General features: G+C 36.9%; 7 protein-coding genes across 8 annotated transcripts in view; 2 read left to right on the top strand and 5 right to left on the bottom strand.

The window, feature by feature from the left end:
* Positions 1 to 11,935: 11,935 nt before the first annotated feature.
* eif1b (eukaryotic translation initiation factor 1B) lies at positions 11,936 to 14,064 on the bottom strand. Its single transcript, XM_051881881.1, has 4 exons — positions 13,830 to 14,064; positions 12,613 to 12,776; positions 12,425 to 12,526; positions 11,936 to 12,276 (listed from the first exon to the last, which is right to left on the bottom strand). Exons 1-4 carry the CDS (start codon positions 13,858 to 13,860, stop codon positions 12,232 to 12,234), a joined length of 342 nt encoding a protein of 113 aa, XP_051737841.1. The 5' UTR covers positions 13,861 to 14,064; the 3' UTR covers positions 11,936 to 12,231.
* A 1,114-nt stretch (positions 14,065 to 15,178) lies between these two features.
* yme1l1a (YME1-like 1a) lies at positions 15,179 to 24,785 on the top strand. Of its 2 annotated transcripts, none has more exons than XM_051881880.1 (18): positions 15,179 to 15,396; positions 16,030 to 16,161; positions 17,466 to 17,649; positions 18,701 to 18,802; positions 19,198 to 19,307; positions 19,391 to 19,535; positions 19,631 to 19,714; positions 19,946 to 20,119; positions 20,197 to 20,349; positions 21,104 to 21,236; positions 21,318 to 21,380; positions 21,481 to 21,593; positions 21,665 to 21,820; positions 21,929 to 22,080; positions 22,514 to 22,640; positions 22,721 to 22,794; positions 23,571 to 23,657; positions 23,738 to 24,785. In XM_051881880.1, exons 1-18 carry the CDS (start codon positions 15,364 to 15,366, stop codon positions 23,879 to 23,881), a joined length of 2,166 nt encoding a protein of 721 aa, XP_051737840.1. In that variant the 5' UTR covers positions 15,179 to 15,363; the 3' UTR covers positions 23,882 to 24,785. The 2 variants fall into 2 exon arrangements, with proteins under 2 accessions (XP_051737840.1, XP_051737839.1); XM_051881879.1 differs by having other exon boundaries at positions 15,182 to 15,396; positions 19,631 to 19,738.
* Positions 24,786 to 24,946: 161 nt separating this feature from the next.
* Positions 24,947 to 32,375, top strand: pks1 (polyketide synthase 1). Its single transcript, XM_051881878.1, has 6 exons — positions 24,947 to 25,458; positions 25,543 to 25,696; positions 25,783 to 25,943; positions 26,027 to 26,230; positions 26,314 to 26,495; positions 26,636 to 32,375. Exons 1-6 carry the CDS (start codon positions 25,410 to 25,412, stop codon positions 32,177 to 32,179), a joined length of 6,294 nt encoding a protein of 2,097 aa, XP_051737838.1. The 5' UTR covers positions 24,947 to 25,409; the 3' UTR covers positions 32,180 to 32,375.
* Positions 32,376 to 32,838: 463 nt separating this feature from the next.
* On the bottom strand, positions 32,839 to 37,073 carry LOC127506220 (patched domain-containing protein 3-like). Its single transcript, XM_051882488.1, has 3 exons — positions 36,956 to 37,073; positions 35,566 to 35,711; positions 32,839 to 35,470 (listed from the first exon to the last, which is right to left on the bottom strand). The coding sequence occupies exons 2-3, from the start codon at positions 35,627 to 35,629 to the stop codon at positions 33,519 to 33,521; spliced, it is 2,016 nt and encodes a 671-aa protein (XP_051738448.1). The 5' UTR covers positions 35,630 to 35,711; positions 36,956 to 37,073; the 3' UTR covers positions 32,839 to 33,518.
* Positions 37,074 to 37,580: 507 nt separating this feature from the next.
* On the bottom strand, positions 37,581 to 38,680 carry LOC127506222 (patched domain-containing protein 3-like). The gene has a single exon (XM_051882490.1). The coding sequence runs from the start codon at positions 38,390 to 38,392 to the stop codon at positions 37,592 to 37,594; it is 801 nt and encodes a 266-aa protein (XP_051738450.1). The 5' UTR covers positions 38,393 to 38,680; the 3' UTR covers positions 37,581 to 37,591.
* Positions 38,681 to 41,089: 2,409 nt separating this feature from the next.
* rdh12l (retinol dehydrogenase 12, like) lies at positions 41,090 to 46,030 on the bottom strand. Its single transcript, XM_051882489.1, has 7 exons — positions 45,865 to 46,030; positions 45,445 to 45,557; positions 45,197 to 45,352; positions 45,022 to 45,126; positions 44,724 to 44,933; positions 44,129 to 44,321; positions 41,090 to 41,548 (listed from the first exon to the last, which is right to left on the bottom strand). Exons 1-7 carry the CDS (start codon positions 45,876 to 45,878, stop codon positions 41,446 to 41,448), a joined length of 894 nt encoding a protein of 297 aa, XP_051738449.1. The 5' UTR covers positions 45,879 to 46,030; the 3' UTR covers positions 41,090 to 41,445.
* Positions 46,031 to 69,903: 23,873 nt separating this feature from the next.
* The window catches only part of ca2 (carbonic anhydrase II), a 7,029-nt gene continuing 5,641 nt past the window's right edge, over positions 69,904 to 71,291 (bottom strand). Inside the window, exon 7 of the mRNA XM_051882277.1 lies at positions 69,904 to 71,172. Within this exon, the coding sequence (XP_051738237.1) occupies positions 71,053 to 71,172 (120 nt within the window). The 3' untranslated portion in view covers positions 69,904 to 71,052. The remainder of the gene's footprint in view (positions 71,173 to 71,291) is intronic.

Here is a 71,291-nt window from a genome sequence, read left to right as displayed (position 1 = left end):
ATTCTGCTGAAAATTCATTTGTCTTCCAAGGACTTTTTTGCAATGATTTTAACATGTTTCTCTCATTAGTCATGCTCCATGCTATTTAAAAGCACTTTGGTCCACTTTTTAAAAGTTTGACAGTGTTGGAATGAGAATGGAAGACTAAAATAAGACAATGAGAAAGAAAATGGGGAAAAAGGAAGGATTTTGTATCTTACATCCTGTCTTGTCGGGAAATGTTAATGTCAGAACAAACCATCATAAATTTTAGACACATAAGAAATGTTTATTCATTTGTGTGTAGAATAAATATATTAAGACATTTGAAGTTTTTTGGAGAAATTAAATTTGAATTAGACAAAACACTCTAAGATTATGATTTTTAATTAAGTTTTTGAAACACTGCATGGTGAAATAATACATTGAAAATAAGCTGAACAAAACAAAATGCATTCATTACATTTGCTTAATGATATTTTAAGTTCTAATACACTTGCTATTTGAAATGAGTGCGGCACATTAGAATCTAGAGGAAGTGGGATTATGTATTTACATTAAGGCTGTTTGATCAAGACAAATGTTTGTTTAGTCAATTAGGATATTTACAGTAGCCTGTGTTTTGCCTCTATGGAGGAAATGTCTTCATCAGTGAATTTGCATGAAAACACAAGTGAGTTTCATTCAGATCTGATTAAAATCACAGCAAGGAAAAAAAATCTGTAGAAAAATGGGAAAGGTACTGGTATTTTTTTTTTTATGCTAAAACTAAAAGTTTACAGACATTTCCTTTAACCCTAAAATGCAACTCAATGCAATATGTAATTCAAAAATTCAATTTTCACGTCTTTAAATGTGAAGGATTAAACTTAAAGCGATCTAAACAAGTGCTTTTATCGAGCCAAATGCCTTTTCTGAACAATGGAAAGTCTAAAGGTTTTTTTTTTTAATACTTTACAAATTTTTTGGCAGATAAAAGTCCTGTCAAATAATGACTCCACCTTAACCACGCCCATTTTGCTGCACCGCCCCCTCTACTCATTAAAAATGAACCTACTTTCAGTGTAAAATGTTTTGTGTAAACTTATTTATGCCAGGGTAACCTCAAACTTTTTGCATTCATCAAGTAAGATTCACAAGTTTCAGTGCTTCTTTTTACTTTGAATCAAATGCTTGAATGTTGTGATTCATCCTACAAGTGATTGGGTTGATTCAAATCTAGGAAATGTGTTATTTATTATTATATTTGATTATCTATTATAATCTTTATTGAAGATTTTGTTTTAAATGCTTATGACGATAATGAATGGGAAATATACTTTAGAAACCCTTGATGAAAATTCACATGCCATGGTTTTTCAGTGAAATTGTCATCCACAATTCAGAGTTTTCTCAGATTAAGAAATTATAATCTATACTTTAAGTTAAATTTCTTTCACAAGCAATTAACAAATATCTATAGGTCTAATCTATTTTAATGAGATGGATATAGATCATTTGGGTTAAAGTGAGGTTGATGTAGCATTTTAAGGTAACTATTAAAAAAAAAAAAAAAAAACACCAAATGGCTAGATTAAAAGTGCAATGTTCTCTTTATACAAGGACAAAAATTAAAAGATGTTTTCTTACAGACATATGAAACTTCTTTTCCAAAAGAATTCAAATGGAAAGCATGTATATCCTCTATGCAAAGCAGGTGGATGGTATTCAGTCTGTCTGTCTGTCTGCATGTTATACGTGCCTGTCTGACTGTGTGTGTGTGTGTATCTGTCAAGTTGTCTTTCTGTGTGCGACAGGAGGCTGTAAATCACTTGAAATCTCTCAGAAATGCAGCGAGCAGCTAGGCTTCTCTGTAGGGGGTCGTCATCTTCTCCTGTCTCAAAACACGCTCCCATACTGCAACAGACCGGCCCGACACGTACTGCAGCAACTGGCCAAAAACAAGAAGAGACACATGCACATTCCTCATGTATAGAGAATGTCGAGGATGCACAGATTGGGAACGCTTACGAGTTCACAGATACTCGTTGCATAACATAAAAACTTGATATTGATACACAGATCTTGGGATGTAAGGTCCTTAAATTTGGTTTAACATACACTTGTTTGTTAATCCTTAAAAAGCTAGGCTATTAGTTCTGTTTCAAAACCTAGTGAGGTTTTTGCTGCTTACAATCAGATCCTAAATGTGTTTCTCACACAGAACTATTGTATGGCTTCAGAAGACTTGGGATATAGTTATGTATACTATGTTTAGGAGGCTTTTATGTGCCTTTTTGTCCTTTTTTGTGTTTGACAGACATAGTCGCTATGACTATGCTTTGTGTGGAAAAGATCTGCATGAAGAACTGCATCTCCTTTTGTGTTCAGCAGAAAACAGAATGGCATACAAATTTGGAAAGACATGAGGGTGAGTAAATAATGATTTTTATTGTTATAGTTTAAACTGTATCCACCTTTTTCCTACGCCCCATGATGCTTTGCACAAATTATGGGAGTAACTTCCGTTAAACGGTAAACAATCAGCCAAAGGTTCGCTCTATGAATGCAGTAATAAGCATTTTCAAAAACGGTACAATGAGATGACATTATTCTACTCACTCTTCAACCATCGGACATTACAAGGAAATCTAAACATGTAAAAACATTAACAAATTACTAAAACAGACTGAATAAGTTTGATTATTTCCACAGCAATATTACAGATGTGTTAAAGGGTTAGTTTACCCAAAAATGAAAATTCTGTCATTAATTAATCACCCTCATGTCATTCCAAACCAAACCAAAGACTTTCGTTCATATTTGGAACACAAATAAAGATATTTTTAATGAAATCAGCGATTTCTGTCTCTCCATTGACAGTTACGCAACTTCTTTGACACTTCAAAAGTTCATAAAGAGATTGAAAAACTAATATGAATTGAGCGGTTTAGTCCAAGTTTTCTGAAGAGACTCAATCGCTTTATATGATGATCAGATTGAATTTAGGCTTTTACTCGCATATAAACATTGATCAGCGAACATAAACAGAAGCTCAACCGAACCTGTTTGGCGTGGAAGAACAAACCTCTTTTGAAGCTCAAACGTGCTGCGTAACACACAAGAATGAATCTCATTGGTTCTCGCACTTCAAGCAAACATGCGTGAGCTTCCGTTTACCATATCTGATGTGTGTTGATGAATGTTTATATGTGAATAAAAGCCTAAATTAAATCTGTTCAGCGTATAAAGTGATCATGTCTAACTTGGACTAAATCGCTCAATTCATATGAATTAGTTTTAATGCACTTTTTGAAGCATCAAATTTGCTCTTGTGATTTTTTCAAGCTTTTACTTGTCTTGAAAAACAAGTAACAAGTTGCCAATGGGACTACAAAATTAAACATCATCACACCGAACAGCTCACTAGTTTGCTTTTACAGCCTCGTTGTGTTTATAGTTGCGCTCATGCAAACAATTCTAACTCAAACTTTCAGGGAAAACGTTTTAATAAAGATTGAAACAGAAGCATAGTGATTCTTCGTTTACATTTACCTTTTAATATCTGACTGTTGTATTTAGGCTTCAAAATACATAAAAGTTGTGTTGATTTGTGAAGATTATCATGATAAACAAAACGTGTAAGAATCATGAACTTTTGTTGGCCACAGAGCTTATTTTCTGTGATAATAAAACCTACAAAAATACATCATAACTGCAGCCCTCTATAAGAACATAAATACATAGCATAAACAATTATTGAGTGAAATTGTCATTTTTGATTTGCAGTAATGAAGAAAATATACAAATATTTTTCTAAATTTTATTTCTTTCTGAGCTCTTTGCTATGTGCAATACAGATTGTGTCAAAGTAGCTTTAAAGTGATAGAGGGAACATAATTTTGGCTGTACAGCAGCTCTAGAAGAAAATAGTATGATTGTCCAGCTTTAATAAGTTAAGTATTGAGTCATTCCGTTGAAAAAAAATCATTAGTTATTAATTTAGTTCATTTATTTATACAGCAGCTCAGATCAAAATATATAAAAAAGTCATGTACGATAATTTTCTTCCAAATACGATAATTTTGAGCTTCTGGTACGATACTTGGACTTTTCCAATTGGCAACACTGTAGGCAACTCACTAGGTATTGGAACAGAACTATAGAGTACCTCAGAGATGACGTGTTTTTGTAGGCCAACCCGGAAGTTAGTGGCGCACGGGTTCCCTCGATCGAAAGCCTATGCATTTTTCCCATAGACTTTTGGAAAATCACAGACCTTATTTCAGGCGATTTAGCAAAAACCCATTCAAAAAACCTATTGACTTTAGGACGATGGAACCGGAAGTCCTAAAATGCTAACTCACTTCCGGGTTTTGCATACAAAAACACGTCATCTCTGAGGTACTCTATTGTTTATGAGGCCCAGAGCATTTCTTTCATCAATAGTTCTATCTATTTCCGGTCAAAGTAGTTTAATACTCTCTGGCTGACTCGTGAAGCTTATCTCAGTGAACGAAACAACCGAGGTGTCCACCATGACCCACAAACCCCTAACATAAAATTCCACAAGATGTAATTACGATTAAGTCTGCTGTGTCTCACCAGTTAACCCCGTACATATCTGAGCATGATAAAAAAAAAACTGTAAGTGTGAACTTTTTTGCATGCATATGGTACGCAGCTATTCTCAATGTCTCCCTTCTCATCTCTAAAAACGGATCACTCAGAGAAACATATTGTAGCGACGCCAGACCGTCCGTTTCCCTGGCAGCTGCCGACACCGTGAGCACGAGCCAATGAAAACACATAGTCCCCTGTTCCCTCTTTTAATTGGGATATTTTAGTGCTATTAGCAGAAAAGGCTCCACACCTCCTTCCCCAAACATTACGAATGCAGATCTGCACCCTGTCATGGTCACTGAACCAGGTACAATCTCAGAACTCAGGTGTATCCGAAACGAAAGCATGGATGTGTCTGGCAACCTGCTCTGTTGATGAAGGTTGAGCTAAGACTAGAACAGAAGAACTGGATGTATGCCATCATTTTGAGGAGCTGCTGTTTTGAGGTTGAGTGTGTAGAGTGAAAAGAGGGGGGTGTTTGGGCTCTAAGGGACTGACACCATATGTTATGTCAGCATTCATTACACTTTTATAGAGGCCTACAGTGCTTTGCTTTCAACGGAATATTTTATCTGTGTATAGGATGCGTCTGCTTAAAGATGTGTGCAGAAAACAGTTTTAATATTTGATATTTAATCTATCAAAAGTGATAAATTGGCAAGGTAGGTGTACACCGATATCAATTATATATCGCCATCTGGTGGTTTCAAACGTACTGACATATAGATTAATTTGTACAGACAGCATTCTCACAAAGAGACACATGGAGAGCAGCGGAAAAACAATGGAACTTCTCTCCTCTGAGCATTTCTGTCTTTCTCAAAGGAATACAGAATGAGTAAAATTGAGTTTATTTATTCTTAGCAATTAGCATAGGGGGCTAGTTCTCCGTAACTGTAGATCTTATGTAGCCCCGCCCCTTTTTAGCGCTGCGCTCGTTGTCTTTTGACTTCCGGTTTGTATTTCCACAGTGATCTTACCTATTTATAAATGAACTGTTCGTTTTAAAATCTTCCTGGTCTACTGACATTTGTTAAGACATCTGCTTTAAACATTGCAATTCTCAGGATAACTTTTGTTAACTCTACAATAAGTAAATCCACTTCACCAGCTAATTATCCTTTGACAGCGATGCCATAGAAATATACAGAGCTACCGCAAAAACGGAAGTTCAAAGACAAAATTCTAAAGATGGCGGCTACAGTTACGCTTTTTTCGTAAGTTGAATATACGGAAGGCGGTCTGGCAGAAGCTAAATATATTTACTTTTTAACTTGTTAAATATGGATATTTTTGTTACTCAAAGGCATCGCTTCGCTTCAGAAGGCCTTTGTTAACCCCCTGGAGCATGTGGAGTATGTTTATAATGGATGGATGCACTTTCTTGAGCTTCATAGATGTTGGTCTCATTCACTGCCATTATAAAGCTTGGACACGTCAGGATATTTATTAATATAACTCCGATTGTGTTCATCTGAAAAAGAAAGTCTTGAGGGTGAGTAAAGCTTGAGGCAATTTTCATTTTAAAGTGAACTAATCCTTTAAATAGCTTATAAGACTGGTTTTTAGTATTTTTGTTCTGTTTCTGTGGTCCGCATGATGCTGGTTGTAATTACCTGTTGACCTTCATTACAGATTTTACCTTCACCTGCATCAATGAATGGTAAGAATTAAAAAATGAATTACTAACCAGCTATGGCAAGCCGTTTTGACTTTTATTCATTCTCGGGATCTGAATTCTTGATATCAGCAATTCAGTTCCTGATATCAGGAATTACATTTCCACTAGTAACAATGGCAATTTTTGATAAAGTAATTAATGATATAAAAAATTATGATTTTTAATAGTAAGAATTGTATTTCTGATATGTGAAACTGGAATTTCAACTAGTAAGAAATCAACTCTTGATATCAACAATTGAATTTGAATGGCAGCCTATGGTGACATTTTACTAGTGAAAATACAATTACAGATATCAAGAATTCTAGTTTTTAGTGGAAATGTAATTCTTGATATCAAAAATTAGCATTTTAACTAGTGAAAATTGAATTGTTGATATCAAGAATTAACATTGTTACTAGTGGAAATGTAATTCCTGATATCTGAATTGTTGATATCAAGAATTCATATCCTGAGAATGAATAAAAGTCAAAATGGCTTGCCATAACCAGCACTTTTTGGTCCATTTAACCTGCTGAGAAAAAAAAATAGTCTACAGTAAGTTGGTTTTACAGTTATAGATGCTCTCCAAGCCTGGCCAGAGTCATCTGTAAGCAGGTTTTACAGGGGTTCGGACAATCTTTAGCAAGGACAAGAGACCAGCTTGCACATCAGCTAAATCAACTGAACACAACTCTCAAAAATACACTGTAAAAAAATGCTGGGTTGTTTTAACCCATGTTTGGGTCAAATATGGACAAACCCAAACTGTTGGGTTTAAAATTTAATTTAAAAATTTAAACCAATGGTTGGGTTTGTCCATATTTGACCCAAACACGCAACAACCCAGCATTTTTTACAGTGAACAGTTCTTAAAAGAACCATGTTTTTTAATAATCTAAATAAGCCATTTCTAGTATAAAGAACCTTTTGTTGATTGGAAAGGTTCCATGTTGTTAAAGGTTCTTAATGGAACTTTATAGTTACCAATAAAGAACCTTTATTTTTAAGAGTGAATGAGACTGGGTTAAACCAGCCAAGACCAGCAAATCACCTGGACTTTTTTTCAGGGTAATGATTTTTCGCATTGGCAAACAGCATGATGAATTTTCTCTGTTTCATTCCGTGCAAGGTGGACAAAGAAGCTGTTGTGTGAATCTACTTCTCAGCCTGTTGGTCAGAAATGACAGCGGCACTCTAATAAAGCTGGAGGTAGGGGTCAGTGTCACTAGGATTATTTATGGCCAATATCACATTGCAGTGAAACAGCATCTGAAGCTGAATCACTGCTTATAGAGATGTGAGAGGGGTGAGTGCTCGGGAATGCAATACCACACAAAAACAATAACAGCTGGCTGGCCTCTGGCTAAACACAAACAAAAATAATGGAATCTGCTGACTGCCAGACAGGCATTTAACAGTTTTGTCCAATATCAAGCTCTTTGGAATTAATGCATATGCATGCATAGTCATTCCTTTCTTTTTCATATTTAAACACATAATAAGCGCATAAAACTCAGTGAGCTGTAAAATGGCTTTTAAGCCTCCTAAAAAAGTGATAAGAGATCAATTGTTCAGATATGAATGGACTGATTGTTAAAATGAGTGGGGGGGGGGGGGGGGGGGAACAATAAAGCATTAAGAGCGGGAAGAGTGTGCTGATGAATCGGAGACATCCATCATTAACTCTGTGTGTTTGTCTGGTGGAGGTAATGGAGTGGAGCGGAGAGGACGGTGGACGGCCCCAGGCATCCGCACGTGCTCCGTCTGTTTCCATCTTATTCAGACACCAGCCACTAAACTGCTGCTGAGACCAAAACTCAGCAATTCACTCCTACACATCTTAATGGGCAAACTGTGTCTTGAGGAAAAAACTATGGTAACACTTTACAATAAGGTTTCATACCTTTATTGAACATGAACTAACAATGAAAAATACTTCTAAAGCATTTATTAATCTTAGTTCATGTTAATTTCGACATTTACTAGTACATTATTAAAATCAAATGCTGTATCTGTTGATATCACTTAAAGGGATGGTTCACAAAAAATGAAAATTCTGTCATCATTTACTCACCGTCAAGTTGTTCCAAATCTGTATGAAATTCTTTCTTCTGATGAACACAAAAGAAGATATTTTGAAGAATGTCGTTAACCAAAGTTGATGGATCCCACTGACTTTCATAGTATTTTTTACCATACTATGGAAGTCAATGGGGCCCACCAACTGTTTGGTTAACCAATATTCTTCAAAATATCTTCTTTTGTGTTCAGCATTTGTGTATTCATACAGGTTTGGAAGAAATTGAGTGAACCGGTTCACAAAAAAGGTGAAGTGACTGCCTTCAAAGACTGACAGTAGCACGACGAGACATCTTGCTCATTAACAAACCGAATTAACTTTTGAATGATGAAAAGAATCAAACATCTTTGTGAACGACCTCGATTCATAACAAGAAGATATGGGATTTAAGAGTTATTATGAATATGTAAAAATGACTGATGATCATACACAATTAAAATGACGCAATGATGTTATTGAAATCTTTTTGGTGGATTTTAATTTTATATATATATTAGTGATGTCAAACGATTAATCGCATACAAAATAAGTTTGTTTACATAATGTTTGTGTACTATGTATAATTATTGGATAAATACACATGCGTTTATATATTTAAGAAAAATGTGTTATATTTATATATGAAATAATTATATATAATATAAATTATATAAATATATATACAGTTTATACATGCAAATATTAAATATATACATGTGTTTGTATTTAAATATACATAATAATTATACACAGTAAACACACACACATATATATATATATATAGTGCACAGCATAAATGAGTACACCCCCTCTGAACAAATACAGAAGATGTATTTTCTTTATGATCACTAATATAATTCATGGAAAGATGGCAAAACTAAAACGTATTAAACATATACATAATAAAAACTGAGAAATATATGTCATTAATAGCCATAAAATAAGTAAATTAGACAATTTAGTTTAAATTAAGGATTGCAGAAGTGAGTACACCCTAGATTTAATTCAACAAATGTATAATATTAGTATGACTTAGTATGCCCTCCATAATTTTGAATATACTGCTCTGACCCTTAGGTAGGGACTGTACAAGTTCATGACAAATTGTCACATCTGTCCTGTTTAACTCCTGGATGATGAGCTCCTTAAATGCCCTGATCTTTAATGGGGAGTGTTGCTTAACTCGTCTCTACAGAATCCCCCACAGGTGCTCAAGAGTGTTAAGATCGAGTACAATACATGTCCACAGAGGGTTTTTCACCTTGGGAGAATGCATATCCTCATTGTCATGTTGAAAAAATGCCCAACAATGCAGGGAATGAGGAAAGGGTAACATCATCTGTTTCAGGTTTGTGTATTAAATTACGCAGTGGTGTGGGAATTCATGACAGCATTGATAAAGCACAACTCCCTCACACCTTCAGCACTCTTACATCCCTATATAAGAGCTTTACTACCACTGAACTTTACTGTGGGAACCAGGCACTTCTCACTGTACTCCTCCTCTAGCAACACCATAACATTTTGGATGCTGTTAGATCCAAAATGATTGATTTGGTCTCATGAGACCAGAGTATTGATTCCCAGAATCTATATTTTGTAAATATGGGCTTTGGAAATGGCGTAACTGACTTTATTGTGCTTTGGCTACAGTAGGTAGTTCCAGTGAGAACAACAACCATGCATGTCATTTCTGCAGGCTGCATCTTACTCTGTGAGATAAACAGTCACTCTTTTCCTAGCTTTTGCTGGCTCTGAGACACTCGCTTGGTATTTCTCCTGCTCTTTGTCTAGCAAAAAAATCCCTCATCACTGAATGAAAGCTTAAAATGAAGACCTGATTGTTTCAGGGGCCTTGTCACAAGTCCATTGTTTTTGAATTTCTGTTACTTTTGCTATATTTTCACACTTAAAACAATGATTTGGTAATCCTCTTGTACCACTGTCCTCTTTTGTGCTAAGAAATAAGTCTCCTGACAGTTCTCTCCCAAGTGGTTACATTGTTGCCAGCATTAAGTCTGAGAATGATTCAGTGGGCTATATAACACTTTTAATTGTCATGAAATTACTTCTCTTTAAATGTGTTGGTTCAACATACTTGCCTGTTGATCAAACATTGCCTTATACCAGAAACATTTTATTTCGTTTTATTTAGTAACTTTTACGAGGGTGTACTCATTTTTGCTACACAACATTTTATCACCTTGATAAGAAAATCTTATTTTCCTGAATAATTTTGACATGCTTCTTTGGTAATTGATTAAGCAGACTTTAAAGAACCCTAACATGTCTTCTAAGTAATTGAGTAATTGCTGACTTTCAGAAGTTTCAGAGGGGGTGTACTCATTTATGCTGTGCACTGTACATATACACACACACACATATATATATATATATATATATATATATATATACACACACACATTTTTCATTTATGTATTTAGTACGGAGCACATGCACATGATATGCGGGGAAAATATATATCATGGTCACAAATTAAGAATTAATTCCCTCGTTTTACTAAATCGTTTACACATTGTAATAATTCATTCCCTTGTTTTAGTTAAATAAAAACGAGGGTACAAATGAGCTACGATTTACTAAAATGAGGGTACAAATTCTAAATTATAGCCACGATTTGCTCAAACGAGAGAAATTCTTATTCTTGGCCACAATATGTGGCCATTTGCGGGGCTTCATAATTTAGGCTTATTTTTGCTGTTTTAATAGCTTGATAAGTCACATCCCTGCAGTTAACTATGGATGCAAAATGCTATGGATAATGATTCAATGACTCACTTATAACGCCCTGGGGTGCGTTTCCTGAAAGCATCGTTAGCCAACTATGGTCGGAAGTCCCATTGGATTCTATTGGTAACGACAGAACTTGTGACCATAGTTTGATCCACTGCTTCATAGTCAGTGGGATGAATCAAAATCCCCAACACTACAAGTTATGAATTATCAGCGTGACACTTGTGTTGTATTTTTTGAGTTTGGGTTAATAAAACAGCCTTGTGATCTCCCAGAATACAAAGAGAACATGAAATGGCAAAATCATTGAAAACTTTCAACTTCAAACTGTCTTTGCTCTGGTAAAACGTGTTTGAAATGCCCATGCAGCCTTAGCAGTGAGATTGGTGTTCCTTAGTCACAAACTCCATTCCATGCCCTTTAAAGAGGATTACGCTCATGTTTGAGCCTGGCGGGACAGCCAGGACACTGCAGACTTAAGCCACAGCTGAAAGGATTTCCAGCCCTGACAATGAGCCAAATTAGAAGAGAGTGAACAAAAATGATTTAACAAAAAGAATAACTACTTAGAATGCAAGTTAACTCTTTTCCATCATGTTTATATTAAACATCATGCTAAAAAGCATCGTTTTAATACTTGATTAAATTGCCTATAAAATCAATTGCTCCAAATTTCCTTTACAGAAACACAACCGTAATACTCATACCACTTCTGATTAAAGGCTCCTTTCGACTTGATGCAAACTATGTTGGCTGAATGCGCAAACAGTTCAATCTAGATTTTAACTACCAATATGTATGCTGATTTGCTACACGAATGTTTAATCTGTAGCATTTAAATAAATGTTACGAGGGAAGAAAAGACAAATAGTCACAAATTTGCAAAGTCACATAACTTTATTGTCCTTGATAAAAAGATATCGTGCAATTGAGTGCATCTATCATAAAACGTTCACAAGCAACAAAGATTCAGTATATAATTCAGACCAGCGTGGAATTAGTGGTCCGGTTGAGGTCATTATGAAAATTCGAGCTTAAAATGACTGCAAAAAACAAAGTGTTTCACCCTGCTGTCAGCGTCGTTAGCATATGGTCCTACAAACCCTGCCATGAATGTACTAGGATTGCTACATGCTGGTGCAGTCCTTTAGAAAGCCCTGGATGGGCCATCATTTTAAAACCCGTGAACCTTCAACTGCTCCTCCTTTACGATGTTGATCTGTAAAATAGCAAAATGGAAATAAGTAACTGCTGATTTGAAGTCCAAAACAACCACAATGGCAATCAAACAAACTCATTTAAACACTTTCTAGACACAAACAGCTTGCAAGCAGTAGTATGTTATTCCATATACAAATATACTTCACCTCCAGAAGAAATTGACAGATATTTTTCCTTTGGTCACCCTGCAACTGAATCACCTCTCCATACTCCGGGTGCTCGATCACCGTTCCATTGCAGGCAAATTTCTATTAAATAAAACAGCACAAGATTACTCAACGCCAAACACCACTTTGAGAGAAATGCTTGCAAATATCTAGGTGTTAGAAACTACCTTCTTAAAGGCTTTTACAAGCTTCTTTTTATCGTAATCATCTGCAATGCCTTGAACCGTGGTCAGCGTTTTGCGGCCGTTCCGTTGCTGAATCCTTATGTGGATTTTATCCTCTGTCCCAGCCGGGAGCAAGTCGTCACCCTTAGTTGCATCAGCAAAGGGATCTACGGAGAAACAATGAAGCATTTCAGTCTGTTACAGGAAACAAGTCTCACAGCTCAAGCTGCACAATGGGAAAGAATCAAGTTGGAGATCATAAGGAGCAACAACTGCCTGCAGTTTGAAAGAGCATTTAGAAGAAAAAAAAAAAACCCTAAAATGTGTATTTTATTAGCATGGTGGGGACTTAAGCAACTAAAAATCTGATCAAACCGCTTTTAAAAGGATAGTTCACCCAAAAATAATTCTGTTATCATTCACTCACCCTCAAGTTCTAAACCTGTATGAGTTTGTTCTGCTGAACACAAAATGAACAGCTGTTGGTCCCCATTGACTTACAGTATGAATAAAAAAAAACTAAAAAAAAACTATGGAAATCAATGGGGACCAACTGTTGGGTTACCAACATTCTTAAAAATATCTTGTGTTCAGCAGAAGAAAAACTCATACAGGTTTAGAACAACTTGAGGGTGAGTAAATAACATTTTTATTTTTTATTTTTAAGTCAACCCCTTTCCACACGCTTGAAACAGCGATTTTTCAATCATTTCTTCAGTCACTTTTGATTACACGACTTAAGATTAAAGTTTCCAAAAGAGGGTTTTCACAGGGATGCCATAGTAGAACCACCATTTTGTGTTCCTCAGAGAATTTTTTTTTTTAAACATTAAAAATCGTAAAGAACCTTCATCCACCATTTTGTGCAACGGAAAGCGGTTCTTCGTGGAAACACAGATGCCAGTAATGAACCTTGATTTTTAAGATTGTACTGTATATGGACTTTCAAAAAAAAAAAAAAAAAAATCTTACAGATATTGCGCTAACAGTTTTAAAAACTTAACAGCAGTTTTACAAAATTGTATTTTGTTTAAAAAGGCGCCATTATTTTCCTCACGATTTCCCCAGGCGTGGAAATTAGCTTATTTTAGATAAAGAAAAACGTGTACTTTTTGTATCGACCATTTAAATAACATGTTCGTATTGATGCATTTTACCACCGGCTCCAAACAACACACAATGCCCAAGATGCTCTTCCTTTGTAAACTCGTGCAACTTACCGAAGGACTGGAGGTTCTGTATATTGGACATGCGATATTACTGAGGTAACTTTAACAGATGAAAGATGTCGGCGATCAGTGCCGCTTGGATATGCTTGCTTAGATTTGTAGTTAATTATAAAACGTCGTCGAAAACACAGAGCGGCTGCTTTTTAATCTGCCTGATGCAACTACCAATGAGTCTATCGCGTGGGACACAGCGGAAGTGCTTTTAATACGCCACAGAGCGCGATGACAAAAGGCTTTAAGTACATTGCCAGCTGTATTTAATTAGGATCTTTCTCTAAACAGATGTATGCAGATATGATTGTCTCAATAAACATACCACAATTATATATATATATTTCACGAACTGAAGTGATTTAAAATCAAAGTGGGTGACTATTTTGAACATTCAGTGTATTTAATCCGATTTTAAGTGATTATAAATTTACATTATGCTAGTTTTTATTACTAATATATATATTGAATAAAGAACTGAAAACATAAAAAGACAGTAGAATTTAAAATTTGTATGTAAACTATTTAGTGTCAGGCGTATAGTAATACTGTAATGTTTATTATAATTATTTATGACTGCTTTACTAACCAGTGCATGGAGCACGGATAAAATTAGTAAAACAGGCCTCTTACAGCATAATGATATTTGACAAGGTGGTTTTATTTGAGATAGAATAATAAAGACTTTTTCTAGCCCATCCACTCCTCATTGTGGGGTCTTTAAACAACCCGGAAGTAAAGCCAAAAAATCGCTTAGCTCATAAATGAACGTTTTCAGACCTTTCCAACACGCCGTTTTGGTTATAGTGTAACTGTATATTATCATCAAAATATTTATCTCTTCCAAAGTGGTGCATTATTACATAAATAACAAATACCATAATGCTATGCTTTTTACAGGCAAAGACCTAGCCACTACATCCGGGCATGTGCGCTGCATGGCCACATGCTACACGAACACTAGAAGGCGCTAAAGAGAGATTAGACTGTATAAAACAATGATAATACATAAAAAAGCACGATATCGAATTCAAACATCTAATAATAAATCATTTCCCGTAATAGTATCCTTTGCTTGGGTTTGTTTTCGATTTATTTTAAATGTTTATTTTGATCTAAACAGAAAATGGAACACAGCTAAGTGGCCATCTTTTTTTATTTATTATCTTTCTAACGTTTGTATTTCCTTGGCTTGTTATGTGATTATGTTATGATTGTGTGCAATTGTTAATTTAAAAATGAGCTAAATGAGTTCATTAAAGTAATTAAATAAACATTTTTGCGCCTTACCGTTATTGTCTAGCAGGCGGCACTAAAGAGAACTATTGCTGGTTTAGACTACCACCGAAGAAGTGAAGCTCACGTAAGGGCGATTAATCCGCTGAATTTAACAACGCTATCTTTTTGTTTAGTAAAGGAAGGGTGGAGTCATCGGTGAGATTAACAACACCGGTTGTCATAACCTAAGAACAGAACACAGCAGAGGATTTGACAGGAGCACAAGAAAACCTCTCAACGAAAATCTAAGCAAAATATGTTTTCTCTGCCTACAACATTTCAGTCGCAGGTATGAAGTTATTTCATTGTCTTAAACAGTAGTTGTCAAAACCCTTTTTGTAAATAAATGAGTGAGTAGTAATGAACGAGAAAGAGAAAGCAGACAGTGTGTGAATGGGGCTTTCCATAACAAACTTCGATCATGTAAATGTAAGTCTGATTAAAATAGATATTTAAAACAATAATATTGTCTGATATTGAAATTTTATTGTATTTTTTTAATAAACAGCATATTTCTGGCACGTTCTGACGCTATTTAGATGTTGTATAGACCACCAAACAGATTACATAATCTGTTTGACTATTAATTTCATCAAACCATCTTGATTGAGAAAATACAATTATACTGATATTCGGTATTATATTTAATTATTTTTAGTCAATAATAGTGCTTTCTGATGACATTGTTGTGTAATATTACCTTCACTCTGGTTATACAACAAAAGCTGTGAGAGAGTGTGTACGTGCCTGAAGGGGAAAAATGAAATATGTGCGTTTCAGTAGTGAGTCAGTATGTCAGTAGTGACATAACTGACCTACAGATCAACATACTGGCAACTTAATACAATTTTGTTCTTTTATTTGCTAACCAGTATTCTCCACACCAAGTTATGCAATGTGACCAAAATGCACTTTTTTTCAGGGAACAGTGCCTTTGACCCATCTAATCAATGTGGTCCAGTACCTGAAGAGTTCAGCCAACTCGGCCGTAACCACATCGGTGCAGAATCTACAGAGAGACCCGTCACCTGAACATGACCCACTTCTCAGTGAGGTATGATGACAGTCACGGAAACAGCACGCGCAGGATTTTATAGCAAGTGCGTGTTAGAGTTCATGTTTACACCAGGGTTATTAAAGTTCACTAAAACTCATTTTGTTACTTGAAGTAAAATAAACATTTACTGCAATAAAATATAATATAAAAAAAAACCCATAAACTTATTTTAGCTAGTTGCCAAGGCAGAATTTCTCATTTTCGTTTAGTTTAACTTGTAGGAAAATAACTAAAACTAAAACTGAAATAAAAATGACTAAAAAACTATATTTACATATTACAAAAAAATAATTAAAATGACAAAAAACACAAAAAAATTTAACTAAAATGAAAATGAAAAATATAAAAATAAAACATTCAAAAATTTTAAAGGGGTGATTGATTATGATTTCACTTTTTTAACTTTAGTGTGTAATGTTGCTTATTGAGCATAAACAACATCTGCAAAGTTACGACACTCAAAGTTCAATGCAAAGGGAGATATTTTCTTTTAAAAAATTCTCTGTTTAAGGACTACAACAAATGGCTGGTAGGGACTACAACAAGCTTCTTCTTGGGTTAGTGACATCACTAACCCTAAAATTTACATAAACCCTGTCCCCGGGAACACACAACAAAGGGGGTGAGGCCATGTTGGGCTGCTTTAGAGACGAGGAAGAGTTGTTGTAGTAGAGTGGTGTTACCATGCGGTCATTTTACGCCAGACTGCTTCACAAACGAGGGTCAATTCAATGCTGGATTTGCACAAAAGATTAACATGACGGCACATGCTAGTCAATGAGTTGAATCAACTCCACAGGAACTACATAAATTTATCCACTAACCATTTAGAAACATCCAGTTTCATTCTAAAAGTTGTAACTTCTTCCTGAGTCTCTCCATCAGTTTGAACAATGTAAGGCTGAACACCGTTACTGACAATCCTCATTTTGGCTGCGTGAGATTCTCCAGCTTTGTTGTTGTTGAGCAACCGAAGCACGAGCTGTTAAAGCTCCGCCCTCTTCTGGAAAGCGTCCGGGAGCAGCAGCTCATTTGCATTTAAAGGGACACACAAAAACAGCGTTTTTTTTTTTTTTTTTTTTTTGCTCACACCCAAATAGGGGCAAATTTGACAAGCTATAATAAATGATCTGTGGGGTATTTTGAGCTGAAAATTCACAGACACATTCTGGGAACACCAGAGACTTATTTTACATCTTGTTAAAGGGGCATTATAGGTCCCCTATAATATTATCTCAGTGATGCTTAAATAACACTGGTTTCCACTGCGCTTCATGGTTCTAACTGGTTTGTTTTCACAGCCTAAAGTAAACTTGAAGGAGCTGGGTCTGTCAGAGCTGAGGTTCAGTCATGTACATGATGTTCTGGAACGCCTGCTGCCATCTATAGATCCAGAGGAGAAATCCATCTCCAGTGCTGCTCAAAACTCAACAGCATGGAGAACATCTCACATTTCTGCCCCCTCCTTCTTCCAAAACAAATATGGTAAAGTTAGCCACAACATATAGTTATGATATCATGTTTTGAAGTATATTTGTCGCTCTGAATTGTTGGTAGCTCAATAATTAGGTTTATTCACTTACAGAATAAGTTTATGCTACCATGTCTTTCTTTATCAACATTGTGCTGTTGAGCAATTAAAAAAAATAAGTTGTTCCCGCTTCACAGGAAATGATACTGCAATTTTTGTATCATTTTCAACCTACTGTGCTTGAATACTTTGTGCAAGCTAGATCACAAGTAGATAATGTATTTATTAGGATGTTGAAATTTTGTGCACCAACAAGTTTTATGATTTCCAACAAGTTTCCAGTCTTAAAGTGCCCACTTTTTCAGATAGCACCTTTCATGTAGTGTGTAATATAGCTGTTTGTGAATGTAAAAGGTCAAAGATCAAACTGTATGATAAATGGAGTTACTGTCTCCTAAAAGAAAGAACTGATTCTGAACTGCCTGAAATGAGTCGTTAGTAATTCCCGTCTTAATTCCTGCATGAACCTACGTAGGTTTGTTACAAATTTGCATAGTGCCAGCCTATGGTTTTCATTGGCTGCCTGAGAACAACATCTACTTTGACCCTCATACACTGTAGTTGTAGCTGAGGCCTGGAAGAGTTTGGTTTTTGTTGTCAACATGTTGAGAAGACGCTATTTTCTGTGCTGCGAAAGCAAATCCACTTTGCTGCACATCCAAAGGATGAGGACTGGGGCTTGATTGACGGCATCATTACGGATCGTGTCACTGTGTATCAACCGCTGAGGAAGATCCAGAGCTGAAGTTCAGATATGCTAATAGGCGTTTCGTTTCTGACACGCACTGTAAGCGGTCGACCAATCACAATAGACTGGGCCATCTGACCAATCAGAGCAGAGTAGGCTCTCAGAAAGGAGGGGTTTAGAGAGACTGAATCTTTTATCAAACCGTTACAGACACTGTGAGATGTCTTGTCATGTGGAAACTAAAGGCTCATTTTGTTGTCAGCAAAGTGTTTATTCTTGACTTTGTTGTGTAATGTAAATTGTATATCTTACCACAGGGTTTTCTCACAAACACACGGGACTCTTTGGCTCTCCAGTGTTTCGCAGGCAAAGCTCCAGCCCCCTCCAGACAGCCTGCGTAGATCTGCACCATCTGCAATGTAATATTTATATACAAATGACCAAAATATTAAGAATTATGCTCCGTTCACACTAAGGACAATAACTATAACTATAAAGTTGTATGAATTGTTCTAATTCTATGAGAATAGGGAAGTCCACACCACAGCTGGAACAATATCATTGGAATCACTTTCAGAACTGTTTTAAATAAGCTGATAAACGATAAAAACATTGACAACCGATAAGAGCTTGAGCATTTAAAGTGGCACATGACATAACTGCAGTGTAAGCTTATAATAAACATTATCATCTGTTAGTGTAGATGCTGATATATAGTTATATTTATTGTTCTTGGTGTGAACAGGGTCTAGCTATTGAATGGATTGAGTTTTGGGATTATTTTGATGTATGTTTTGTTTGTTTTCATGCTTAGTATGGGTACAAAACAGAGGTTTCAAGACAATGAGGTCCAAGACCAGACGTCTGCAGTCAGGTTTTGAAGGTCCAGTAGAAGCAGAGAATTATACACCAGTCTTTATGAAGGTTAGTAAAGCATGACACTGACAAAATATTAATTCAGAAATACAACAGGTTTTATTTGTGTGATTATTCTCTGTCCTCTTCAGGGCCTCATGAAGGAAAAGCAAGACACAGGGAGTTTTGAACAGCTATTGAAACAGAATAACTTGTCAGAATCTCACCAGGATGCTTTTAAGACTGGCTTCACAGAGGGCTTCATGAAGGCTCAGGCATTGACACAGAGGACTCAAGGTGATAACTTAAACACATATCTTAGCCCAGAGACTGTTTAATAGTAAAATATGTGTTTGTGGCAGAAACTTCATTCTTACTTCTGTTTCTAACAGACTCCGTAAAGAGGACACGTCTGATTATTTTTGCCCTCCTGCTGGTGGGCCTGTACGGTGTGTCCAGAAGCCCTCTCTTCTCGGGTAAAGGCTCGTTTTCCGATACTGGTTTGTTTCCCATTTTATTCATTCCTTATATTTGCATGCCTAAAATATATTTACTGTAGCTGAATTTCTTCTGCAGCTTTTATAATAAAGTATGTAGTGCTTGAAATGTTTTGTGGCTGTGCTGTAAAATTATTTTTTGTTTCTGATAAGATCATTAGAATGCAGTATGTTCATATTCAAGTTTTCATTTTAACTGTTTACTTGTAGTTCGTTTTCGCACCACCTCCGGTCTGGATTCAGCCGTGGACCCTGTTCAGATGAAAAACGTCACCTTTGAACATGTGAAAGGTGTGGAGGAGGCCAAGAACGAACTTCAGGATGTTGTCGAATTTTTGCGAAACCCTCAGAAATTCACTGTGCTTGGCGGTAAACTTCCCAAAGGTGAAATTTAACACTTCTTTTACTTATGGTTGTAGGGTTTTTTTTGTAGAAATATCTAATCTGGATGTGTATTTCAGGTATCCTGCTTGTGGGGCCTCCAGGAACAGGAAAAACCCTGTTGGCCAGAGCTGTAGCAGGTGAAGCAGATGTGCCCTTTTACTACGCCTCCGGGTCAGAGTTTGATGAAATGTTTGTGGGAGTCGGAGCGAGTCGCATCAGAAACCTTTTCAGTGAGTCTTTTGAGGAAAAAATGTGGTCTTAGAATGCTACTTTAACTACTTACTTAACTACTTTAAAGTGGTCATGAACTGCATTTTCTGTAATGTTCTCTGAGGCCCACTTATAATGTTATCAAGATGATCAAAAAACATCCTAATTTAGAAGTATAATAAGCTATTTTCTATCCTGTTTGTGACCCTCTCTTTTGAACACTTCGTTTTGATGGGTGTGCCTCATTCAAGACTTGGAAGTAAACGCCCACTGCTATGATTGGGTAACAGTTTTGCATATTAAAATAATTTTCAACGTCCCCACCATTACACATGTGGAATTGTGTTGAAAAATATCTCTGGAACTTTGCTAAAAATAAAGTTCATCCACGCTTTCTTAATGTTAGGACCACAAGGATGGCAATGCAAAGACTGTATTTTTCCACAGCTTGGCACTTCAGAATGTCTTGTAATGCTCAGAGGTGTCTCTCTCATATTTACTACTACATGACATGTGCAAAATGATGATGGGGCTAAAGAGGCAAAGATGTAGACATGACGTAATAAGCTGTATGATGTAATAATGTGACAAAATTCGAAACAAGTCGTTTTTTGAGCTTGGTTTTAATAAAAGCTGTTTTTGTACTAACGGGTTCTGAAACTTGCAGAATATTTTTATAGTACAATGACCTCTTACATGTCAAAAGATCAAGGAAAATTTGATTTCTCAATTCATGACCCTTTTAACAAATGTTTTTGCTGGTTTTTCTCACAGAGGAGGCCAAAGCTAGTGCACCGTGTGTAATATTTATTGACGAGCTGGACAGTGTAGGAGGCAAGAGAATCGAGTCTCCCATGCACCCGTACTCGCGACAGACCATCAACCAACTGCTCGCTGAGATGGACGGGTGAGTCCATGGCTTTTTATTACATGTTCTCATTTTGAAAGGAGTTACATGGGTCTTATTTTAGTATTTTGATGATTTCAGGTTTAAACCTAATGAAGGGGTCATTGTGATTGGAGCTACAAACTTTGCTGAAGCTTTGGACAAGTAGGTTTCTCCAGCCATCAGTAAATTCCACTTTTTTACATGCAGGCGTTTATTGCAAAGAATTTTAGGGTTGTAAAAATCTTGTTAATGTGTGTTTCAGTGCTCTGGTGAGACCAGGCCGATTTGACATGCAGGTCACTGTTCCAAGACCGGATGTGAAGGGACGCACCGAAATCCTGCAGTGGTATTTGAAGAAAATTAAAGTGGATTCTGGTAAGAATTATTAAGATATGTCTCCAAAGATTCTCAATAGGACAATCCAATAAAATAATCTGGTTTTGTAGCTGTTGATGCCGAGATCATTGCCAGGGGAACAGTGGGTTTCTCTGGAGCCGAACTGGAGAACCTGGTGAACCAGGCAGCGCTGAAAGCAGCAGCTGATGGGAAAGAACTGGTGACCATGAAGGAGCTGGAGTTTGCCAAGGATAAGATCCTGATGGGTGAGGACAGTAGGGCCGTATAGCTTAGTCGCTGCAGCATGTGATGGGGATTAATGCTTTGAACAAAGACATTCTTTCCTGACATCCTCTTCTTCTCTGTCTGTCCAGGCCCAGAGCGCAGGAGTGTGGAGATAGACAAGAGAAATAAGATGATAACAGCCTATCACGAATCAGGACACGCTATAGTTGCTTATTACACCAAAGACGCCATGCCCATCAACAAAGCTACCATCATGCCACGCGGCCCTTCGCTTGGACATGTGAGTAATTGGTCTCACTGTTCCATTATAATGTTAAAGTGATAGTTCAACCAAAAATGAAATTCTGTCATAAGACCCATAAGACTTTCGTTCATCTTTGGACTTCAAATAAAGATATTTTTTTATGAAATCTGAGCTTTCTGTCCCTTCATAGACAGCTATTCAACTGAAACTTTGACACTTTAAAAACTTCATAAAGAGATCATAAAACTAATCCATATGAATTGATTGGTTTAGTCCAAATTTTCTGAAGAGAAACGATTTGATATGATGAACAGATTGACTTTAGGCTTCTATTCACATATAAACATATAAACTAGAATTTGTTCAATGAGTTTTGCAGAAAGAGCCTGCATGAAATTATAACTTTTACTCTCCAAAGTTATACATAAACCCATTGTGTTGCTTCTTCTGTTTCTCTGGTCTCTCTCAGGTATCCTTGTTGCCAGAGAACGATCGCTGGAGTGAGACGCGGGCCCAGCTGCTGGCTCAGATGGACGTCAGCATGGGCGGCAGGGTCGCTGAGGAACTGGTGTTTGGAAGTGATCACATCACCACAGGTGAGAGGTGTTCCTAACTGATCCTTGCTACTTGAATTCTTGGAAATATCAACATCATGTTTTATTCGTTTCTTTTACAGGAGCGTCCAGTGATTTTGATGGTGCCACCAAAATAGCACAGATGATGGTGACACGGTTTGGAATGAGTGACAAGGTGAAAACGCATTATGTGACTCATTCATTTTTTTTTTTTTCATGTTATACAGTATGTAGTTAGTGATGATTTTATAATTTTGGCCAGAGTTTCTAAATAAATAATACACTCTCTAAAAAGATAAATTATTTTAGCCATTCATGTACTTTGGGCAAATCTGAGGAGTTTTATTTATTTATTAATGTATATATGTATTTATTATAAAATACAATAATGTGTATTATCATTTATTAGGCTAAAATGTGAGGTTTATCATTTAATAAAACTTTCAGATTTTGTCATAGTTTTTGTGGCCATTTGTTTAGGATGTTACCATAGACGTTGTTTACAACTTGTTACCTAAACAACATGTAGTTCTATTGTAATTCAAATTGATTTCAGCTGATGATTCTTGGAAATTTTTAGAAGAAAAATAAAACTCCCCATCTCCATCAGATCACATTTCAAGTGAAAATAATTATCATTTTCAAAAAGAAAGGAAGCAAATAGCTATTTGGAGAAGCCATTTGAGTCCTTCCACGTGTTCAAAGCCATTAGTGCTGTGTGAGCTCTTACATTCCAGACTTAAATCTGTGTTTCATTCTAATCCCTTCTCCAGAACTCAGTTCATACTCAATTTTCAGAAATGAGCAATGCACATGCAGGGTCTAAACTACACACATCCACCCATCTGTAAAGACAGGATCCTGTCGTAATCAGAAACTTGTGTGAAGCCTTTGTTGAATTCCTGTTGTGCCTGTAACTGCGGTTCACTCACCTCTCTTTGCTTTGACCAGCTGGGGGTCATGACCTACAATGACCTGACGAACCATAGCCCGGAGACCCAGGCTGCCATAGAACAGGAAGTCAGGGTGCTGTTGCAGGTAGGTCTTTTAGTTTTTGTTTGTCAGCGATATTAGATCTGATGATTGTGGAAATTCAGCTTCCTAATTTTCTCTTTCAGAGCTCATATGAAAGGGCAAAGAACCTACTTAAGACCTACAGCAAAGAACACAAGCTGCTGGCTGATGCCCTGCTGACTTACGAGACTCTGGATGCAAAGGAAATTCAGATGATCCTGGAGGGAAAGTCACTGGAACCCAGATGATTAAATCTTGGATTAACAGAGACATTTCAAGACACAATCTTACCTGTAAATATAAACATCTGTAATAAGCGGGACTTTCTAGCCTTCTCTCAATATTTTTCAGGGAACACATTGGCTTTTAAACAGACACTAAGCTAACAGAAATTCAGACATTTTGTATTCATTTGAGATGGTAAATTGATGCCAAAAGTACGTCCAGTATGCCTAAGCAGTGAACCAGTGGAAATGGCTACTAATCAATTAAACTAAATTCTTTGCTTTGTTTTTAGAAGCTAAGTATATAACAGGAAAAGTATGATGCTCATAATTTGCTTTATTCATCCTATTCTTTGTTACCCAGTCATCAAATTTAAGCACTTGTCATGGAGAAATGGAGAAAAACAGAAAGCAGAACAATTTTTAACTCATTAATGGTGCACTTTTCTTTGAAATCAAATGCTGGTGGGCTTCTGCCCAAATCAGGATGTCTCATTTTCAGTAATCACAGTAGTACAGATTGTTCAATTATGAATGTGACTTCAGAATGTCAGTATTATTTTTGCATTCACAGATATAGAATAAATATATCTGTAAATGCAAATCTGAGCAATTAGCTAATGTAGATTTTTGTCTATTGTTTCCACTGGACCTTTCGAACTTACTAACCCCTGATCTTATTCATTAAGTTATTTATTTGAATATACTCCAGGGGTAGCTAAAAGCCTCCTGCTGCTATCCTCTGTCACATTTGAGTTGTCTGCATGTGTGTGTTTAAACGGCTCAGGTGACTGCACTGTATATATGTGTGGGTTGGAAAAATTATTAGTGTGCTTGCTTTTGAAATTAATACCATGTTTATTTCCATTTCTCTTAATCCGGAATGAACAGGGATATGACTATAAATAAAATACATAAATAAAGGTTATTCCCTTGTCATTTCCTTAAAATAAGAATATATAGCTGGGATTCAGGCTGAAATGAATTAGGTTAAATGTCTTGGATCCTTTTCAAAGGTCCAAAATAGTTGACTGGCAGTAAACCATTCAGTCTGATAATCACAGGTATCAGGTTAGGTGTGCTGAGATAGTCATTGGTTATCTTATTTCAAATTGGTGGTCTACACACATTTATGTCCTGCCTTCTCATCATTGTCTCAATGTTTCTTCATGGAAGCCATTTAAAGGCAATCATTAATTAGAGTTTCACCCCAATAGCTTTGAGACAATAGCTTTGTTGTGTCCAGTGAGGAAAACTGCAATCAGTGTTTTATATCTCTACCCAAGCCTGTAATTACAGAGTTTTGTTAAAAGAGGAAGGATCGCACATCTAAAGACCCTTTGTTGAAAGAAATTAGTTTTCCCATTGGTTTTCAGCTGTGAAAGGCTTTATAAAAATGCCTAGTCGTTGTAGGGAACTGATGAAATACTGGTCCCAACTATGAGGAGACCAGCTGAGCTGAGCTCAGAGATTTTTGTGCTTGTTTTTGTTTTTCTGAAGAGACCACAAAATAAAATGATCATTTGAAAAAAAAAAAAAAATTACTGCCAAAATGGACAATGATATTGCGATCATTGGAATTGGATGCAACTTCCCAGGAGGTAAATATATTGTTTATGAACTCTACTTATACTATTTGTGACAATACTGTGTGCATTTGTATGACTTCTCTACTGTCTTCACAGGTGAGGGTGTTGATAGTTTCTGGAAAGTTCTTGTGGAGGGCAGGAACTGTGTGGTACAGATTCAAGATGAAAGATTTGATACATCAGAGTGGTTTCATCCTGATGAGAGTAAACCAGGAAAAACACAGACGACCAAAGCTGCACTCATTGAAGGGTAGGAATAATCAGTCCACGATAATACATTTGAGGTGTATAGTTACTTAAAAAAGTGAAATGATAAAGTAATATGTCTTATTTCAGATTCAATGAGTTTGATCACAAGTTCTTTGGCATCAGTGAGGCTGAAGCTGAATACATGGACCCTCAGCAGAAACTGTTGCTGCAGTGTGCATACCGAGCTCTAGAGGATGCTGGGATACCCTTAGAAAAAGTGAGCGGAACCCGAACAGGAGTTTACATAGGTAATACATCATAAAAGTAGTTCACATTTTTAACTTTTGGGTGTTTTTAGGATACTGAAACCATATATTGTGTTTGATTTCAGGTCTTATGAACAGGGACTATGAGACACTTTTGAACAACAGTCCCAGCACAATAACTCACTATAACGGCACAGGAACAGCTATGAGTATAGCTGCCAACAGAATTTCCTATGTCTTTAACCTGACTGGACCTTCTTTTGCCATTGACAGCGCATGTTCTTCATCCCTTGTCGCCCTTCACTCTGCATGTCAGGCAATCAGACAAGGTAATGATACTGTTTTAATTTTAAAGTCTGTTCATTGCTTGACATTCACACGATTAATCATCCTTGTTTTACCTCATCTCTAGGGGACTGTGAAATGGCTCTGTGTGGAGGGGTCAGCTGCATCCTTGAGCCTCGAGTCTTTGTGGCCCTCAGCAAGGCAAAGATGATCTCACCTGAGGGCACAAGCAAACCATTCTGCTGTACTGCAGACGGCTATGGCAGAGGGGAGGGATGTGGTATAGTCCTACTGAAGCCTTTGAAAAAGGTAGATATTTGACATTTAAAAAAAAAAAACATCTGATTTATAATATTGATATTACATTCAGTTATGGTTTATAAAAAATGTAAATGTAATAGATTTAGTTTGTTGTTTGTGGAAGTAAGCTGATCATATTCTCATTTTAGGCTCTTGAGGACTTTGATCATATTTGGGGCATTGTGAACAAGACTGCAGTAAACCAAGATGGCCACACCGTCACACCGATCACCAAACCATCCATGTCCCAGCAGGAGGCTCTACTGCACATGATCTACTCCTCCGAGAATTATCTAGTAAATGTCCAATATGTAGAAGCTCATGGGACTGGAACACCAGCAGGAGATCCAGTTGAGGCAGGAAGTATCTCAAAAATCATTGCCAAAGCAAGACCTTCAAGCTCAGGACCTCTGTTTATTGGCTCTGTTAAGAGTAACATTGGACATACAGAATCTGCAGCAGGTGTGGCAGGACTTATAAAGATTCTTTTAATGATGAAGCACGAAATCATTGTCCCCTCTGTGTTCTACTCGGCACAAAATTCCAGCATAGATGCTAAAGCTCTCAATCTTAAAATCCCCACCAGAGCTGAGAAATGGCTGTACTCTGGATCCAGGAAAAGGATGGCTGGATTAAACAGCTTTGGGTTTGGTGGCACCAATGCCCATGCCTTAATCAGCGAGTATGTTTGTGCTACAGCCTCTGACAGCCACAATCTTGAACCTCTAAAACTGCTTCCACTGTCTGCAGCCACTGATCAATCTCTTCAGTTGTGCATAGCTGACACGTATCAGAGGATTTCGGTAGATGAGACAGTTGATCTACAAGCTCTTGCTTATACAGCTGCCTGCAGAAGAAGCCACATGAGACACAAATTTAGGAAAGTCTTTGCTGCATCATCTGTGTCAGAGTTAAAATCACTACTCAAAGCTAGCATGAACAAGAAATTGGCCCCAATAAAGCAGGACCTGAAGTTAGTTTTTGTATTTTGTGGTAATGGCATTACTTATAGGGGAATGTGTAAGCAGCTACTGAAAGAAGAACCTGTTTTTAGGGACAAGGTCAAAGAGGTGGAAAACCACTTTCAGAAGTTCAGATGCACCAGTATTTTGCAAAAGATCGCAAGCAGCTATGACAATGAAGATTTCTCTAAGCCAAATGTTGTCCAGCCACTTCTCTTTGCAATCCAGGTTGCAATTGTTCACCTTCTGAAACACTGGGGCATCAGACCGGATATTGTTCTTGGACACTCGGTGGGAGAGGTTGCTGCAGCTCATTGCTCTGGTCTGCTGTCTCTTGAGGATGCAGTAAAGGTTGTCTACCATCGCAGCGCTCTGCAGACCAAAGTGATGGGTGGGAGAATGCTGGTCATTGGTAACATTGCTGTCCCAGATGTTCTGGAAATCCTTCCCGCCTACACAGGAAAGATTTGTCTAGCTGCTGTGAACAGTCCTATGTCATGTGTGCTGTCAGGTGAAAAAGAAGCTATTGATAATGTGCACCAAAAGCTTCAGTCTTTTAAGAGCAAGAACCTGTTCCTTCATGTCTTGGATGTTCCTGCTGCCTACCATAGTCATATGATGGATCCTATACTGGGGCAAATCAAAGACAGCATTGGACATTTAACTCTGAATGAAATGGAGTGTGAACTTTTTTCCACCGTAACAGGAGAGATGTGTCATAAAGGGGACTTTGTAACAGGTGAATACTGGGCAAGAAACATCCGAAAACCTGTTGCATTTGAACAAGCAATTAAATCAGTTTCCAACCACACAAGGAACACAGTCTTTGTGGAAATTGGTCCAAGACGGGCTCTGCAGAGGAACATCATGGAGATCCTGGGAAATGACACCACAGTGCTCCCTTCAGTGCATCCAGATAAAGACCACGAGACCATGTTCACCGCTGTATCAAAACTGTTTGAGCTGGGGGTCAATGTGAAGTGGGATGAGTTCTACAAAGGGTTTGAAACAAAGCTTATTGCTTTCCCAAAGTATCAATTTGAATATCAAAAAAATGAGGTATACTTTGAGGACGTAAGACGTGGAAATGACACAGTCTCACGCAGTCCACATCCACTGATAAGTCCAAGTAAACGTGATGGCAAAGTGATCAAGTGCAACCTGTCAGCAGGTACTAACTCCTACCTTTGGGAACACAAGAACAATGGCATCTCCATTGCCCCAGGGGCGTTGTATGTTGAATTGGCTTTTGCATCTGTAATGGAAACTGCTATTCCAAAGAGGCCTCTTAACTCATTTCAGCTCACAATGAACTTTCAAAGTTTGTTTGTTCTAACTAAAAACTGCCCTCCACTGAAAATCACAGTTGAGACATCCAAGAACACAACCGCATTTCAGGTTCAGTCCTCTAGTACTGTGCATGCATCAGGCACCATTAGCCATGAAGGGGGACCGGCTATAATAGAACAGCAAACCATTCACCTCAGTGCTGTTTTGGAGAGATGTCCATCAGTCATTGAAGCAAAGGATGTGTACAGCACTCTTAATGATGTAGGATTTGAGTACGGGCCCAGCTTCAAACAACTCGGTGACATTCATTACGGACAAGAATTCAAGGAAGCAGTGACCAGTGTCACGATTCCAGAGGCAGTACTCAGTCATCTGTATGATTATTGCTTGCACCCAGTGGTCCTAGATTACTTCTTGCAAATGTCCTCAGTTTTAGCATCAGTCTCTAGCACCATCAGGCCTGGATTTCCCTCTGCTATTGGTAGTATGGTTATATCTGCACCTCCCCGTGAAAAGATGTTCGTGTATATGAGATTGACCAAAGAAATGCCAGACTACTTTGAGGTTTGTGGTTGTTTCACTGACAAAGATGGACATGTGTTGATTGAGCTCAGAGATGTCAGAATTAATTTTCTGAGAAGACATGCACAGATCAGGGAATTATGTTTCTTTTATAACCAGAAGGTTGGCATTAATGTTGAGAGCAGTTTCCCCAGTAGAATCAAGGCTTTGGTCTTTGAGGACACCTTGGGTATCGCTAAAGGTTTGAAGCCATATTTGCACCCAAAATCTGTATTTGTTTCTCCACCCGATTTAACAAATATCTCAGCCTTGCAGGTCCAAGAATTACTGTTGAAGTCTCCATGCAGTGCTGCAGACATGGAACTGGAGGAGATCCTGTTTATCTGGGGTGTACAGAATATTAGTCACCTCAAATCTGAAGTCATTCTGGAGTCCTTGGTAGACAGCTGTGAACTTTACCGTCAGGTTGTTCTGTCTTTAAGAAGCTGCAGTCGTACATGTTCCATCCGTGTCATTACGTACAGGTCAGCAGAAGAAACAGTTGAAAGTATAAATTCTGGATTTGTGTTATCTGGCATGACAAGGGCATGTGCTGCGGAGTTGTCAGGCATTTCTTTCCAGCTCATTGACCTTTCCACAGTGTCAAGAGAGGATATAGAAGCACTGGCTCATGTGCTTAACTCATACAAAACCCAAGAGTGTCCAGAAGTCTTCATCAGCAAAGGGAAAGTTTACTCTGCTGTGATAACTCATACTCCTGTCACCACAATTATGGAAGCGAAGACTGAATCAAAAACCCTACAGTCCCAGAACTTCACTTTGCAGACAACCAGTCCCTACAGGATGACCGGCTTATCGGCTTTGCCTTCAGCGTGTTCTGTCCACACTATTGAGAGGAAAAACATTGAGGTTCAGATGAGTAAGGTATGTGTGCACTCTTCCGATTACTTTCCAGTTAGTACTTCAGACTTAAACTTTGGTCAGACAATGTATTGGAACAAGCACACAACACAAAACCACAGTCTTCTGGCACTTGACTTCAGCGGGATCATTACAGCTGTGGGAAAGGATGTCAGCAAACTTAAAGTGGGAGACCATGTTGTCTGTTGTTACCCTGTAAAAGCAACTTCCAAAGTCATCGTCCCAGAAGATGTGTGTTTCAAAATGAAAAGGCTTCCATTCCTAAAGGATACACCATGTGTTTCATACTTTGTCCTGATCTGGGAGATATTGCAGTGTGTGTTACCCAAGTCTAAACAACAGAAGAGTTTGGGCATCTTCTCTACTGATCGTGACTCAGCCCTGGTCAAGTTATTGACACTTGTAGCAAGTAAATCAGGCTGGAGAGTTTTTACAGAGACTGAAAAAAATGGATTAGTCCAAAATACAAAGCAATGTCTTCTCTTTGTGATTCTTCCTCCATATGATTCCTTGATTCTGACAGACATTGTAAGTGTTGTCAATGCAAATCACATCATTGCAGTATGTGGCATCCGTGAGCCATGCTACTCTACAATAAATAGAATTCAGAGGGGTAGTGAGAGAACTTGCTTCCAGACTCTTGAAATGTCTAAAATCTTCCAGAAATCAGGTCTTAAGGCACATGGAGCTCTTCTACAGAAATGGCTAAAGGGAATGCACTTGCATAAAGCATGGCCATCAATACAAAGCAGTACTTTTCAGATGGTGCCCCCTGAAGGTATGCCTCCTCAGTCTTTTGAGCAGTCTGGATCTTATTTCAGTGCAAGCACTCTGGACGTGATAGCTCTGGCCAGTGATGACACTAGGAACAAGATGTCTGCCATCCATTTGCTTCCAAGAACAAAGCACTTGTTCTTAAAGAAAGGTGTGTACATAGTTACAGGTGGTCTCTCTGGTTTGGGATTTGAAACTGTTAAGTTCATTGCCCACAGGGGTGGAGGATGCATTGCCACTCTCTCAAGGAGTGCACCATCTGAGAAGGTACAAGAGGAAATGAGCTGTCTCCAGAAAAAATACGGGGTAAGAATTCTCACTCTTCAGTGTGATGTCTCTGTGTCAGAGGAGGTGATGGAAGCCATTTCTGTGATTGGAAAACATTTTTCCTTATGTCCAATCAGAGGGGTCTTCCACAGTGCTGCTGTGCTACATGATGGATTACTGGAAACCCTTGATAAGTCTCTTTTTCAAAAAGTCCTGAAACCTAAAGTCTGTGGTGCTCTTAATCTTCACCTTGCCACTCTGCACAGCCAGACACTTGATTACTTTGTGTGCTATTCCTCAATCTCCTCATTCATTGGAAATGCTGCACAAGCTAACTACGCAGCAGCTAATTCTTTTCTGGATTTGTTTTGTCACTACCGACACAATATTGGACTTGCAGGCCAGTCAATCAATTGGGGACCCCTTAAACTGGGCCTGCTAATGAACAAAGACAATTTTCAAAAGTTCCTGGAAACAAAAGGGCTAATGATCATGGATGTGACAGAGATCCATGAAGCACTAGAGCATTGCCTGTTGACTAACAACCCCCAGCAGGTGGTCTGCAAATTCAATTTCAGGAACCTGAAGAATCATGTCCTCTCTCAGAATGCGTCTCTGAAGTTTCGCCTGTCTGCTTTAGTGGAGGAAGAACTGAAAAACAACACAGTTGTTGAGTACTCCAGGATAAATGTTCAGTCATCAGTGGATGACTGTGTTAAAGGGATTCTGACTGAAATTTGCAGTGTTGATACTGATGATCTTAGTAATGAAACTGCACTCACTGCATTAGGAATTGACTCAATGTTGGCTATGACACTGCAAAATCGCCTGTTTCAAGAGATAGGTGTGAATATTCCTCTTGTTGCTTTGCTTGATCCAAACAGTACACTGTCCTCATTGGCTGAATTCATAAAACAGAGCACAGATGAGGACTGTGAGATTTCTGTGCACCTGTAATGGAAAGTTATCCCTTTCTGATATCTTATAGTACATTGTATATGAATGCATATAAATGAAATTTCTATTTTTTTGAGTATACTTGTTTTAACTAAACCACTTTATGAAATGCTGCATTGCTTAATTGTTGCAAGCTTAACCATGGTATTATGAGTGACATACTAAACCACAATAAAATCTTGATTTCAAACATCAATTTTGATTATTTTATACCTTCCCAGACCTAATATTACCAAGGAATCAGAGATCAAAGTTTAGGCATGTCTCATCTTTTTACTGCCAAATGAATAAATCCACTGAGGGTTTTATGCAAGCATGTAAGTTATGTGCAGAAACAGGCTCATGAAACACTGTAAACATTGAGTGAACTAAATATAATAGTTTTTAATAGAAATTTAAATTCTCCCTAAAATGATATTAATCTACCATTCATAAATATGAAAAATACTAAACAAAACTGGTGTAAAAGATGAAAATATTTATAGTTCTTTATCCTTATTCAGGCAATCCTCTTTTCTCAAGGAAAGCAGAACAGCACGTCACGTGCACTACAGAAGCAAAGGGAAAATATAGCTTTTAAAACAGTGGAAATATAATCAATTTGTGGTTATTGAAATGAGCCAATAAAAATAATTAAAATTTGTGTATTATGTCTTTAATAAGCTTTTACACAAACAATCCATAAGAAAACAATGCAAACCTCTCATAAATACAGAGCAAAGTATGGTTACACATGTGCATTCAGTTAGTTTATTTCACAAAAAAAAAGAAAAACTACATAATTGTACTTTTATAACTAAATAGAAATATTAATATTCACATACCCTGCAAAAATAAGACATTTAAATATTTTCTGAGAGATTGGGGCTCATTCATGAAACAATGAAGTTCTGTGTAAATTGTTCATAAATCCATTTTTACATAAATTGTTGCTTTCAACTGAATCTGACAATTAAAAATGGTTTTATGAATGATTTACACATTTGTTATGCTTGTGTTTCATAAATGAAGATGGTAATTTCATTTAGGTGTACATTGCTTACATCTGTGATGCATTTTGTAAACATATTTTTAAACGCTTTTTTTTTTGTTGCTTTTTAACATTTGTTTTTTTTCTTTTACAGATTAATGCCAGCATTACTAACTCCTGAAACCCTTAAAAAGTCCTAAAACCATTGGCCCAGATGTATTTTTGTAAAAAGGTGCCATGCTGTCGTCTTGTTGATTTACATTACATTAGTACAATAGTAAAATTACATTAGTAATTTTAATTTAAACATATAAAAGGTGTTACACATACAAACGGGATGTATTTGGAAGAAAATGAAGTATAAGGATTTTACAGAATGGCCAAATCAGAACCATTAAGAGTGGGAACATTTGAATCTTGAATGTGGTTGCTGTTTCCTAAAACACAGTTTTGACCTTCAGAGCTGTGTTTTGATTGACAGTTGACTCTTAACATGGCATCATCAGAGGGTGTATACATGTGAACCTCATAGGTCTGACTGTCCACTCTGAACATTGGGATGGTGCTTGCCACACACATACGATTATCTTGGACATGATGATTATTGCCGCCGGTTATCATCCATAATGCAGAGCACGGCTGAGACTGACACGTTCGGTGGTTGTCGGGTTGAAAATTGTGACTGACGTAAATTTCCCGTTCTTTCACCTCACCATCCTTTGCCACCGCTTGAACATTATTGCCGTGGCTGTTCTTCATGGCCTGCTCTTCTGGGCCTGATTTCTTCTTAGCTGGTGTGCCACTACATATGTCAAAAAAGGTCAGAAAAACTGGGATAAAAGTTAAGCCATGGAAGAGACCAAATAAGATTACCAAGAACATGATTTTAAAGAAAGTTCTAAAGATGTAGTTCTTCGAAGCAGACAATACTACCACCCCAAGAATAGTAGACACAGCCCCCTGCAAAATAGGGTAACCTAAATTAAACAAGGCCTCCACTGCCTTTTCATTCGCACTGGGCTTCTTATTGGAGACAAAGGCATAAGATATATGAGCAGAGAAGTCTACAGAAAAACCAATGCAGACAACAAGAATGATCATCGAGATAGTGTCTAAGTTAACATCCCATAATGCCATGAACCCAGTGACCCCTACAATGACAGATGCGATAGAAAAAGTCACCCAGAGAGAGCATAGAGGGTTTGGGATGAGGAGAAGGGAGATGAGCAACATTACGGCTGTCGTAACAGCAATGTTCTGGATGGTGTTGATGACTATCACCGCATACTGGTCATGGTAGATGAAGGCAGGGTGGTAAACTAGTAAAGGAACAGGGCACTTTTGTGCTGTCTCTCTTAATTTATTCAACATATTCATCTCATCCAGGGCGGTAGAGATGTTTACGGTTTGGATGAATAAGCGAGACGCGTGGATGGAGTTGTTAGTGAAATTGACGTCCTGTTTGAAATCGGTATAAAAACGCAGAAATGTTCCCAAATTATCTTTAAAGACATCTTCAGTACTCAGATTGAGTTTCGTGTGATTTCCGTAGTACTTGTATGATTTGATCCAGGAGGTGAATATATCCTTTTCAATGAAAGACAAATTTTTGAAATCTTCAATGCAAGTTTCAAGATCTGACATGTACTTTTCATCCCAATATGGAAATTCCCGTCGGATGACAACCATGATATTTGGCCCATATTCAGAGAAATATGCCTTCTCGTTGTCATAGTATTTTACCACATAAGAATCATCAGCTGCCAAATTACGAAGATCGATTCCTTCTTGAATTTGGAAGCAGCCATAAATGCTGATAATCAAATAGATGCAATAAAACACAATCACAAAGACCTTCATCCACGATTTTGTCAGAAAAGGGCCGTAGTATTTTTTAAAGAAGTGATTCATGGGCTGAACCTCCTCCTTGCCAGTTTGAGGGTCGTAAGCGCCTCCCACGCAACATAATTCATACCACTTTGACTGACCCACAGGGCACTCCTCTGGTACTTCCTTGCAGGTCAGCCAGTGCTTGTTGCTGTTCTCTCGCCGTCCGTTAAGAACGAGGAAAGCTCCGAAAAATGTGATGCTGTAGATGTAGCAGAAGAGGATGGAAGTGCTGGTGTACAAGCAGAAGGAGCGGACAGAGCGGAAAGGCGTCATGAGGCCGATGTAGAAAGCGAGCACGTCCGTGAGGGTGGTGATGGTGATCGAAATGGCCGCCTCTTTGTACGTTTTGGCAAGGCGAGTCTCTACTTGATCGTGAACATTCGTCTGCTGCCAGCAGGAGATGAGGATAAACATGTCGTCCACTCCGATCCCTATTTAAAACACATCAGAAAATCCCTGTTTAATCTGATAATATACATTAACATAGTACAGAACTGGTTTTATAGTGATGCTTCAAAGTTATTACCTAATATCAGGAATGGAGAATTAGCAACAGTCATGACAAATGGGACGCCAATGTGTAACATCATCCCAAAAGAGGACAGAACAGCCAGTCCAGCGGAGAACACTCCAAATGTGGCAACCCATACTTTATTTCTGACACAGTCAAACCTGGAAAAACAGACAAAATAGATATTTTTAAAAGAATTTCTCTGGGTTAAATACAACATATGTGGGTCATTGTTGAATAAGGTTTTCAAAAGTGTAAAAAAACATAATGGAGATATAATTAATTTTGAAGTTTTACTAAGTGTTAACAATGAGATTATGTGGTTTTTATAATCAATTAACACTGATTTTGTCATTTTTTACAAGATGGACAAAATTTGTCACCAAAAAAGTCATTCGGTTTAACCAAAATTTCGGTTTTACCGAATGACACTTTTGGTTATACCAAATGACGATATTTTCAAACAATGCTAACAGGCTGATATGTAGCTAGCTAGCAAAAGGACAATCAAACATTTTATATTTAATACAAGTTTTTAAAATATTACAACATTTTCCATGTTTTATAGCGGTTGTACCGAATGACCTGATGTTTCGGGACATGCGTATGAGCAAGTGAAAACATTAATTTTTCAAATAGTTAAAAGAGAGTTAATTACTTTGCTTCATGACCACGTGGTCCTTTGCAGGTGTCTGAATGATGTCACATCCTGTCACATGATATTGACTGCATGATTTGTTCCAAAATGGTCCCTTTATATTGGTTACTCCGAATGACATCAACTAAATGAATTTTTCTGGATATTCTTTCTCATAACAAAGCGACGACTTCTACACATAATTTTAATTCCATTTTGCACTATGTTGATATACAATGTTATAAAATCATGCCAGAATGAAAAATATATACATTTATTACATTTTAAGATATTTTAATCACAAATGAAATGGCTGTATTGGCCTTTGGACGGTTAAACCGAATGACCTTTTGACACTTCAAAATATTTAAAATGCCTTTATATGTAGCAAAATATAAAACCTTTTGGATTCAATAAAAGAGATCTAGTTGTACTACCTTACATACTTTGGATGTCATAGACTCGAAAAGTGAACTAATCATTTCTGTTTCACGTAATATATATTTGGCTGCATTATAATGATTTCCAAATTTGGAATATGAGCAAAGATCGTGTATGTGGACGTATTTGGCTATTTAAAATACAACATTAATTTAACTCCGCTCAGTCGAGCGAAATAACTTATAGATTTGAAGATCCGATCAAGTTCCCATCACCACTCAGAACATTTAAGTCATAACACAGTGTAAACGTGTACATGTAAAACATCTACTCAGAAGCCCTGGAAAAATCAGGTGCGCATTAAAATAAACCTAACTATTAACATACCTCAAACAAGAGAGAATTGAGAATGCAATGGCAATAATGTATGTGATAGAGAAGAGGGGAATCACATCCTTTGTGTTTGCCTCAAATTCCACCTGCCTTGACAGAGATGTGGAATAGGTCACCTGAGGATACAAATTATCATATTGACATCATCATTTCAGATTTAGCTAATAATAATAGTTGCATCACAAGAACATTTCAATGAACTTAAACTAATTTTAAACAACTGCTGTCAGCTGCAATATGACAGGGATACATAAACTAAACATTTCCACAGATATTGCCCAGGAAAATTATATTTCAGTTCATTTAGCAAAGCTTGTCCAATAGGGGGTGCATGTTGTTGTCACAGCATAAGGGGTAAGTTGTCACAATGGAAATCTGGCAGTAATACCTATTACATTTACATTTAATGATTTTTAAGCAAAATTTAAACAGTAAAATTTTTCAACCAACAGAATTTATTGAATTGTATAAAATTATAACATTTAAAATGTGACAAACTGCCTCAACATTTTTTGAAAACATAAACAAAAAACTTTTGAGAACCCATATCAATCTATAGTTCACTTGTAAAATCAAGAGCTATTGCAAAATATATTATATGATTTTAGTTTAAAGACGGATGTTACAATATTATAGGCCTGTGACAACTAGCCCCCGATTACCAGTCCTCAAACAGTACATAAATAAAATATGACCTACCTTAATGAAGTTTAATGATAAATTAGATGGAAAAACCTTAAGGAATTCATTCAGCCATAAATCTGTTCTGGTACGATTATCCTCCTTCAGGAAATACAACAGTCGCACTGCCTTTGCACTTTTAATAACAGAAGAGTTTAAATCCACTCCACCAACAGAATAGCCCAGGAAAATGTACGCGAATCCGAAACGAAAGAACGGGAAAGTGAGTTCGGTCTTTTCTAAATTTTTCCCATAATATTTGTAAATATCCAGTATCTTATTCGGTATGCATTTCTTGTATCGTCTTGCGCAAAGTCCCTCGAAAGTGAGCACCTCGTGACCCATGGACACATTCAGCTCCTTGACCTTCCTGTCTAAAGTGACTATCTCCTGAAAGGCAGCATCTGTGAGGATGTTGGAGGATGTTGACACCGCTATGAAGGATGCGTAAACTCCATCCGTGTAGAGTCTTTGGTTGGAGAACACCGAGTCGTTCTGCGGGAAGTTTTCCTGCACAAACTGCCTCTCCAGCTTGGCAGGACCGTTCACAGGTGTGAACTGATCCTCAATGTCATTGGCCTCACGATCTTCTAAGAAATAAAACCCACTCCCCAACACCGCAGAGATCAACAGAGGAGAGATGAAGAACCACCACGGGTAAGTTCCCACAAAGCGGCCGAACTTCTGGAAGCAGATGGAGATCGGCTTCTCCACGCAGTCTGTGGTGCATCCAGCCATGTTCACCGGCATTTTGAAAGATTAAAAGTTAAGAGGGGAAAAAGCTGTTCTAAATAAATTAAATTAACGTAAAGCTCAGTTTCTCTGTATCAGAATTGTGGTTGAACTTTTAAAGTTATAACTAGCTATATAAACTAGTTAAAAGTAGATTTAGAAAGAGCATAATGCATGCGGGGTATTTGAATATCCTGACGCATTTTTGCGTGAAAATCTACAGGGAATAAGCCGAGAGCGACCACTGACGGGCACATGCAGAAAATTATATTTAGACTGACAAAATAATAACAAACGCAAATTAAGCAGTGTTAATTTCTGTTTTTCTATGCGTATGAGTTATTATGCATAATAAAATAAATTATTTAGCATTATTTTATTTTATTAAAATCTTTTTGAATGTTGCAGCATTATTATCTACTGCTATAAAAGGGCGCACTATTAACAGTAGTGAAATTAAATTATAATTATAAATTAAATTATAGACCTATTTGTTAAAGATATTGTTACAGTGTTCCCAGAACATTAAATAATAAGTCACATGATCTGATCTGTATTTCATAAAAAGCTCAATTTCTTGCTGAAAACATTATAATTAATATAGGCCTATAGGCTATTTGAAAAAAAGTTGCCAACACTCTCATAAATAAAGATTCTTTAACAATTCTTTGAAGTACATCAGATTCAGCAAAGAATCCTCTTCTTATCAAAAACATTTTGCTGTATAGGGCTGAGTTGGCATTGTGTGGTTCTTTGGAGATTATGCTGCATTCGCGCCATCTTGTAATTACCGTAAATAAAGCTCCGTATGCTTTCGAATCGCTCTCGCGGTACTTTGAAGTCATACACAGATCGCCGCTTCAAGTCGAACACACCTTGAAGGGTTAATTCACTAAAAAATGAAAATTCTGTCATTAATTCAACAATATCTAGTGATGGGCGATTTCAAAACACTGCTTCATGAAGCTTCGAAGCTTTACGAATCTTTTGTTTCGAATCAGTGGTTCAGAGCATGTATCAAACTGCCAAAGTCACGTGAACCATTGAAATTTCGAAACATTTCGAAACACTTATGACGTAACAAAGCCTCGTTTACTGAAATCACGTGACTTTGGCAGTTTGATACACGCTCCGAACCACTGATTCGAAACAAAAGATTCGTAAAGCTTCATGAAGCAGTGTTTTGAAATCGCCCATCACTAGATATTGTTGAATAAAGTCGTTATTTTGTTTTTTTGGCGCACAAAAAGTATTCTCGTCGCTTCATAACATTAAGCTTGAACCACTGAAGTCACATGAACTGTTTTAAATATGTCTTTAGTAGCTTTCCGGGCATTGAAAGTGTTAATTATCTTGCTGGCAATGGAGGCCTCACTGAGCCATCGGATTTTATCAAAAATATCTTAATTTGTGTTCTGAAGATGAACGAAGGTCTTACAGGTGTGGAAAAACATGAGGGAGAGTAATTAATGACAGAATTTTCATTTTTGGGTGAACTAACCCTTTAAATCTGCTGTGGTCAGGTGGTACAAGTCGTAGCTCTCAGAAAATTACGAGTTTACACGTTATAATTGCAAGTTCTACAAGCATCTGAAGGCTTTTTACAGTTCAAAATCGTTATGGTAATTACGACATGATGTGAACGCACCTTTAAAAACATTCTTTCTGTCACATTATTGGTTCTTCAGGTCAGTATATTGGTTTCTGGGGTCTTTAAAGCAAGATGATTTTCTAAAAAACTAGAGAATAAAAAGTTTGTGTGAATGGTTCTCATATGGCCACCAGACTGTAAAACTTGGTTCTAATTGGAACCTTTATTTTTAAGAGTGAATGAATAATAGGCTAACATCCCTGAATATAAACTACAGCTCAAATGCTATATGTTAGAAATATAAACTGATTCAAGGAAACAGGACTTACGTCGCGGTTTCTGCTCCTTTTGCTCCATCGGGAGAGAGTGATGTGAGGAGAGAATGACATGCAAGTTCATTACTGAACACAGAGCTCCATTCATGCCTTTCAATTACCTCAGTGGTTAATTGCCCCAACAAAAGTGGCTTCGATTCTCATAGTGCTTGTGATTTGCCAGTAGGGGCCTCAAATTATTACCACACTGTTTTACTTGTACAACTCTTATATTTTACAGTGCCTACTTGGAAAATGTTCACACACACATCTGTTTGGTTGAAATAATTTCATCAAATAATAATCATAATAATTTAATGTTGCAGTTTTAGAGAAGTAAGATATGACAATGTCAATTTTTGGTGGCCACTAGGTGGTGCTAGTGACCATTTTTCATATTCCCCTGCATCACACTATATTTAGGCAATGAGTTGTTGTCATGGTGACGGGTTACAAGGAGAGAAAAGCTGCAGTTGAAGGTTGTCAAGGGGACTAGGTCAGGGGAAGCAGAGATGCCATTAGCGGTTGTTCATGGTGATCGGGTCAAGGGAAGGCAGAGCTGATTAGAGGTTGTCATGGTGACTGGCTCAGGGTGAGAGTAGAGATGAGAGATTGTCATGGTGACCGAGTCAGGAAGAGAGCAGAGCTGCAAGAGTTGCTGAACTGGCATCTTTATATTTTATGTAACATATTATTAACATATTATGTTTTAAAACGTTTTTTCTTTAGCAAAAAAAATGTAAAATGTAAAGTACAGTATGCACATATTAATACAAATAAATGTGCAAATATTTACAAAATATATTCTCCTTGGGTCATACAAAACTTTTTATTGCAAATTAATACCAGGACACAAAAATGGAAATGTATTAAAAATATTCACATATACTTTGCATTTTCAACTGCCTGAATCTGGCATTTATTTAATCTAATATATAAATTAGTGCATAAATATGTACCTTTATTATATATAAGCAACCTGAGACCAAAAAAATGTTTTAAATTTCACATAATGTAAAGCCCACCATATTTGCTTTGTCTTTCATGCCAGTTCTCTTTTTGATATTATGTTAATATTAAGTATTAGTATTTCTCATTTTGACAGATGGGCTGATCTCAGGCAGACTGCAATAAAACTTGAAGTCATCAGGAAGAGAGTTGAGTTTTCATTCCCATGTGATGCCGAGCATCTTACAGCTGAGTTCCCAGAGGCGCTGGGCCGTCTCATCATCCATGGCAGCCTGGGAGCATTTAGCAGGTGCACAGTCACTGCGAGGAGAGCAGAAGACAGGTCTAACAGCAGTGCTTAACTTGTACATGAATAATTGCCGGATCAAAAACAGCAATTAAAAGGCGCTGTTGACCAACACTGACCATACAACTTTAGTTTTCCCAAAACATACGGGAACATGACGTCACTAAATGGTGATGGCGCATCTATAAAAGCATCATTCACAAATTTCTGCATGGGCCATATCTACAGCCTAGTGTATTATTATGTTATGTATATAGCTACGTCGAGACCAAATATCATTCAGTTGATCAGTATCATTCTCTCTCACCGACAACGTCGTTGCCTATTCCATTACACTGATTTCTGATTCTGACTGATCTAACTCCCATTGCTCATGTCTTCTGCTATCCTGATTAGTTATCTTTCATTTGAAAGCCATGTTTCTAGCTTCTGTAAAACCGCATTCTTCCATCTTAAAAATATATCTAAACTACGACATATGCTCTCAATGACAAATGCAGAACAGTTAGTTCATGCGTTCATGACCTCAAAGCTAGATTACTGTAACGCTCTACTGGGTGGTTGCCCTGCTCGCTTGATAAATAAACTTCGGAGCGTTATGAATCTTTTGTGTCGAATCAGTGGTTCGGAGCGCCAAAGTCACGTGATTTCAGCAGTTTGACACGCGATCCGAATCATGATTCGACACAAAAGATTCATAATGCTCCGAAGCTTAATGAAGCAATGTTTTGAAATCGGCTATCATTATACAAGTCATTAATTGTTTTTTTGGCACACCAAAAATATTCTTGTCGCTTTATAATATTAATATTGAACCACTGTACTCACATGAACTGATTTAAATATGTTTTTAGTACATTAATGGATCTTGAGAGAGGAAATGTCATTGCTGGCTATGCAGGCCTCACTGAGCCATCGGATTTCAACAAAAATATCTTAATTTGCGTTCCGAAGATTAACGAAGGTCTTACGGGTGTGGAACGACATGAGGGTAAGTAATTAATGATAGAATTTTCATTTCAGAGCATTATGAATCTTTTGTGTCGAATCAGCGGGTCGGAGCGCCAAAGTCACGTGATTTCAGCAGTTTGACGGTTTGACACGCGATCCGAATCATGATTCAACACAAAAGATTCATAACGCTCCGAAGCTTAATGAAGCAATGTTTTGAAATCGGCCATCATTATACAAGTCGTTAATTGTTTTTTTGGCACACCAAAAATATTCTCGTCGCTTTATAATATTAATATTGAACCACTGTACTCATATGAACTGATTTAAATATGTTTTTAGTACATTAATGGATCTTGAGAGAGGAAATGTCATTGCTGGCTATGCAGGCCTCACGGAGCCATCAGATTTCAACAAAAATATCTTAATTTGCGTTCCGAAGATGAACGAAGGTCTTACGGGTGTGGAACAGCATGAGGGTGAGTAATTAATGACAGAATTTTCATTTTTGGGTCAACTAACCCTTTAAGGGTGTGTTCACACTTGTAGTTCGGTTCGCTTGGTTCGTTTGAACCGGACCAAAAAACTAAACAAAAAACATTTAGTCCTGGTCCGCTTAGCATTCACATTGGCATTTTTAACACCGAACCTAAAGGCACAGATATACGTTCACAGCATGATTGGTCGGCTTTTATGGCGTATATTTTGTGACGGAACTTATCGAACATCCAAAACAATGCTGTGCTGGGCTAAATGCACTTGTTGTATGTGCATAGCCTAGATATGAAGGTATTTTGACCAGCTGACAATTCGTGAAGAGCTTATAAAAAGTGTAAAGGAGTCCAAACAGCAGCAGGAATCACTCCATAACACACACAAACAAAAATCTGCTGCGAGGAGACGCAGTTCACGACTATGATGAGAAAAAACAGGTTCCCATCTTGTGGCATCATGTCATGTTTTTGGTTCGTTTACATGTCTTTGGTCCGTGTTGCGTTCATATTTCAGTGGAACTGCATCAGAGTTCGTTTGGAAGCTGCTATCCGAACCCTAGCGTGCACCAAACAAGCAGACCGAGACCGCTGAAAAGATAGGTCTCGGTCTGCTTGTTTGGTGCACGCTAGGGTTCGGATGGCAGCGTTCACACTTGTTCAAATGAACCGCACTAACAGAGCAATCGCACAAGGATTCGTTTTGATCAAAGCAAACACACCCTAAGAAAGCTGATTGGTCAAAAATATGTTCAGGGCCAATGGCAAAACATAACCTCCAAATATATCTGCATAATTTGGCTCTCATTCTGTCACTCTCATACGCATACACTGTCACAGTATCATTTAAAACCAAATTCAAATCCAAAATCTGACATTTTCCAGAACAGGATCCGGCTCAAATTAAGCAATCTCTAACAGACTATTTAAAACATGACTGAACTGTAGCTGTTAGTTTTATGAAACATCATGACATCATAGTTAAAAGTTTATCAGCAGTAACTGAATGCTGTATGATAATGTTGTTGAATTGAATGATAACAGAACATGCCCTATTGGACTTTGTGTATGCTGTACTTTGGTAGGGTATGTGTTACATACTGCAATTTAGGTACAATTCTTTTGCTGAGATTGCGATGAAAATCCACTGACCTGTAATATTTGCCGCTCTCTGTCTCCAGTTCAGGGGCCACGGCACAGTAGATGGTGGTCTGAGCTCCCTGCACAGATGTTTTGGTGAAGGGCTTTGCCAACCACATGGCGGCTTGTTGAACTTTATTCAAGTGCCTCCACAGATCAGTCTGAACCACACCAGGATGGAGAGCATACGCTGTTACTCCAGTACCTGAGACGCCACACAAGACCAGACGAGAAAGCGGCATTTATCATATTTTTTAAATAAAATAACGATAATTACAAATGCACATCCCAGGACAGGGTCAGAAATGGCACAGAAATTAATTTAAAAATGTTTTAATCTGTTATATAACATTTTATAATATTATTTTAAATTTTATTTTAATATATTTAATAATCTATTTTAGTTCTATAAAGATGGTTTAGGCATTTAAGTGGTATTAAAAAAGTTAATTGAGCGAAAAAAAATTAAAGATTAATTTCTGACACTAATACAAGAATAAAATAAAAAAAATTAAAAACATTGTGCTTAAACACATAAAAAACAACATTTATATTAAAAAACAAAACAAAACAAGCAATGTAAATGTCCTTTTTTTATGAGACAGACCTTCAAGTCTTTTGGCCAACGAGCGCGTGAACAGAACGTTTGCCAGCTTGCTCTGGGTGTAGGCTTTCTGTTTATCGTAGTTCTTCTCACTGTTGAGGTCCTCTAAGTTGATGGTCCCCCACTGGTGTGCCATGGACGAGATATTAATGATTCTTGCTGGCGTTGATCTTTTAATCAAATCCAATAACAGGTAAGTCAACAGGAAGTGACCTACAGGAAGAAGGACAGCTCTGATGTCGCTCTTAATTCTTGTAGGGTTAAAAATGGTGACCGATTCGGTTAAATTAGATATGCTTACCCAAGTGGTTCACCCCTATTTGCATTTCAAAACCATCTGCAGTCTTTCCGTGAGGACAAGCCATCACACCAGCGTTACTAATTAAGATGTTGACTTGTTTCTCCTCTGAAAGACAATATAGCATCAGTGTAGCGCTATATAAGGAAGACATTTATAAAGGAACTTTATAACTCACCTTTATTGATGTTCTCTGCAAATTCTCTGATTGATTTGGAATCTGCCAGGTCAAGCCTTCTGGTGACAACATCCTGGTTTCCTGAAACATCCTTAACTTCCTTCAGGGCTGCATCTGCTTTCTCTGTATCTCTGCAAGCCATAATGATCCGTGCTCCTAAAGACAAGACAGAAGAAAGCCAGAAAGACAACAATTTTCCATATGACAATTATATTAATATTAAACTTTATAGAAATAGGGTTGCCTACCTCTCTTTGCCAGGTCAATGGCTGTCTCTTTGCCAATTCCAGTGTTAGCTCCAGTAATTATAACAGTTTTACCGTCAAGTCTGGCATCGGATGACCACGAACGAAACATATTTCTGAGGGGAAAAAGGATAAAGGTAATTATTTTTCATATTGCTCAACTTGGGCGTTGGTTTGATATGTCAACTAGTTTCGCGTGCTCAATGAAATAGTAATAAAACATATGTTTTAATAATCCTTGGTTTTTGCCCAGTCATGTCTGGTCTGTCCTGGATTCAAACCATCTGAAATATTTTCATCATATGAATGAAAATCCCTTTAACATAACTTCCTCGACACAGCTGTATTGTGCAACATTTCACTGCCAACGTCTACTATAATAATAACAGCTATGAAATATAATATATATCGTTCTGTCCATACCTTAGTGCTTGCATTTTAAGATGATCTGTATCCAGAAACAAAAAAGAAAGTTTATAAAACAACTTAGTGCGATTAAACAGAAAAAAACAGAGTAGCTCAAATCAAAACGCTCGCACTGTCGCTAGTGGGAGGAGTCAGATGCCGTACAAGGAAGACTCGTGGAGTTGTAGTTTGGGATTGGTCAGAGACAGTAAACCCGGCCCTTTTTTACGTATTTTTATTTTTTATTCTATTTATACGTTAATTCTTGAAGCCAAACATATTCTAGACTTTTATATTTATTATATGTCAACGTAAATATAATTAATACTATCTGAAAAAACTGAGAGAAGGCATATTTTACTTTTTTTAATGACTAGATCACGTGATTCTTAGTTTAACCAGGAGATGGCAGTAGATGTATAATAAAGAAATAAGCAGGCGTTTAAATATTTGCTTGAGGTTAACATTTTTATACAGTGGGCTAAAATTGTAATACTTTGCATGTTTCTATTTTTTTTTTTTTTAAAGCTTATATTATATTATACTTATCAGCAATATCATGTTCTCTAGCTTAATCTCCATTCCTTGATCACCATTTTTAATAACCTTAAAGGGATAGTTCACCCAAAAATGAAACTTCTGCCATCATTTACTGCCCCTCAAGTTGTTTCAAACCTGTATGAATTTCTTTGTTCTGCTGTACACAAAAGAAGATATTTGGAAGAATGTTTGTAACCAAGCAGATCTCGCCCCCCATTGACTACCATAATAGGAAAAAAAATACTATGGTAGATCAGCTTGGTAACAAACATTCTTCCTTTGTGTTCAACAGAAGAAAGAAATTCATACAGGTTTGGAACAACTCGAGGGGGGAGTAAATAATGACAGAATTTTCATTTTTGGGTGAACTATCCCTTTAAGTGTAGATTACTTTAATAATCATGTTTTGTGTCAAATGCATCTTTAAAAAAATCTCAAAAACTGCCTTGTAACGCCCCAATTTATTTCAGCAGTTTTCATTGCTGTCCTCTGGCATCATATTTTTAGCTTCTACGCTGTAACACTCCAAACCACCCACTCTCTGTCACTCTTTCTCTGTGATGGTAAGATTTTAACTGGTAATGTTTCTCAGGAACTGCAGAATTGCTCTCAAACACACTGTGCTGTTCCAATAAGACACATTGGAAAAGAAAGTTTCTCGCATTGCAGTGATGCCCTTATTAGTAATTCAGCATCTGTGTATATGCAGTGAAATGCTAAACTTATTGACGATTGGAAAAGTATATTTCACTATGTATGCAGTATGTGTAGCATATATGACAAATAAAAGGCTTTGACTTAATGGTAGTATTACCGTTTAAAATGTTTGCGTTTACATACTATTGATCTTATTCATGGTGAGATTTATTAGCGAATTACTTATTCAGTAGTTAAGGAGCATCACACACACATATACGCCCAAATGTGTGCTTGTGCACTATGAATGTAAATTTAAACACTCTGGTCAAAGCACACACAGGCATCTGAAAAAGGAAGTGCATTGTCAGCCATCAGATGATAGAGTGTTAGTAAACATTTCCTTCCCTCGTTTTACACAGCTACAGAGAGAGCTATAATTAAATCACCTCTGATTAATAGTCATCTCAGGGATGACACATTGAAGGCCTAACTTTGAGCGTTAGTCCAAAAAACAAACAAACCTAAAGTGCAATACATTTTGCAGCACTTCTTGTTTTTTTATTTACAAGTGAGGTATATTCAGGCTATTAGAAAACACCCAAAGCTGCCATAAAAATAATTATAGGCTATTGTCATGAGAAGCCTTTTACACACCTTCATTTCTTAGAAAGTTAGGCAAATATGACTTGCTTGACAAGTTTAATTGAATGTAGTTGATCTTGAATGGCTCATTAAGCATATATGGAGAAGTTTAGACATGATGTTACTAAACTAATTATCTGAAAAATTTACTTGGACCCACCTTATTCTACGAAATGAAACATGGTTGATGCCTTCAAGGATTAAAATAACTACGCCCTGTCTGTCTGTCACCTCATCCCACGGTTTCACTGGAGAATGACTACTTGAGTTTCCAGGTTGGTGGAGAAATTGAAGTACAGAAGAAGAAAGAAAAACAGTGTTGCTATGTTGACCATCACACTGTGGACCAACTAATTTACGTGGTTCTATAACTAACCACTGTGTACTACTAAATATGGGCTCTTTTTACTTTTGCTTGGTCTGTCAACACGATCTGTGTTAGTTAATAATAAGAAAGAATGTGACTGCTGTAAAATTACAAAGCCTGAGTGAAAACATTGTTTTCAAAGAAATCAAAGTCTGACAGACTATCTTTGGAAACGAATACAAGCTTGTTTACAGTGTACTTCCTTCCTTTTCAAATTATTATTTGAAACATAATGACAATGATAAACATTCTGTACTACAGTATATTACTGACCTTAGACATTGATGATTCACTGATTGATAATCTGGTTTATTTGTCACACTGGGAATGAATGGTTAAAGGGTTAGTTCACCCAAAAATGAAAATAATGTCATTAATTACTCACCTCATGTCGTTCTACACCCGTAAGGCCTTCATTCATCTTCGGAACACAAATTAAGATATTTCTGCCTTAATATTATAAAGCGACGAGAATACTTTTTGTGCGCCAAAAAACAAAATAACGACTTTTCAACAACATAGTGATGGGCCGATTTCAAAACACTGCTTCGGAGCTTTGCGAATCGAATCAGTGACTCGGAGCGCCAAAGTCACGTGATTTCAGCAGTTTAGCCGTTTGAAAGGAGATCCGAGTCAACGACATGAAGGCGAGTAATAAATGACATTATTTTCATTTTTGGGTGATTTTTATGCTTGATTGGCAAATGTAATGGGTCATTCATGTATTCATGTGTACAATATATTTACTGCAGAGTAGCATGCTAGTATGCTATTATGCACATGAAATATAAAAATGGATGGTTATAAATCTGTTAATATAAATATGCTTATTGTTTACATAGGCAGCTGCCTACTAGGTAACTTCATGTGTGACTAATTTGGAACACTAGTAGGTAGCGACTTGACTTTCAATAGAGTCTGATGTTAGCATGTTGCTAAGTTGTTCATGACAATATAGACAACACACAAAAATGAGTTAAATAATCAATTACTCTGAACATTCGTTATTGATACTTTTCAGTATTAATTGAAATTGCTTTATAATCAAGATTATTCTCTCTCGTCTGCCACGTTGTAGCAATGCATTCTGGGATAGCCTGCTCTGATACATGCAAGTTTGCCTCAGAATTTCACCTTTTTCTTTATCTTTTCAGGTTCTGTCATTACTGACTGGTGTGAACAAAAACTTAAAGAACCTGTCTCAGACGTTAATGTGTTTCTGCATGATGTGTAAGTTTCTCACTTCTCCTGAGTACCTTAATGATTAATATTCATTGTTCACTACTTTTGAGTCAAGCTATAGTAGTTGTGTTGGCATTTTCTTGAGTATTTTTGTGCATGTGTGTGAAAACTGTGGGTTGATCATGGTGTCAACATAATTGTTTTTCTGAGTAGTTTCTGTTTTGATCTCCAGAGAATTTCACGGAAATTAATCACCCCCACGGTTCACAAAAACACACAGAATGAGTATTATCATTTTCAATTAAGTTAAAATGGTATGAATTAAGTAATCAGTTATTCTTCATTGATTTCTAGGCACCTGATTTCTGTAAACATTTCAGAAAACTGGATCTTCCACAAACATGTTTTTGATGAGAATGGTTTGGCTTTGCCAGCAGTCTCATCAGGACTTCTTATTGCTCTTTCATTGCTCAGGAGACTTAATTGATTACTGAATTATAAGTATCAACTTCCTTTGGAAAAAAGACGCAATTGTTGACATATAGTAAAAGTATAAAGTCAAAAAAAAAGTGCATTGAGCAGCTCAGATAATGTTTGAGTTTACACTATCGTTGAAAAGTTTGGGGTCTGTTAGAGTTTTTAATGTTTTTGACAGAAATGAACAGTAATCCATTAAAACAGTAATATTGTAAAATATTATTACAGTTTATAAATAACTGTTTTCTATTTTAATATAGGGTGAATTCAGGTTGAATGGGACACTTTTTCCAAGTCATCTCAATTGCAAAATGTGTTACCTTGAAATGACCCTATATTTTAAAATGTAATTTATTCCTGTGATGCAAAGCTGAATTTTCAGCATCATTACTCCAGTTTTCAGTGTCACATGATCCTTCAGAAATCATTAATATGCTGATTTTTGTAGAAACCATTATATATTTTGTTTCAGGATTCATTGATTAATAGAAAGTTCAGATTTATTTGAAATAGAAATTGTTTTGTGTCAATATAAATGTCTTTACTGTCACTTTTAATCAATTTAATGCATCCTGGCTGAATAAATGTATTCATTTCTTTCAAAAAAATCTAACTGACCACAAACTTTTGAATGCTAATGTTGAAATATTTTAGTTGGAGAAAATCTAAGTACACTGGGCTCCATTTCTGAGCATAAAAACCAATAAAACATCCATTCAATCCACATTTAATCTCATCGATATCTAGGAGAAACTATTGAGATGATGAAATTATTCTTTCCTATAAGTCTGCATGCGTCTACAAGCTCATCAAACAGAAGAAAAAAACAATTCAGTTTTAGCTTCACTCACTTCAAACGAGTTTCAGTGTTTTTTTAGTGTCATAGAAATGTCCCAGATGCAACTCCCAAACCTATCCCAGTTCTCCCGAGATTAAATTACCTGCACTAATTCCCATTGATCTCACCTGTTTATGTAGAACAGGTCACCTCCATAACTTAATGACTCTGTTTGTGCTATAAGGACTTGAGTTTTGTTCTACTTTTATGGCTTTGGCTTTCTGCATCACTGAGAGTTTTAAGTCTCTCTGTGTGAAGCTCCAGCATTCTGGGTGTAAATGTGGGTTATATTAATACTGTCCTGGATTTACAGTGATTTCTTAGGTCAGCAGATCTGAGCTATACAGTATAACTCATCTCAGCAGGCTCATAGCCACAGCCATGGGTATTTTTGGTTTGGCACTGAAATGAATTGAGATGATTGGGTGGGGTATTATGTACAATAAACTTAAATGATTGGTCAAACATCTATGACCTTTTAAACCATTTTGATGCCTTGGCATGCCTTGCATGTTGGGTATCACAGCAACCAGCATGCTCAGACAGATCAAGTGTTCAAGTGTGATGGTGAGTAAGATCTGTCTCTAGATCTCATCACACAGTTCCAGCCTTTAGTCAGCACCTTCATAACTCATTTGATGTCTAATTCTTTTTCTCATGAATGTCTCAAAATGTTAACCCATTTAACAAGCTTGTTCATGTTGCCGCTTAAATGGGTTAACATCTTGTTCAAGCTGCTCGGACTCTACCTCTCCCATTGCATCCCTAATTTTGAGTGACTATATGGTTTAAGAACTACAAGCAAGTACAAGCAAGAAACCATCACATGTGTTTCTCACAGAGAAAAAGACTAGCTTATTGATTGCTTTTAAATCAAAGCTTGTGAGAAAATCACAGAACTTCAGAGACAGAATATCAATGGCAGAATACTGTAGCACTTTAGTTTCGGTAGATGCCGTATTCATTTTATTTTACAAGTAGACAACCTTAGGGAGAGTCTTTGACAACTTGTGTCATGTGGTGGTTTAATTTATGTAGCTTTAATGACCAGTGGGCAAAACCTCTTAATCTTTGCATATAGGTTTCAGTGGAAGGTTGTATAATAAAATTCATTTCCAATTCCAATTTATTTATAGAGCACATTAAAACAGTTGACCACAGTGCTTTACAATGTAATAAATAAATCACACAAAATAATACAATTAAAAAGCACATATAAAGAAATATGTGCTCACTGGTCACTAAAATTGTTGTATTTTTTATCTTTACCTGAAAAAATACACAAACATGGCAAAAGAACCGCACAGAATTTTCATAGGTGTTCTAAATTTTGCACTTATAAAAAAAGATTCTTTATTGCCATCTGTGGTTCCATGAAGAAACTTTAACATCCATGGAACCTTTCCATTCCACAAAAGGTTCTTTATAGTGGAAAAGGATCTTTTAAAGGGTTAGTTCACCTAAAAATTAAAATTCTGTCATTAATTACTCACCCTCATGTCGTTCCACACCCATAAGACCTTTGTTCATCTTCAGAAGACAAATTAAGATATTTTTGATGAAATCTGAGGGCTCTCTGAATTTAACCACCACTTTCAAGGTCCAGAAAGGTACTAAAGACATCATTAAGATAGTCAACGTGACCACAGTGGTTCAACCTTAATTTTATGAAGCGACGAGAATACTTTTTGTGCGCAAAAACAAAAATAATGACTTCATTCAACAATTTCTTCTCTACCCTATCATTCTCATATGCTTTTTACATTGCAGTGCAGCACTTCCGTGTTTACATCGGAACGCCGACTCATTATTGGCCAGTTCCTGCGTCAGCATCACACGCAAACGCCGTGCTGCTCACGTGAACAGCGTTGGCCAATGCTGAGCCAGCGTTCTGACACAGTACCTGAAAGCGCTGAACGTAAAGAGCATAAGAGAATGACAGGAGAGAGAAGACATTGTTGAATAAAGAATTTTTGTTTTGTTTTTGCACACAAAAAGTATTCTCATCACTTCATAAAATTAAGGTTAAACCCCTTTAGTCATGTGGACTATTTTAATGATGTCTTTAGTACCTTTCTGGGCCGTGAAAGTGGTGGTTAAACTGTTATCTGGAGGAGTCAGAAAGCTCTCGGATTTCAACAAAAATATCTTAATTTTTGTTCTGAAGATGAACGAAGGTCTTATGGGTGTGGAACGACATGAGGGTGAGTAATTAATGACAACATTTTTATTTTTGGGTGAACTAACCCTTTAAGAACTGTCACTGAAAGTTTTTTTGGGGAACCAATAATGGTTTTTCTATGCCATCACCAGCTTTTAGAACCCTTATATTTATTTTATATTATATTAGCCCTTAAATATCTGTGATTTTGAGTCCATTAACACATCCTTTTTAATTGTTGCTGTATGTAAACAAAGACCATTGACTGTTGTAATGTAAGGAGTCTGTCTGAGGGTATGTTTACACGACAATGATGTACTAAAAACGGAAATGTCTTTTCTTTGCGTTTCTCTCGTACAGATGACACAATTGTCAAAATGATCCCCGTTTACACGGATCCGCAAAAGCAATTAAAAACGCTGTAATATGCATGCCAGGCCAGTAGTTGGCGATGTCACTTTGTAAACAAACACTACGCGCTATAGAATGAACACATAATTTGCATGGACACAAATTTGTTTCACAAATTCAAGTTTTCGTAGTTTACACGGAGACAATAACGTATATAGTTTTCAAAAACATGCACTTTGAAACCCGTTTTCAAAAGTTTGCATTTTTAGGCCCCTGACATACTGTTGTCGTGTAAATAAATGGCCAAATGCCATTGCGTTTGATTTACCCTCATGTGTCACACCTGTGTTTCATCAATTGCCTCTTTTCATTCACGTTTTGCCTTGTGTATATATAGCCCTCAGTTTTAGTTAGTCTTTGTGTGTTCTCGTCATTAAGTTCTTCTACCCGTGTTTGATTTCCCGTTTATCTTAAGTGTATTTTGAGTTTGTGTTGAATGATAAAGAAAATACTGCTGCGTTTAAATCCTGCCTTTTATTTCCTGAGTTTGCAGCCCGTCGTGACACGTAATGTATCGTTCTGTTTTTGCAACACCTTCACACTGCTATTTTTTTTATATAAGATTTTGCCAAGTAAGACATGTTCCTGGATCAACATCTTTTGTTGATCCTGGAACCACATTCCTGTCCAAAAACAAAACCCTATCCCTACCCCTAAACCTAACTTATCTCTAAAATCAGAGGAAAATGATAGGTGAATAAGAATGGTGTAAAAGCCCCTAATCCTTGTTGTAAGCCTAAACGTGCATCATCTGTAAACCTATCCCTCAAATCTGATTGGTGGATTGGAATGTTTGATCCTTGTTGATCCTGGAACATGTTCTACTTGGTGAAATCACATTCACCGTATTAAAGCAAATGACTTCTTCTGCATTATATTCCATTCCACTGTCTAGTGTCAAATGTATACTGTAAAATGAAATGTATTAATTATTATTTTCAGCACTGACCTTATTTGAAGGAGTCAGGGTTGAGGTTTATATTGAGGTAGGTTCAGAGTCAGGGCTGAGGTTAGAGAGGTGAGGTTATTTCTGGGTAATGTATAGCGCAGGACACTGGCGTCAGTGGGGGATGTTAGTTGTGTGTGTGTGAAGACTCTGAGCTAATAGAAAGGAAATGCACAGCTTTTCCTGTCTCAGAACAAATAAAGCACCCCTTATCTAGTGAGCTGTTCCCGGATCCCTCAGCTGAAAAGATCAGAAACCATCACATGTTACTCACAGGGGGAAATGACAAGTTTTTTTCTGTCATTGTCTTTTTCTAGTTTTATTTTTGGAGTGCTTATGTTTTTGTGCAGAGTAGCGTTTTTAAATCAAAGCCTGTGAAAAATTTCAGAATACTGCAGCACTTTAGTCTGGGTAGATGCCATATTTATTTACATATATATTTTATTTTACTATATTTTTGTAGATCGGTGATTCCTTTAAAGGGTTCTAGAATATATATGAAAAGAGAGGTTTGTGTTAATATGTCTTTGTGTTTGTAAATTTGGAACTTTTTTTTTTTTTTTTTCAGCTTCCATAAGTATCTAGTATGATGGTATTCCAAATATTTCTGTATACCACAACATGGAAGTCAAAAATTACATTAGATGTTCAGAAAAACTTTGGTTTCATAAAGGGATTCCCTATGCATTTGTATGTCTAATATTTTAGAGAGGAAACTCTGACCACACAATATTGATCTCTATTGGAGGTAATTTTGTGTGCAATGCGGGTCACATTTGTTCTGCTAGAAATGATCACCCTACAGTCATTTGCCTTAACCTCTGTTGAATCTCTGTTGAGGTTAAATCTCTTTTTTTTTGTTGCAAATCAATAACTGTATGTAGTGAATTACTGGTTCAGATGGTAGTCAGAGAACAGACCAGATCAATTGTCCACTAGAACATGAGTTTTGAATCTGGTGCTCATAATTGTTTGCAAGTGTGCATAATGATGCAAACTTCAATTTGGCGTAGAGTTTTGGACTTAAAGCAGGCTAAATTTAGCATGTTGGTCCTGTGCTCTTCAAATCCCTGCAGAGTCTAGAACTATATATGGATGGAAAACTCATTTTGAACATTGCACTATTTCTGAGTGGAAAATGTAGTTTGGAACATATCCAAGATACCATAGAATCAGATGATAAATGGTAATGAATGATTACCATATAAATGTACAATAGTATTTTACATGGTACTTTAAAGAATACCATGGTACATGTCCAGAAACCATGGTATTGTCAAGGTATGTGCCAAAAAAAGCATGTTATTTTCATAATGATGTGTCAAATTAACATAATATTGCCATTTGATACCATTACTGTACCATGGTACCACCACAGTACTTTTTTGGAACAAGAGAATACAAAGGTGAAAGTGAAAAGTGACATGTGAAGGCCAAGTATGGTAACCCATACTCAGAATTTGTCCTCTGCATTTAACCGATCCTAATTAGTGCACACACATTAGGAGCAGTGAGTAGTAAACACACACACACTGCAAACCGTGGACACACACACTGCAAACCGTGGACACACACACGGCTGGAACAGTGGGCAGCCATTTTGTTGTGGCACCCTGTGAATGATTGGGGGTTAGGTGTCTTGCTCAAGGGCACCTCAGTTATTTCCGGCTAGTATTGGGGATCAAACTTGCAACCTTCGGGTTACCAGTTTGACTCTCTAACCATTAGGCCATGACTGTCCCCCAAATACAATATAGTAGCTTCATTCAGTATCATGATATCAAAGTACCATGAGTATCTGCCACTGTATTATAATACTGTTTTCAGCTTGCCTCACTGATCACAGTACAACAAGCTCTGCACTAGAGTCCCTGCCAAACATGTAGCTTTTTATCATCCCATAATAAGCACATTAGCATGTTGCCATGGATACTTTCAGAAAAACACTTCATCAGCCACAACGACTGCTACTGCTTAATTTCTGAGTAATTTCGTTATCAGAGAGGGAAATTGCTTTGATATTAAAATGTTCTTTTAATATCCTGTTCTGTTCTGAAACCACTAATAATTTTATTCTATGCTCGACTAAATTAGCAGACAAAGGAAGCACCCCATTCTGTCAGGAAAACACCACATTAGATTAAAAAAATTGAAAGGTAGAGTTATTGAGAGAAACATTTGTCCACATGCACCACGATAGATCTTTTAGTAATGAGTCATGCTGCGTCTGGCACATGCTGTGGATTATGGGTGGCTGTATATATACAGTATGACTCCCCAGATCTCCATTATTCAGGAAGGAAACCGAGATCAGCATCCCTTCTGAGCTCCACAGTCTACCCGGAGAGGAGCAAACGCCTATCCTCAGATCTCACCTCCTGCGGCTTGAGTAGGAGTTTTAACAGAACACTCTTTCTCTTGAGCTTTTTTTTATTACAGAATTTCAGAACACACTCTAAAAAATATGTTGGCTCAACAAAATAAACAACAGTTTGCATCAATTTTTTTGAGTTATTTAAGTTGTGGGAACAGGTCCCCTGAATTACTTTTTAGAGTGCATGGCAGGTGCTTTATATATTTATTTTTATTTTAGCATGAACATTAGTTTACACTGACTCACAAAACTTCACATTTTGATTTTATAATTTCTTCATTAAATGATTACCAAATGACCATTATATATTACTTATTACCATATTAATTAAGTTACGAAATGTATTTAAAACTTTTTTAAATAAATAATGTTTATATATTATGGTACTGGGTGATTTAAATGAAATTTAACATGGAAAATAACATGGAAATCATGAAACAAGCATCACTCGCATTTTCCTTAGAAAATATGAACATCTAGTTTAAATGTAGGGTGTACAAACAATAAAAAATGAATATAATGCTTGTATAATGTGACTCTATAATGTTTCTGTAGCCGCTGTGTTCATTAACCAGGTAATGCAATCCTGTTAACTGTGTCAAGATGTTCGGTTAATACCACAGATACAGTTGTGAAGGGTTGGAACAGCCTCCATATGCCGTAATGATGTGGATTTAGCTAAGATGCTTATTGCTCCATGTTCTATATAAAGATAATGAGATCTGTGTGGACGAAATTGCACAGATGAACTAGAGCCATAATTTGGTAGCCTTTTTCACAATGAGTCATATTGTTTTATAATTAGGGTCCAAAAGACGTGTTCTCGTGGATTTTTGGCTGTTTCCATTTTCATTTATCTGGAAAACAGCTGAGTTCAGTGTGCAAAGTGAATTGGAGCCATTAGACCAATATCCAAATTACTAATAATGCAAGGCTTTGTTACTCAATAAGCTACTTTTGGGACTGTTTGAATGCAAAAAGTAAATGCTGATTAATTGGTTGGTGGTTGGTGAACTCTTTCATCACCAGTCTGTCATTTCCTCTGTATTATTTTATGATGTTATTATTTGCTTATGATTCTTGACTTCAGCTGAACTTTATGGAAACGAGTCGTTTATATTCTGTGTAAATATTTTTGTTACTTGTACAGTGGAAGCCAAGTGTCAGTGACAGGTCAAAGAAAAGTTAGGAATCTTCAGAAATCCCATCTGGGCCACTTGCGTGTGTCTGTAAATAAAGACAGTGACTTTGTCTTCGGAAACATCACACCACCAAGATGTTGATTGCCCATCGCTGCTATCACAAACCACTTGTTTACTGTCTCATAACTGTATGTGAACAGGCTCCAGGCAGCCTGGTAGATGCAGGCTGATTGTAGAAAGATTGTTTGAGAACTTTCAAGTTCTAAGACCTGCCTCATCACCGAGGAGGAAGTCTGATCACAATCAGTGTGTCTAATAGGACCTGTTTTGAATTCAGAGAGGTATTTGTGTTTGCACTGGCAACATCTAGTTTTCCATAGTGCTGGTCTGTGACCATTTGTTATTGTCTCCTATACTGTATATCAATTAATCTGACATGAATGCAAGATGATAAGTGCATTCCTGGATCTCTCAAAGGAGTTTGATTCTTACTAGTAATCTTTGCTTAAAAATGTTACCATGTAAGAGATTATAATCAGCATTTACCAGTCAGCAGCAGTGTGGTTTGTGTGTTCATGTGATAAGGGTATGAAACCACCCTGAGAACTTTTTAAAGTGAGTCAATAGAGTAAAAGGTCTTCAATTGTTCTTCATTTTCATAATATGTTCTGGGAAAGCCACGTTCTGTCCAGCTGTAAGCTACAGTGACCAAAATCAAGGGCAATGTCATTGGAGTAATAATAAAGAAGCTGTCCTACATTCATTAGTCTCACTGTGTTGTACTTGGAAAACTGCCACATCACCAAAAAAGAAAAGAAATTAATAAACGCATAGGCATCAGCGAGTACCAGAAAAAAATATCGGTACTCCTACTCGGTCCTTAAAAAATGGTATCGGTGCATCCCTAGTGGGAAGTGTCTAAGCTTACGATCTTCCTACATCTTACATCACACATCGCGTCACGAGAGACTCATTTGGCACAAGTCGACTTGGGCAGTATGCGTACAGTCGTCTGGCGGAAGCTAGTTATTTTAGTTTATAAAGTTTTAAATATGTATATTTTTCTTACAAAAACCCACCGCTTCGCTTCAGAAGGCCTTTATTAACCCCCTGCTGCCGTATGGATTACTTTTATGATGGATGGATGCATTTATTTTGGGCTTCAAAACAGGCCCCCAGTTCACTACCATTATAAATCTTTGGAGAGCCAGGATATTTTTAAATATACCTCAGATTGTGTTCGTCTGAAAGAAGGTCATATACACCTAGAATGGCTTGAGGGTGAGTAAATCATGGGATAATTTTCATTTTTGGGTGAACTATCCTTTTAATAATTTGTAGCATAAACACAAATTTTTAAGTTGATTACTCAGAAAAATCGAGTTGTAGCCTTGAAACCAATTAGGGGTCAATTCAGGGTCATTGGGACACTTTTTCCCATTGAGATGACTTGGAAAAAGTGTCCCAATCAACCTGAATTCACCCTAATCTTATCTATTTCATTTCAAATCAACAGCTACCATAGCACATGCTAGCATGACTTATTTAAAGGGTTAGTTCACTGAAAAAAATGAAGTCAGTAATTACTCACCCTCATGTCGTTCTACACCCGTAAGACCTTCGTTCATCTTCAGAACACAAATTAAGATATTTTTGATAAAATCCGATGGCTCAGTGAGGCCTCCATTGCCAGCAAGATAATTAACACTTTCAATGCCCAGAAAGATACTAAGGACATATTTATATTAATCTTAATATTATAAAGTGACGAGAATACTTTTTGTGTGCCAAAAATAACAAAATAGCGACTTTATTCAACAATATCTAGTGATGGGCGATTTCAAAACACTGCTTCATGAAGCGTCGAAGCTTTGTGAATCTTTTGTTTCGAATCAGTGGTTCGGAGCGTGTATCAAACTGCCAAAGTCACGCAAACTATTAAAGTTTAAAAACACTTATGACGTAACGAAGCCTCGTTTACTGAAATCATGGAATTTTGGTGTTCTGAACCACTGATTCGAAACAAATGATTCGTAAAGCTTCGAAGCTTCATAATTTCAACATTTATTCTCCTTAACCAGTCCTATGCAAAGCATGCTGGGAAATAGAAATCACACTGCAAGATAAAAAATGCATTCCTGGATCTCTCAAAGGAGTTTGATTAAAATCTACCTTTGCTTAAAAATGTTACCATGTAAGAGATTATAATCGGCATTCACCATTCAGCAGCAGTGTGGTTTGTTGTGTTCATTTGATAAGGATATGAAACCACCCTGAGAACTTTTTAAAGTGAGTCAAGAGAGTGAAAGTTCTTCATCTTCATAATATGTTCTGGGAAAGCAACGTTCTGTCCAGCTGTAAGCTGCGGTGACCAAAATCAAGGGCAATGAGCAGTCAACAAATTCACTATGAACTTTTCTCTTTAGTAAAATATAAATATATCTTGAATGCAATGCCACTTTGCAAAAATTTGATGTAAACAAAGAAGTGTGCTATTTTTTAATTAAAAATTATGTTCAGGTAACTTTCTGTTATCTTAAAGTCACCATGAAATCAAAATGGACAATTCTTGTTTTGTTTTTTGTTGTTTTTGTTTTTTGCAGTATTTATTATAAATGATTGATCATTTACTGTAAATTAATATATTATTTATAATAGGGAAGAAAAGTCTATCACAACTTCTGTTTCATTCCAGCTTTAATACAGTTACAGTTTCTTTTTCACTTTTGTGGATCCTTTTTTTTTTCCTTTCTTTTTTTTAAGTGTTATCACTGTCTCAGCTCATTGTAGTGAGATTAGCACCGATTAGCTCTCATCTTCAGCCACATCAAGGTCACTTTACGATCATTTAATGTTTCCATGAGGTACAACAATAAATATCACCTGACAGGGAGCTTTTTGTACTAAACTGAATGTCTTGTAAAGTCATAAAAAAGGAAATGAGAAATGAGAAGGTTTTTTTTGGTAATTGTTATACTGTGCTAAGCACATTCATTTTCATTTTGAGACTTTAGCAGGAGCAACTGTTCTGCTTGCCATCCATTCTTCCACAGGAATATTACTAAAATACTCTTGACCTACTTATTCAACAACGCCGCAACCTCTACAGTGTAAAACGTACAGTGGTGCAAACAGTGTAATGCGATTCAAGACTGAATGACTCTTATGAGCCAGTTCTCTTTTTTAGTGATTCAAAACATACAGCACAGCCGATGTAGTTCAATTCCTGAATGAATGATTCTAATGATTCATTTATTTTTACTGAGTACACACTTTATTTAAATAACACTCGTGACTCGTGACATCAACTTTGTCACTGTTACTGACTTTTTGAATAGTAGTTTCCATGATTCCTGAATGAATGACTCATATGATCCAATTCTTTTTAGTGAATCAACACCATACAGTGTGACTAATCTGATTCTGAGCGAATGACTCTTTTTAGTGAATTAAAAACATAAAGCATCGACCAGTTTAGTAAAATTCCTGAATAAATTACATTATTCCCTGCAGTATTTTAATAAAAATAAATGATTTAAATGCCTGTCACCACATTTTTTTCACCTTTTGTAAGAATTGTATTAAATTTATTTATCCTTTGAAATGATCTTGTCATTTGTCAATGAAATTGCATTTTTTATCATAATATTTGTGTCTTAACAATACTAAAAGAATCATTACTAGAACCATTGAGGAGGTGCAATCACTGAGAGGAATCAGCTCTTCTCAGTCAGTCAGTCATCATTTGAAAATGTACACTAACAGGATTTACCTGTTTCAGTTGGCGGTGATAGTACAACATTAAATGCTCCTGCCAAATCGCACTGACCTGTGTCAGTGTGGAAATATCATTTTCTCATGGCACACGGTATTTCTTTGCAGTTATCTGGTTAAACTGGATTATAAGTGTTTAGTGTGTCAGAAGAATCCTATCAGGGCCACTTCATTTGAAAATATACTGTGCTGCAACCATTTAGTGATGTTTGAGCTACATATGACGTGTCGTTACCCTCTTTGCTTTGCTTCTCACATATGCAAGAATATGAAACTTTGACTTCCTCTCATACAGTTCCTGATCAGACAGCTCTCAGACTGCCAGACTCTTCTGGGAAAGTTACGACAGTAAGCTGTTGTTTCCTCAATTTGTTATGTTTTAGCTATTTAAGGATTCATTGTGTTTGTCTCTATCCCGGACAGCCCATTTATGGAGCTTCAATGTAAATGCATTCTCCAGATCCCATGTATCACCAGGAGTTCAGCAGGTGTATGTGTTGGGGCCCCTTTCATCTCTGTTTAAACACAACAGGATTGGCCGATCAGTGTTATTATTATTATTTAAAAAAAAATTACTGCTAGTGTACTCTGTTTACAGGCTTTGTTTGATTTAACTCGCCCACATAAAAGCCCTCATGACTGAAGTGCCGGCATTGTCGCTGTTACTGAGTTTTGAATAGTATCTAAGTTTCCTGGAACTTTAGCAACAGTGAGGCAGGTCAGGTTACCTTATGACTCAGGCTGACAAATGAACAACTCCTATTGTATTATCTTTATTAATTTTATACTCATATTCAAAGGAAAAAATCGAATCATTTTATTGGAATGTATATGAAAAAAAATAATTGAATCAAGTAAACATCTAAACTCGATATAATAGGTTGTAGGCATGTTTTATATATATATATATATATATATATATATATATATATATTGCTGTGATTATTCACTATGTTTTAGGTTTATACACACCGCCTTTGTCTCCCCTTGGTTTATGTTATGGATAACTGAAATATGGACTGTGTAACAACTCAATCAATATTTTGACATAGCAAGTATTGTTATATAACACCTCTGTCTTGAATGGAGATTTATGGAAGTATATTGTGATGTTTTAAAAACACAGATGAAATCTGATGAAATGCCTCAATAGATCCTTTTTGCAAAACGGCTTTTAGCAGTCATGTCTATTCAGTTCAAGTGCAGTTCATGTCAAGAAATTGAAGGATCTGTTTTCTCTGGATTCACCAGGTTGATAATGACAATATCTGAAATTTCTGATTCCTAATATTTGTGCCACCTTAATAGTAGATGAGATGTGATAACTAAAATGAAAGGAAAATCCTGTCCTCCACCACAGCTTTCAAATACACTTAGGATATTACAACTTGGTGCATTGCAGTTGGTTATGAAATTCCTAATTCTGCTGGTATAAATATAGTCAAACCTGACATCTTTATGTCAAGTCTAAATATGCGCATATGCAAGTGAGATTGTTCATCACACAAAGCTACAGCATATAGTTTACGAAGACGTATGGGACTTATTAACTATTTTTATACTTTTATTGTGCTTTTTTGCCTTTTTGTTTTTTTGGAGCTTCACTGTACTGAATACTTTTGTTGTATTGAAAAGAGCAATTCTTCACAATTCTTCTTTTGTGTTCCACAGAAGAAAGAAAGTCATAGTGGTTTGTAAACAACATGTAAGGGTACATAAATGAGAGAAACCTTACATTTTTGAGTGAATTTATGTATTATATCTTGTTATATATTCACTCTTGAATAAACATCTGTGACGGGCAACATCTATCCCCTTCATTTTTTTTTTTTTTTTCTGGATTATTTCATTACAGGTCTGTGTTTTATCTTATCTTGTGTTCTGTTATGACTTAATCTGTCCCATTTTTATCCATTCCAGGAATGAGGATTTGGGCTATTTTGTAAATAATCCTTGAATGAAGATTGATTTTTATGATTTCAGAATACCTTAGATTCAGTTTCTCCACATGTGTGTTGTATGCATAGCATATGTGTTGCATTTTGGAGGTGGAGGGTCACAAAAATGTAGTGGTGATTCTACTGACTTACAAGATATGAAATTATACTCTCCTCCCTGACCTCTGAGGTGCAGGTCAGACGGCTGCAAACAGGTGGTAATGTGAGGAACTTGAACCCACGATAGCTCATAAAGAAACTCTAGATGGGCATATCGGGCATGTTTGAGTACAGGCGCTCACCCTGCACTGTGGCACACTGAAGAGGAGATAAGAAGGTAGAGAGCAGATGAAAGACTGAGAAAGGGAGCACTGAATGCATAATTTTTTGCTAATTAAAGGGATAGTTCACCCAAAGATAAACATTCTGTCATCATTTACTCACCCTCGTTTCATTCTAAACATACTTTCTTATATGGATTTTCATTAACAAACATGCCCTCTTTTTTAAATTTAATGACATTTAGAAAACATTAAAATTTAATAAACATGGTCCCTATGAACTTGCAGTATTTCAAGCCCTTTGACAGCTTTGTGTGATTTTCATTGAACAGTGACTTGTATTTCAGCGTGTTACATCTTCAAAAGACTACTGCATGAGTCATATAGGCCACCATTATGAAATTTCTGATTTTTTTTTTTTCATTTTGTAGCTCGACAGCCCCTTGTTTACTTCCATTAAATTGAAAATATGCCATAAAAATTCATCCTTTATGCTCCACTGAAGAAAGAAAGTCGTAAAGGTTTGGAACAACATGAGGGTAGTAAATGATGACAGAATTTTTATCTTTGAGGTGAACTAATTTAATATCTTTGTCCCCGTGTTTGTGGTAACCTGCAGACAAGAGCTGCCCATTCGTCTATTTGGAGAAAGTGAGCAGTTACCAGGTGACCCATTTGCAAAGTGAACAACAGTATGTCTCAGGTGACACGCTTTCCTCTTGTCACACTAATACCTCTGTGCTCTTGCCTGGATGGATGGAGAGAGTGTCTTCTGAAGCCCAAGCCCAAGTAATCAACAGAAACTAGAAAAGATAAAGCCAATTACACTGCATTATCTGGGTTGTTTTATCTTTATACTCCGAAAGCAGTATCAAATTATCAGAATATTTAAATGAACATTCAGTGGATGTTTAGATGATTAAAACTTTGCTTTTGCTCACCTGTTATTATTCAAACAAATTCTTTGATTGATCCCACTCTGATACCTTTTTTTTTTTTTTTTTTTTTCTAGATTAATAATTAAGGGAAATATTTTTGGGTTTATGAAAACTGCTTGGGTTAACACATTTATGCCAACACAAATGAAACCACATAAGGTGTGAGATAAGTGTGAGGTGCAAAATTAGTCTCTTGGAAAGGAAAATTTACAGGCTTCTGTTATGAGCATATATATTTGTCATGCATATAGTTCTGAATTGTCCCCATTTTCAGACACTCATCCTGTTAATTGCATCATTATCCTTTAAGAAACAAAAAATTTATAATTTTCTAATGCACTTATGATTTTTGTGTGACCTTAAATTGGATTGACCGAAGTAGACTTTAGTAAAAAGCTTATTTATAGACAATGGAAAGTTCTTTCTGGCATTTTCAGAAGATGCAGCGAAGTGTAAAATGTCACAGTTATCTGATGATCAGATGTGTTATGATATCCTGAACCACAAGTTATTGAGAAAAACATTTCCCTCAGATGACACCTTTAATGAGAAATCCCCTCCATTCTGCTCTTTTTAAAGTCTAATGCATTCGGCGTCAGTAGTATTGATTTATTGAACAGACATTTTCATGGTAGTGTGTGCACAAAATAATATGGTAACACTTTATTTCGATAGTCCACTTTAGACATTCTACTACCTTTAAGTAACTTTGCAACTACATGTCAACTAGCAGTCATTGGAGTATGTCTGCTTAATATCTGCAAACCCTTTATTTTAAGCAAACTTACTATAAGCAAAGGCTGCGTCCGAAAACTGGAAAATGCTGCCTTTTGAGGACACATTTCAAGGTAGGAAGGCATCAAGGCACATCCGAATCCAATGTTAGCTTCACTTCCTGTTTCCTGAGATACCTTTCATCTGATCGATTTTTGAAGGCAGCATAGATGTATCCTTCACTGCATCTGATATCCCACAATCCAGTGCTTTCCATTCTGTGAGAGCTGAGCTAGAAAAATAAAGATGGCGTCCGAAAGTTATGTTTGCTGGTCAGTGTGTGTGTAAATGTATGTTTTTGACCAACATTTTCCACTTTTGATGTCATTTCTAGCGATAAATTACTACTGTAGAAATTAAATATTTGTTTAGTTCTCATCAAAGCTCGTGTTATTTTGTGTAGATCATTTAACTGTTATGCTGTCTCAGAAGTCTGTCTGAAATCAGTTTCGTGAGGTGCGTCCCTGAACCCCTGGCTCTTTTCTCTTGCTATTTCTCACTTTTGTACTTTGTAAGCAAATGTGTAATATTAATTTTTTAAAAAAAACGTTTAGTGAGGTGCCTTCAAGCACAAACGCTGCCTTAAAAGTCATTGCCTGATAGGGCAACGAGGCAACAAGTCAGCTGCCTAGGTTTTCGGATGCAGCGATTGTCCCTTTAAGACAAGTCATTTCACTCGGCGGCCATCTTTGAAACGCCTCTCGGACATGCAAGTGCAGCTCCCATCTCTTTGAATGGGGAAAGATCACATTCTCTAAAACTGTTCGCCAAGCATATGATTAAATTTCATATTGAAATCACCAATGAAATCTGACAACAACTGTCTCAAAATGTTGTTTCTAAACGCTGGAATCATGACAAAAAAACTGCATTTTTCAGGATGGACCAAGCTAATGCGCATGCGCAGTCAAAGGCGCGCGTCTCCGAACACGAGCTTCTAACGGCAGCTCCAGTGACGCGATGACTTTACCAATCGGCGATTGGCTCTTTTCTTTAGAAGGCGGGACTTATTCCGCCATATTGCGCGTTGCACTTTCTCCCATATAAATTCTTTGCTAGGCTATATGTCACTTTGCAACTACATGTCAACTAATTCTACTAACCCTGAACCTAACAACCTAATCTAACACTTATAGTAAGTACAATGTCTAAAGTGGACTATTTAAATAAAGTGTGACCAATAATATGTATTAAGAGTCCTGTTGTTTCATGTTTTATACATAATCCTTGCTAATTTAGTGAGTGTTATGCTTAAACAATACTCTCAGAAAATCATGTAAATATATCTTGTTTTAAGGATGTTTAGATATATATTTTTATAGAGGAAAGCAAGACTGAGATACTGATTCAGGTTTTGTACTGCACATTAATATTTCAGTAGACCTGCTAGTTTGGCCTTCACAGTGTCCTCGGACCTTGTGGCCTAGTGTCATGTGAACCTCAGAGAGCAAATGTTCCCAAGCTCTCCACAACAGCTTTATTGAGTAATTTACAGTATAGAGAGCCATAAAAGCAACATATGTGCGCATACAGAAGGTCTCTAGCTCTATTAAGAGGATTTACGATAAGCATCAGAGGACACATTAACTACAGACAGCGAGATTCTATTAATTGTGACAGTGACCTATGAAACGTGTGTGTGTGTATTTGCATGTACATCTTTATACATCTTTCTGTCTTTCTTAATGTGCGATGATACGCCTGCTCTCCGTGAATTGCATTAGCATGAAAGCCTGCGGACATGGCTGTCCCTGTCTGGAACTGTGTGTGTGTGTGTGTGTACGCCCTTGACTGTAGGTCATGTTTCATGCCGCACTGCTGTGTTCATGCCAGGATGCTCTTTCGGATTTACTGCACTACAGATTTGCTGCTTGTTGGCGTGTGTGTGTGTGTATGTGAGTGAGATTTATTCTGTTATTCACTATGATTTATATCACCAGACAGTGTTCTTATGTAACACATCGATTCCTGAGAGGTTGGGTCTGTCGCCTTGTCATGAAGGCAGTATGTGTCATGGTGACGTCATTAGCATAATCCTGTTCCTTCAGCTCTCGCTGTGAACTTTGACGTCAGTGTGCGACCTGCAGGTAAATCAATGTTTATGTAAATGAGATTGAATTATGATGCCATACTGCTTGTGAGGTGAAGAGTCAGCTGGCTTTAGCTGGACACAGCTGACAAAACAGCCCTGGCTGTGCTTACATACATGCCCTTTATGGTGGATAAGCATGAAAGACATGGGGTGGAGGAGGGGATGGCATATTATGTTTTTCCTAGTGGCCTTATGATCCATTTGGAGTAAAAAAGTTATTAAAAGTGCTGTAAGCAGTTCTGTACTTGAGACTTTTTGCTATACACCATCCAAATCTTCGCCTTCAAAAGTTATTGTATGCCAGTGTGACGAGCAGGGAGGGCGAGAGCCGCGAGGGAACGGCGCGAGGCCGGTGACGCGAGTGATAATGAGCGTCAGCTGCGTGTTGCACCGGTCTCAAGTCTCTCACGGAGGAGCTCCGGAAGCATAAAAGGGGAGCGACGACAGTGAAGGACGAGAGAGGACCAGGCCTGGACTTTATTTTATGGTTTTATTATGTTTGTGTGGCCGGCAGACGTCCGTGAGGGTCTGCCGGCATTACTTTCATTTTGTATTTGTTTATTTTATATATTAAAGTTGTGTTGAACGTTCGCCGGTTCCCGCCTCCTTCTTCCCGTACATACAAACTGTGTTACAGCCAGCAAATATACACTGCAAAAAATTATGTTCTTTCTCAGTATTTTTGTCTTGTTTTCCATTACAAATATCTAAAAATTCTTAAATCAAGTTACTTGAGAAGCAAAATTGTTTAAATTGCTTGTTTTCTAGAGGAGAAAACATTAAAATTAAGTGAGTTTATGCTTAAAATAAGAAAAAATTAAAAAAAAAAAAATGATTTTTTTTTTGTTTTAAGCATAAACTCACTTAATTTTAATTATTGTTTTCGAGAAAACAAGACTTAATATCTCAAGTAATTTTGCTTCTCAAGTAAATGTATCTTCATTTAAGAATGTTTAGATTGTATTTTTTGCAGTGTGATGTTGGCGATCATGTAAAATTATTCACAGGTTGACTGTTTCTGATTAGTTAGAATTTCTGATGAATGTGTAGGCTGCTCCTCTGGCTTTGTTTCGACTATTTACAGGGCTGTCATACAGCCACTTGTGATTTCAAGTGACGCCTATTTCTGTCGGTAAAGCTATTTTATGCGTGATATTACCAAATAAATCACTTACAGCAGCTATAAACTTAGCGATAACTCAGGCTAGCTGCTAATCTTTAGCTAATCAGATAAAAAAGGTCAATGTCTTGCCAAACTCTGCTAGAGGTTTGCTGCAGTTTGTTTAGAGTAAAAATATCCACTGAACCTCAGCAGTGCTGTTTTATAATCAATTTGTAGCCTCCACTGTATGAAGCTATCCTTTAGCTGGTGCTTTATATGTAGTAATGTTGTATGTGTGTGTGTATATATATATATATATATTTGGTTGACAATTAATTAATTATATTTTACTATCATTGTAATCATGTATTTGAGATTGACTCCTGAAATCCATTCAGGAATTTTAATTATGAAATCCTTGTCCATATTTAAATTTTCACTCCCAAAACTCCAGCTAATTTCATTCAATTTTAAGTCTTTTGTGCCAAATACCCAAATCACCTGCAAAATATAGCAGTCTGACGGCAAACAGATTTTCACTTTAGGCCAATTTAATTTCAGAGATTTGACAGGGAGATAATTAATATTCATAAAATATTATGGTGACACTTTACAATAATGTGCATTAGATAATGTGTTAACTAACATGAACTAACCATGGGCAGTTTGTATTTACTAATCTTCGTTAACGTTAGTTAATGAAAATACAGCAGTTCATTGTTTGTTCATGTTAGTTCACAGTGCATTAACTAATGTTAACAAGATTTTAAATGTATTAGTAAATGTTGAAATTAACATTAACAAAAATTAATAAATGCTGTATAAGTGCAGTTCATTATTAGTTCATGTTAACTAATGTAGTTAACTAATGTTAACTAATGAGCTTTATTGTAAAGTGTTACCAATATTATCAATCTAACTGTACTAACACTACAAGAGAGCACAAAAACATGAACTGAACTGAGCTGTAGAATTTCTTTATAGCTGAAATTGAAGTTGTTTCATAATTAATGAACTTTGCAACATTGACAGTTGTTGAACTAAACTGAATCAACATTGAACTGAATTGAGCTGAACAATTACACTATTGTCTTCTGTAGAGCTGATTTATAGCTGAAAGTGTTACTTAATTGAACTTTGCATTATTGACATTGTTATTTTCCTGTTTATTACTGTGAAGCTGCTTTGAAACAATCTTTATTGTATAAAGCAGTATATAGATAAATGTGCTTTGACTTGACAGGAATTAAAAGAAAAAAAAAAAGTAGGAAATTCGACTGGGATGGTGGGAGAAAATGGACAGCAATAAAATCACTGCCTAGCATTTTTAAATGCTGAAATCACATGCTCCCATCTAAAACATTTACCTTCTACTAAAGCATTAGTAAATACAGATGTTGTTACTGTATATGTGGCATCACAAAAACATGACACAGAGAATAAGCATAAAATACCTTTACTTAAAATTGCCTCTCGAAAATAGTGGAACGGAGTATGGCTGAACAATATTGCTTAACATAGCCCTCGAATTCAAGTAAATTACATTCAATTACACAATATATTTCAAACCCATTGTCTTTACAAATGTATAACATACATGAGCCCGGTGGTCTCTGTGCTTCAGAGGAGCTGATGGTGACCTTCCTTGCTTAAACTGCAAGATTTATTGATTGGCATGTTGGTTTCTATTAAGACTCACCATGTTGCTTGACACAGCTTGTGCATCGCTGTGCAATACAGACAAATTTTACTCACAGTCCACGATTAAAGAATTTAGCAAAACAGTTATGGAGTTACAGGGGTTTCATGCAATTATTGCTACTACTTTTAAGCTGAAATCTTGTGCATAGCAATTGCTATAAATGACATCCTTCAGAAACACACAAAAGAATATGCAATTACAATGATCTGAGGCACAAATACTCCAAACCAAAGCTGCTCTGATTGTACAGTATGTGCTAGATTTTGTGCGTGGTTTCCCAGCGTGTCCACATGGACATTTTGCCACGTGCGTTCATTTGCAATGGGGATTTTCTAGATCTTGCAGTGAAGTGCACTGGGTTTCATTAAGCTCCAGCACTGCTGAGACAGCCAGAGATTACAGCCTGGCAGGGAAGGACAGCAGCAGCCGGCACAGATGGTTCGGGTATCGGCTGTACCTCTGCGTTTTGATCTGGCCTAGTATCTAGACCAATACAAATATGCTTAAATACCCCATTTATGTATTAAATATCCCATGTATATATATTACTTCTCTTGTTTTGTTTGTCTACATATCACATATGTAAATCAGAGCGTCATACAAAGTTGGCACACGTTCTAAATCCAGATAATTCAAGCATTTGCATTAAGAGAATGAACCAGAGAGAATGGAGCAGAAAGAAAGAGAGAGGGACAGTACAAACGCACGTTTCCCTGCATAGCCTCTTTACTCTCCAAACAGCACATCTGTTCTGCTGAACAGCTGGCAGTTTGCCCAGCATCACTGCATGGAGGGTGAAGGTGCTTTGAGGCCCTTGGCCCAGGGCCCCGTGCTTGCATATCCTACTAAGGAAGGGAGGGAAGGGGTGACTGGGTCCGGGAGATCCTTCACTTGAAAGATGCACAGACCTTACGACCTTTAAGAGGCTGAGGGGGGCGGTAGTTATCCACCATGCAGCAGGCCTTCTCTTCCTCTGCCGTAAAAAGCAGAGCTCGGAATTTTGTCATCTGTACAGGAAGAGAAAGAATGACAAATCTGTGAGTTTTCAGCATCTGTTACTATTTATGTATTGGTGGAATGCTTATAGTTGAACATTAACTGTCCTAAGCAAACTCATTTTCATTCG

This window comes from Ctenopharyngodon idella, chromosome 23 (genome assembly GCF_019924925.1).
Source record: "Ctenopharyngodon idella isolate HZGC_01 chromosome 23, HZGC01, whole genome shotgun sequence".
Taxonomy (NCBI): domain Eukaryota; kingdom Metazoa; phylum Chordata; class Actinopteri; order Cypriniformes; family Xenocyprididae; genus Ctenopharyngodon; species Ctenopharyngodon idella.
The sequence above is the reverse complement of the archived record's forward strand: the minus strand, read 5'-3'. Positions and strand labels throughout refer to the sequence as shown.

Bases quoted from the DNA above. Each gene is read 5' to 3' on its own strand.
- eif1b (XM_051881881.1), bottom strand. From the start codon at position 13,860: ATGTCCAATATACAGAACCTCCAGTCCTTCG. The intron at 12,777-13,829 runs GTAAGTTGCACG...GTTTCTCCGTAG, and splicing joins ACAGAACCTCCAGTCCTTCG to ATCCCTTTGCTGATGCAACT. The intron at 12,527-12,612 runs GTAGTTTCTAAC...TTTATTTAATAG, and splicing joins TTGTAAAAGCCTTTAAGAAG to AAATTTGCCTGCAATGGAAC.
- yme1l1a (XM_051881879.1), top strand. From the start codon at position 15,364: ATGTTTTCTCTGCCTACAACATTTCAGTCGCAG. The intron at 17,650-18,700 runs GTAAAGTTAGCC...ATCTTACCACAG, and splicing joins CTTCTTCCAAAACAAATATG to GGTTTTCTCACAAACACACG. The intron at 18,803-19,197 runs GTAATATTTATA...TTTCATGCTTAG, and splicing joins AGATCTGCACCATCTGCAAT to TATGGGTACAAAACAGAGGT.
- pks1 (XM_051881878.1), top strand. From the start codon at position 25,410: ATGGACAATGATATTGCGATCATTGGAATTGGATGCAACTTCCCAGGA. The intron at 25,459-25,542 runs GTAAATATATTG...CTGTCTTCACAG, and splicing joins TGGATGCAACTTCCCAGGAG to GTGAGGGTGTTGATAGTTTC. The intron at 26,496-26,635 runs GTAGATATTTGA...TTCTCATTTTAG, and splicing joins TACTGAAGCCTTTGAAAAAG to GCTCTTGAGGACTTTGATCA.
- LOC127506220 (XM_051882488.1), bottom strand. From the start codon at position 35,629: ATGATGTTACACATTGGCGTCCCATTTGTCATGACTGTTGCTAATTCT. The intron at 35,471-35,565 runs GTAATAACTTTG...TGTTTTAAATAG, and splicing joins TTCTCCATTCCTGATATTAG to GGATCGGAGTGGACGACATG.
- LOC127506222 (XM_051882490.1), bottom strand. From the start codon at position 38,392: ATGCCGGTGAACATGGCTGGATGCACCACAGACTGCGTGGAGAAGCCG.
- rdh12l (XM_051882489.1), bottom strand. The intron at 45,127-45,196 runs GTGAGTTATAAA...ATTGTCTTTCAG, and splicing joins TGCAGAGAACATCAATAAAG to AGGAGAAACAAGTCAACATC. The intron at 44,322-44,723 runs GTCTGTCTCATA...GTGGCGTCTCAG, and splicing joins GTTGGCCAAAAGACTTGAAG to GTACTGGAGTAACAGCGTAT.